The sequence below is a fragment of the Benincasa hispida genome, chromosome 7, assembly GCF_009727055.1.
Source record: "Benincasa hispida cultivar B227 chromosome 7, ASM972705v1, whole genome shotgun sequence".
NCBI lineage: Eukaryota > Viridiplantae > Streptophyta > Magnoliopsida > Cucurbitales > Cucurbitaceae > Benincasa > Benincasa hispida.
Window position 1 is genome coordinate 17,815,531 of NC_052355.1, and position 72,089 is coordinate 17,887,619.

Here is a 72,089-nt window from a genome sequence, read left to right on the forward strand (position 1 = left end):
TCAAAAATCAAGGATTTTGTTGGCTCTTCAATAATGATGTCAATTTGGTCGGGTACTGGATTCACGGTCGTTCGTGAACTAGCGCCGAACGCAAATGAAAATTTGTATGCACCAAATTAACCTCATATACTAATTAGTAATACAAGTAGTAAGTCTGAGGTTGAACCGCAGAGAGCTGAATATGGATTCCTCAAAGATTGAAATTTGTAGAAAGTAACCGGAGGGGGGGGGGGGGTTGTGAGAAATTCTGAAATAAATTTGCTAGAGAACAAAAAGTGCACAACGCAAATGAATGTGAAAATTTATCAATCGAACAAATACTTAGCTTGGGTAATTATAGTTTAGTTCATTCCTCATCAATTCTATCATAGACTACTCAAAAAATGCGTGAGAATATTTGACTTAAAACTTAGCCTACTCAATTAGAATCCTAACCGGTAGTCCATAAAATCAAGTTAATTAACATAAAAGCGAGAATTCTCAACCAATAAATCAATCAACAGACATTAAGATTAAGGACAAAGCTAAGCCAACTAATTAATTTCCATAGTCTAACCAATTAATTGAGCGAAATTTATATAAGTTAGAAAATAAATGCTTACTAATTGGAATCCCAAATTAACACAACAAACTAACTTAACTCATACTTCTAGGTGACGACTACCTAACGATTACAAATTAGGGTCAATCAAAGAAATCAATTAAACATGCACAGCTAATTTGTCAGATTATCCTATACATGAAAATTGAAGAATAAGCTCAAGATAAATTCTCATAAATTCATAATAAAAACTCACAGAATTACAATACGAGTCTCAAGAATTGAATTGGAACCAAACTAAACTAACAAATCCAAGCTAAGTTCTTATCTTTTAACCTCTGATTATGCTCAAATTCAATACAATTGGCAAATGGGGAGACTTTTTACAGAATTTTGGTGTAAAAAGGGAGCTAAAACTAGGATGGACAGAGTGGTGGCATTCAAGAATCGGGGTACTCGGAGATGATGTAATCGGTTGACCCAAATTATTCTTTTATAAAACTGTCACAGAGTCACAACACTAGGAAGAGCGTTACAACACTACGACGCATCAGACAGGCATTGCAGCACTAGCTTGACGATGCATTGTGCGCGCGCTGGGGCTATACGTCTGTCAAACCATGTAGCGTTGCAACGCTCGGTAGGAGTATTGCAATGCTGCCTATTCTGTCTTAGAGCGTTGGAGGGCAACGTTGACGAGCGGTGCGACAGTGGTGTTGGGGCATCTCTGAAGCGTTGCAACGCTTGGGGCAACGTTGCAACGCTACCATGTATTCGGGCATTCTGCCTTCTAGCGTTGAGCTAGCATTAAACTTAGGCTTATTGGGAGTGTTGTAATGCTGGCAAGGCAGTAGTCTTCACTCCTTTGTCATTTGATCAATTTAGCTCATAACTTTGTCATTTTAGCCTCTTTTTGTCCTGAAGGGTTAATCCGACTACTTGGACACTCGAATCCTAAAAAATGATCAATTTAACCAAATTAAGTAGCTAAACAACCTTGAGTTAAGCGGAAGAAGATAGCACATTTCCAGTGCTATCAACTTGAACAAAGAGTCCTACATTCTCATTGGCTCGAGAGGGGTTTCTGTTTATTGGTTGGACCATAAACATTGAAGGAACTCTAACTGGAAAAAACCGTGAGCAGAAGCAAGATCGACCCAAGTTTCCATTTTTCATTGAATATAAGTTTTACAGTAAATAAGAACAAGATATGCATTTACTTAAATTATAGCATGCATTAATAAAGGAAAAAACTTAGGGTTTCAGAAACCCATACCTTTGAAGACTAATCTTCAGAAATCCCTTGAACAAATCACGAATGAATCTCCTTCCCCAAATAGGGACACCACCACTTGAGAACCCTCTGTATTCTCTTGGGACAAAGGATTCAAGCAAGAGTTGTGGGCTTTGCTTGAATCCTTGGAAGAGGGAAGGAGATGGAGAGGAGGAGAGGGAAGAGAACTTTTCTTCTCTGTAAATTTTTTCCAGTGAGAACTCTTCTCAGAGATAATTGAGGAAGAAGATGAATCTCCAACAATATCAACCTTTCACAACCCACGTAAATTAACTGAGAGAATGGGGGGAGAGAGTTGTAACTTCTTTCCTTTAATTAATTTCAATTAAATTAATAATATATATATATATATATATATATAATAACTACTTTAATATATACACTATATGTTATATCAATATAACATATTAATCTATAGTTTTATATTGCATCAAATAACAACATAACCTATAGATTTTATTTTCTCTCAACAATACATGGCATTTAATAAATTACATTTATATTAAATTCACTTATATGAATCTCCATCCATATAATTGATATTCGGATCAATATCCAAATATTTAAATTCTCTCAATATAAATCATATTTATATATAAATTTAATTACATTAAATTATAATGTATCAAATACATTATATTATATCACATATATAATTAATTTAATTAATTATATCATATATAATTAATTCCCTCAATTAATTGAACACTTCAAATTAATCTAAAATTAATTCTCAATTAAATCTCTGTTGAGCTGCAGATGGAACCTTATGGACCTGTAGATTGAAGCTCCAATGGTACTCAGATAACTAATTAAACTCTTTAATTAAATTACCCAACATCCATTAACTGTCGGTTACTCCACTAAAGACCGACAGCCTGCACTCTTTGCACTATTAAGATAAATTCTTGTGTCCATTGGATATAACCAATCAACAATGAGACCTTCACAATTGCTCGTAAGGACAATGGCCAAAAATATCTTTTCTCCTGTAGTTTACATACTAACTTCTTAAGTACCACTGATTCTACTAATGAACAATAAGTCATAGTCCAACAGATGTCCCTCTCGGGCCAGGAGAGGGTGTGGCCACTATGTTCAAGACTCGAAATCAGCCCTTAAGAGAGCAATTTATCTACTTGCCCCTGCATCGGGGAAGAAGTGAATTTCGTCTTGTATAGCTGTGTTCCCAATTCCCCAGTCAGATGAATCCTCAAAATGGTAGGCTTGTTAAGTTGGCAATTTGGCCACTCTCACCCATATAAATCAAAGGACCGCCATCATGAGTAGGAGTTCACAACTCTCTCAGGATTCGGGTCATGTCATCTATGGTCATCCGAGTGAAATGTAAGTCTCTATTATTAACGGCGTTATATAAAGAGACTAATCATTTCGTGGTCCGGTCTTATACAAACTCTTTGTATAGGATACCCCCGTTCACATGTCTCTACATGAATGATCAAGATCAGATCATTTGTAGGTAAAATAGTAATTTGACCCAGTTGGAGTTACGAATACTCGTGATGGACTAATTTTTTGTTATTGGTCTATATCTATGGACACATAAAGGTATCTATAGTGAGAAGAGTGCAGTTGTAGATCTTTAATGGAGTGTACCCACAGTTAACGAATATTGATTAACTTGATTAATGAGTTTAGTCAATTAATCTCATATCATTGGAGCTTCTGATCTACAGGTCTACCAGGTCCCTTTGTTAGCTCACTAGAGGATATTTAGAGGATGATTTGAATTGTTCAAATTAATTTGAGGAAACCATATATTAATGTGATTAATATATAATTGATTATGGATATCATCTATAATTAAAATTAAACTGGAAAGTAATATTTGAATAAGATTCAATTAATTAATTCAAGTGAATTAGATTCATAAAGAATTAATTAATAGAGAGGTATTGCACATATACATATGATGTTTATGATAATTTAATATATATACATTAAATTAGATTTAATGTATAAATAGTCTTTTAATTAATGTGAAAATTAAATTAAATAAGTGTTATTTAATTAATTGGGCTAATTAATTAAATAAGTATTATTTAATTACTTAATTGTGGAAAAGAAAAATAGAAAAATGATAAGGAAAAGGGTTTAAACCCTTCTCTATATAAAGACCTCCCTATAGCCCCGGGAGACATTTACACAGACACTGACAATACACAACACGAGTGTTATTGTGCAAAATTTGCCCTAAACCACAAAGAGAATCTTTTCTACTCTCTAAAACCCTTTTCTTCTCTCCCTCTCCCAATAGTTGGATAGCACTTATCCCTCTATTAGAATCCTAGAAAATAACAAGGTTACGCTCGTGGTAGTGTTTCGAGATTGTTCAAGAAATTATTCATGATCAAGATCGTTAGAGGAGGAGTTGTTCGTTGGAACTTCGAGAGGATTGTTCGTGAAGCTTGGGAATCTACAAAGGTAAGAATGGTTCTAATCTTTTCCTACAGCATGCTAATTTACATGTTTATATTTTATTTTAGTACAACGAATTTGTTTATATAAACATTGAATTGCGGAATACAAGGTGTTCTCACACAAATGCTTCCACTACGGGTTTGCAAGTGGACTCTCACCGGACTGTGTGTCGCCAAAGTCCACTTTGGGTGAGATTTAGCTATTTTGTTAGTTTCTTGAGGTTTTTTTTTAACATCTAATAAATGTTGGCTCCCGTGTACTGACACTCGTGTTATTTGGATGATAAATCCAAGGAATTTTAGGATCCTCATCGTGCTGTTTGGAGAATATGAGACTGTTTTTCGACAAGAATTTTGGTAAGTTTGTAAGTTTTTGGGTTGGTTTGTGGCCATCCACCAATTATTGGGTTAAGCATGGATTTGAATTTTTATTGGAAGAATTTAAAATATGGTCAATTGGAGTTGAAAACTTGTTGGGCCAATTCTGGTTTGGGTTGGTTATTGTAGCATGGGTTGGTTTGCAACTTTGGAAGCATATCCTAAGCTTGAAATTTAATGCAACTATGATTTTGTTAGAGACTTGATCCAAGACCCGAGCTAGGCCAAGAGGAGGGTTGATTCATTAGTCATTTGAATTTAATTTAAGGTAAGTGTCTTTTTACTAATTGCCTTCGAACCAGTTGTCCCCACTACATGGTAATGATTGGACTGTTTTAACTTTACTTGATCCAAGACCCGAGCTAGGCCAAGAGGAGGGTTGATTCATTAGTTATTTGAATCTAATTTAAGGTAAGTGTCTTTCTACTGGTTTCCTTTGAACCAGTCGTCCCCACTACATGGTAACGATTGGACTGTTTTAACTTTATGATATGGATGAGTTGGACTATTTAACTTTATAATATGGACTGATTAGACTGTTTAACTTTATGATATGGACTGATTAGACTATTTAACTTAATGATATGGACTAATTGGACTGTTTTAATTGTGATGTTATGCAAAGTTGACTGAGGGCGTACTGGAACTTTCTATAAGATGAACGACTGTAATTATTGTTGGAGTTGATGCCCTAAAATCTCGTGTCCTGTAGTTTATAACCAGTTTATACGAATGCTTGTGATGTATAATATAGGATATTTTACTTTACTTCTTGATTTTGCTCAGTTGTTTGTTTTATTTACTTTACCACAAACCAATAAACCTAAAATCCCTAGTTATCTGTATGTAACTTAAGCATGTATGTAGTGACATACAAGTGGATTATGTCTTAAGTGATAACCAAAATGGTCTATAGTATATGGATATAGGAGGGAAACCTTATCCTGGTAATGCTACAGATGCGATCCGTTTTGTGGAATGGTCACAAGTATTGTGACTTGTCACAGATGGTCTAATCTTGATCATTCGTGCAGGGGACATGCGAGTGGGAGCGTCCTATACAAAGAGTTTGTAAAAGACCTGACCACGAAGTGTTAACGTCTCGTTATATAGCACCATTCATGACAGAGACTTCACTTCACTAGGATAACCATAGGTAACATGACCTAATCTTGAGTGAGTTGGGAACTCCTGCCATTAAGGGTGGTTCTTTGATTTGTATGGGTGCAAGTGGCCAGGTCGTCGACTTAAACCTACCATTTTGAGAATTCGTCTAATTTGGGAGCTGGGAACTCAGCTACACAAGATGGAATTCACTCCTTCCCCGAAGCAGAGGCAAGTAGATAGATAGCTCCCTTAAAGGTTGATTCTAGGGCTTGAACGATATGGCACCACACACCTTCTCTTGGCCCAAGAGGTGTTCACATATAGTTGGACTATATTGTATTGTTCATTAGAGGAATCAGTGGTACTTAAGAAGTGAGATGTAACTATAGGGGCAAAACAGTAAATTGGCCTAGCTGTACTTATGAGCATCTGTGAAGGGTCATTGTACTCATGATTGGTTATATCCGATGGATACAGAAATATATCTGTAGTAAGAAGAGTTTAGTTGTTGGTCTTTAGTGGAATGTCTGGCAGTTAACGGATGGTGGATCTCGTGGCTAAAGAGTTTAGTCAGCTATTCACGTACCGTTGGAGCTTCGAGCCACAGGTCCATAAGGTCCCCTTGGTAGCTTGGATAAAGTCGAAAATTAGTTTTTGGATCAGTTTGAAATGTTCAAATTGACAAGAAGGAGTTTGATTATATATGATATAATTGAACTAGTTAATTATATATTATATAATTGACTAAATGTATGAGATACATTATTTTGAAGGAAATTAGATATAAATGCGATTTATATCAAGTAGAGGAGAAATTACTATAGTATATATATGATATCAAACTATAGGTTAAGAATATAATATGGTTATATTCATTTATTATTTAATTAATCAGTTATATGATAATTGGCTGGAAATTTCTCCTAAATCATGCGAAAGTGGGAAGATTGATTTTGGTTATTGTAATTGAAGAATAAAATGAAAATTGTTTTCATTTTGCAATCGCTCACGGTGTGGAAACTTCACAATCGCTTAGTTGAGAGCCTATACAATAGCGTCTTATCGCCTAAACGATCGCACACTCGCGCACTAAACAATTGCACACATTCTCTAAATGATCGCTTAGTGCGCCGAGTCTTCTAAATGATCGCTTACTAATTGCTAGACGATCACTTAGTAAATCCTACACGATCTTGTACCTTTCTCTAAGCGACGAGCACCCGACTATATGATAGTCACGTACTATCTTCCACTTGCTTGTCATTCTATACGATCGTTCTTGCCTCCTTCCTCTACCAATTCTATCAAAGTCTACTCTTTGGATTCTCATTCGGAGAATACCAAAGGCTTCGAGTAGTGGTGTCATCCCCAGTTGCTGCTTGTTCGTGCATTGTCGTTCATGTAGAGGATCGTGGTGCTGGTAGTTGACTGATTGTTGGGCGATAAGAACAATAGAGGAGTCGCTTCCGCTTGATTGAGTTTGTGTGAAGACAGTCTTCAACTGGTACGTTTACTCAATCTATTGTATTTTATATGTTAAAGCATGCCTATAATTAGTATTAAAATGCATACCTGTTTGTTAGAATGTGTGTGTGGTAATTCGTGAAGGAAATCGAATACGAGAATTTTCATGAGCAGCAGAAAGATCATTCCAAATTACAATCATGTATGAACATTACAATTACAGTTAAAACCAGAAACATACGGTTATGCATTCATTACAGAAATTACAGCATGGTACAACAAGAAACAAGGAGAAACTCTACGCACGTTGGTAGACTCATCGCTAATGCTCCTTGATTATGACCGCTCGAACACAGCAACCTCGAACATTCATCTAACATGACCGTTACACTGCACGAACACCATACACTCGAACTCAGCGATCGCCTCGGTCACGAACTCCCCAGCACGAATGACGTCGATTTGAGTATGACATCACCAAGAAGGCTACCTTGGTATTCTCGGTGTGAGAATCCAGAAGGTGGACTCTGTGTGGACTTGGTATGAGGCAAAAGATGGAGGAGACAACAATCGTGTAAAAACATAAGAGTAACTCAAATTTTGATTTTTTTTTTATACCTATTGCACCCACAAGATTGGTACATCCTGGGCACGATGTCTTCCCTTCCCAACTTCAATTGCATCCTATCATCCGATGAAATTGCACGTGTAATGTGGATGCAACACTGACAGTTTTATGCAAATAACATAAAAACATAAGAGTAACTCAAAATTTGATTTTTTTTATACATATTTTGCTTCATTCCATAAATCAAGGCTATGAACACATGTTTGACTTATTTTTACAGAAAAATCAATCGATACGCTATCAAATTTGACACTAAACACATGCTTTCCAAACAATTAATAAACTTAGTTTTTAAGACTAAATAACTATCACAAGGGAGATTCATCACTTAACTTTTTCAATTATTAGATTTAACAGTTTAAGCTAACTCAAGTGGTCAGTTTAGATTAACAATGAGATCTGAATTCAATAAAAGCAAACAATTGTAAATGTTAAGCAAAGATTGTTTAGACACAAGTAGGACTTACATATATGAATCTAAAAGAGAAATTTAGCTCATATTGAAAAGAAAGATAGAAGAATTAGATGAACTAGAAACTAAACTCATATTAGATTTAACAGTTTAAGCTAACTCAAGTGGTCAGTTTAGATTAATAATGAGATTTGAATTCAATAAAAGCAAACAATGGTAAATGTTAAACAAAGATTGTTTAGACACAAGTAGGACGTACCTATGTGAATCCAAAAAAGAAATTTAACTCATATTGAAAAAAAAAGATAGAAGAATTAGATGAACTAGAAACTAAACTCATATTGAAATAACTTGAAAGTATTACAACAATGTTCAAAGAAATATAAAAGAAAGAAAAACATAATGTAAATAACATAAAAGAAGCTACAAGTAAGCTAAGGGAACTACACTAAACAAAAGAATAGAAATTACAAAAGATTTCTCTATGCATACTTGCTCTTTTATCTAGCTTGATTCGATCCTTTTCAAGATGAATCAAACCTTTACACTTGTTATCTCGATACAAGTGTCCACTTAAGGCCTCGATATTTATTATTTAATTCTTTGAAATGTAATTTTATAAATTGGAATTAAGTTGGAAACCTTATTTCAAAATATATATATATCTCACTTCAAATACATTTTGTTGTTTCTTTTAGGAAAAAAAATTGAATAAATGGCTCAATCAACTTGAGCGAACATAATCCAAGCATATGAATTTTGTTTTGTTTGTTTAGATTGAAAAGACTTGCACGGTTTATCTAAGAAGTGTCTCAGATGGACCTAATTCATGGATACTCATACTTTCAATTTAATAAATCTTTATAGTTTCGAAATAAAACTAACAACCACTCTGGATACCTAAACTTTTATAAAAATAATAATTTGAAGTCTGGTTGGATAATTATTTCATTTTTTTGTTTTCTAATTTTTTTTTAAAATTAAGCTCCTTATTTCTTACAATGATTTGCATCTTTATTAAGTACAATAGTTGAATTCTTAGCCAAATTCCAAAAATAAAAACAAAATTTTAAAATTACTTTTTTTAGTTTTCAAAATTTAGTTTTTTTTAAACTATTGGTAAAAAGTAAATAACAAAAGAAAAAAAATGTGGAGGTGAAAGTAGTATTTAAAGGTTTATTTTCAAAAAATAAAAATAAAAAAATCAAATCGTTACTGAAATGGGTGTTAATTTTTCAAACTTTAGTGTGTAACAATTTAGTTGTTGTACTTCCAAATTTTGTGTTAACTCTTGTTACCCAAACTTTCATGAGAGAAATAATTTAATTTTTTAACTTTTTGGTGTGCAATAATTTAATCGACATTGTACTTTTATTTTTAAAAAATATTTATCATCATTGTACTTTCAATTTTTTTTAATAAATTAGTCTTCAAATTTTAGTATGTAGTATGTACTAATTCAATCCATGTACTCTTAGACTTTTAAAAATTTATTTGTATCATAATAAATCTCATCAAAATTAAATGTTAATTTATATAATGAAACTATTTAATCTTTGCATTGCAATAACACATTTAGTTCTTTATTAATTAGAGCTAGTTGCAAAATGGACAAAATAAGTTTTTAATATTAAGTCCGTAGCCCAAAACTATTAGTTTTGCAAAAAGAAAGGAAAAAAAAAAAAAAAACAAACCCAACTCACAATTTAAAATAGAAAATGTAAAAGATATCTACTTGATATACCTAATTCACACTTGATACACTTAATACATTTGATATACTTGATACATCTGATACACTTGATACACACTTGATATACCTAATACCCTTGATACATTTAATATAGTTGATATCCCTTGATATACTGTACATGTAACAACCCGAGTTCAGGAGGGGTACATGAATGAACCGGTATCACATCCGAATGAGAGGGATCCTGAGGACATGAAAGTATGGTTAAGAAAGGCTTAACAGAATTGAAAGTTACAACTTATACTAACAAGATGCACCTTCCTTTTCAATGGCTCAATCATAGGAACTCCAAAAGTTAAGCATACTTAACTTGGAGCAATCCTATGTTGAGTGACCTCCTGAGAATTTTCCTAGGATGCATGTGAGTGAGGGAAAACATCCTAAAAGAACCCATGTTGGTTTGTGGGGACAACTTTCACTTCTAAAAAGCATTCAAGGTAAGGGACATTACAGGACACTCAACAGGCCTCGCACGTCTGATCATAGATCGTCAGTTTTCTCTTTCTCTCTTTATCTTTCTTTCCCCCAACATCTCTCTTTCACCAACTCCATACCATTTATCGCCGATCACTAGTCCATCTCTTTGTCGCTTACCTCCGTCGACCACTACACGTTTAGTCACCGATTGCCGGTCACCACTTTTTTCTCTCTCTATCTTTTTTTCTCTCTCTATCAATTAATTATTTAGAGATTTATGTAATAAAAAATAATTAATAATTAATAATTGCTAAACCAAGAAACTATTTAGAAATTGCATATTTGCCATATTTACAAAGTTTGAAAAGTGAAAGTCATAATTGCTAAGCTTTAAACTTAATTTGTTACCCAATATAATTTTCCTATCAATTAATCAATTTGTATGCATAATAATTCTTAGGGAACTTTTCATATATAGAAAAAATGTCAAGCTATTTACAGAAATTAAAAAAAAAAAAACGAATAGACACTGAAAGACTTCTATCAATGTTTATCAATGATATACTTTTATCAGTTTCTATCACTGATAGACATTGATAGACTTCTATCAACCTCTATCAAAGAAGATCAAAATTTTGCTATTTTGTGTAAACATCAAAGAAGATCAAAATCTTGCTATTTTGTGTAAATAATTTTCTTATTTTTCTATTTTTGAAAAATCTCCCTAATTCTTATTGAACCTTAACAATATATTTGACAATGGAACTAAACTGTAATATAAAGACTAAATTATTATATATTAAAGTTTATGAACTAAATTGTTATAAAATTAAGAATACGACTAAATGATTGTGATTTCTTAAAAGAAATTGTATTACTTCCACATGTTTATATATTCAATATCCATATAGGGTGAATTGCATTTCCATTATATAAAAAGGAATCGATGAAATATATGAAAAAAAAAAATTAAAAATCACCTTCAATCATTAAACTTTCATAAAAGTTTCAATATAGTCCTTAAATTTTGGTTTGTATTGATTTAGTTCCTGTATTTTCAATTTTGTAATAATTTAGTCATTGAACTTTACTATTTACAATTTAATCTTTGTATTTTAATTTACAACCATTTACTCTCTATTATGGAAATTAGTGTTAAGGTTTAATGAAGTGTGACATAAATAGACTGATAAAACTAATTAAAAGACTCAATTTTTTTACAAAATACAAAATCTACATCATAAAATAATAAAAATTGACATCTAATTTTTTTTAAAACATTGGGACTAAATTATTACAATTTTAAATTATAAGGACTAAATTGTTACATATTAAGATTCATGATTATATTGTTATAAATTTAAAAGTACATGGACTAAATCATTATAAACCAAAGTTTAAAAACTAAATCATTACTTGCATGAAAGTTTGAGGATCAAAAACTTTTTTTTAACTAATAATAAAAATTAACATCTGATTTTTTTTTTTTTTTTTTACTTTAGAAACTAAATTATAAAAAATTTAAAAATAAAAAAATTAAATTGTTTTATACTAAAATTTAAGAATTAAATGGTTAATTTTAAATTTATAGATAAACATCTTAATATTTCTATCGAGATGGACATTTCAGAGATCAACATTATAAAGTAGAAATTGAAAAACTCGTCTTTTCTCCCAGTCTCTTCTCTTGCTGCTTAACAGCAAAGCGCCTGCAAACAAGACCTATTTTTTTTTCTTAAAATTAAATTAAATTAATTAAATGAAAAATATTGTTTAGATAAATAAAAAATAATAATAATCTCTCTCTCTTTCTCACTCACTCACTCTCTTTCTATCTGTCTCTTTCTCTCTCTAACAGACTTCCCCCACACATACTGACACACCCCTCCCAAATTCCTAGAGAGAGAAAACACTGACCCAGAGAAACCATAGCCCCCATTTCCCTCTTTCTCTCTCTAAATTTCATCTATACCCCTCCTAGAGAGAGAGTGTCTAGCTCTCTTTAACGAACCCAATTCTTCTTTTTCACTCTGTTGCTCTCTTTTTCTCTCTGTATTGCTCTGTTTTTGTGTGTATTGTAGTGATTTTTGTTTTTTTTCTATTGATTTTGTGTTGAATGTGATGTACCCTTTGTGAGATTTGAAGCCCTAGAGTTTGTGGATCGTGGGTTGGAGTTACATTTGAATGTGAAGGCAGAGGGGGAGAGATTTGGGTAGATCAGGTTATGATGGCGGAGATTTCTGGTGATGGAGGTGGTTTTTTGCCGGAGGTTAATAATGGACGTGGGGTGGATTCTCAGGCTACACCGACGCCGATTACGGCACCGAATCCGACGCCGTTGACGGTGTCGGGATCTTTCAAGGAAGGGAAAAGCTCGTCGCGTCGCCGGACGTCCGTTAGGCCGAGTATGGACGCCGACGACTTCTTGAACTTGTTGCACGGTTCGGATCCGGTGAAGGTGGAGCTCAATCGCCTTGAGAATGAAGTGCGAGGTGCGAAATGTGGTTCGATCTGGTGTTTTTTTCGAGGGATTTGAGCTGGATTTTGCTGGTTTTATTCAATGTTTGTTTTTGTTTTGTTTTTGCAGATAAGGATAGAGAACTCGGGGAAGCTCAGGCGAAGATCAAGGCTTTGAAGTTGTCTGAGCGGCTTAGAGAAAAGGCAGTTGAAGAGGTTAATGTTTTATCATTTGAATGTTCTGGGACTTCTTAATATGCTGTAAATTTGGCGGATTCTTGTCTATTAGTTTAAGGGACTGAAGAAATTACTCGAAAAAATTTTTCTTCTGTGAGATGGGATGGGATTTGAATCTTTGATAGTGAATTCTACGCCCCTTTATAATGGAGACCACCACAAAACCATCTGCGGAGTTTGCGGAGTGTAGGTTGAGTATTTTTCTACAAGTAGTTGGGCTTGCTCTTCGTATAGTTGAGATCTAGACTTCTCAATTAAAATCCCCTTATTGTTCTTATTTCTATTTTGTGCGCATTCCCTGGGTTATTATTGGTGGGTAGTTCCCTTTTTTGTATGTCAGTTTCTTTGGCAATGTGGATCGGTGAACTCCATCAATCCTAAGTGGGGAAGAAGTAAATCCTTCTCCCAAATTTCTAGAACCAAGCATTCTGGGAAGATACTTTTGATTTTCTAAGTTTTCCCTTTATTTGGACAATGCTTCTTACGAGTTCCAACTTTTGGGTCGACTTCTTGTATTTGCTAATTTGAGGGCAGCGTGAAGATTTGCCGTTTACATTCATGCTCGATCTTATTTTCCTTTTTTCTAATAATACAGGGGAGGGGAATGGGGAAATTAGCATAAATCTTATGTCATGTTCGTTTTCATTCTGTTGGAATTAGCCCCCCTTTTTGAAAAACAAAATGTTTTGCTGCATGGGTCATTGTGGAAATTATTCTCCTTTTATTCCCTTTTGATGTATGTCAAAGGTAATCACATGTCTATTTTTAATTCGGTATCTATTTTTAACTTATTTCAGGAATTATTTCTGTAATTTCAAGCAGCCTTAGTGTCTTTAATGAGTTTTTAATTCAAAGTGTCCCGAATTTTAGTTGCTAATCCTTCTTCAGAAATGACAGAATTTCAAATGTTCACAATTATAGGTATAAGAAACATAGTTTTCCTGTAAACTGTTTCTAATACACTTCTTTAGCGTTATGTATTCTCATCTCTTTTCAGCACTTTTAAGTTGGCTATAGGGTGTTTTTTTTTGGGAGGGGGTTCAACTCCTTTGATTCTAAAACTTTTGGTACTTGGGTTCATTCTTCTTCATGAGGTTTTTCTGATACTTCTGAATTTACATTTCCTAGTTGGCTTTCCTTTTCATGTATTCCCCCGGAAGCAACATTTGTGATGTCTGAGTGACTTTGTCCTGACTATGTAAAAATGTTCTGGAAATTTATTATATGGAAATGATTGATTTGGTTTTCAATTGATATATAGCTGACTGAAGAACTATCAAGGGCCGAGGAGAAATTAAAATTGACAGAATCTCTCCTCGAAAGCAAGGTATTCACTGAACCTTTTTTTTTTTTTTTTCCCTTAATTTCTTTTTAAAAAATTTGACCTTCCTTACACCATTTCGTTGATATCGTGCTAATTTATCTTGTAATATCTTGCAGAATCTTGAAATAAAGAAAATCAATGATGAGAAGAAGGCTTCAATGGCAGCTCAATTTGCTGCTGAAGCCACTCTTAGGAGGGTACATGCTGCTCAAAAGGATGATGACATGCCTCCAATTGAAGCCATTCTTGCACCTTTGGAGGCTGAGCTCAAGCTTGCACGACAAGAGGTAATTTATTAAATATGCTACAATAATTACTAATACACATACCGAGCAAAAAGAAAATTATTGTGAGTTTATATGTGTTTTCGTGGTTGATTTCAAGATTGCTAAGCTACAAGATGACAATAAAGCATTGGATCGTCTTACCAAATCAAAGGAAGCAGCTTTGATTGATGCTGAGAGGACTGTTCAAAGTGCCCTGGCCAAGGCCTCTATGGTGGATGATTTACAAAATAAAAATCAGGAGTTAATGAAACAGATTGAGATTTGCCAGGTAATGTTTCTGATACAGGATGTTTAACATTTGAGCATGCAAGACATTTCATCCATCGTCATTTTTTAAGCTTTATAATGAGGAGAAATTTATAGGTTTACTGATCTGTTTCAGGAAGAAAATAAAATCTTGGATAAGATGCACAGACAGAAAGTTGCAGAGGTTGAAAAATTAACGCAAACTGTGAGGGAGCTGGAGGAGGCTGTTCTTGCTGGTGGTGCAGCAGCAAATGCTGTGAGGGATTATCAACGCAAAGTTCAAGAGATGAATGTAATGTGTCAAAATATTTAGATCAGAAGTGTCTTTTTATCGACATGTACTAATTTGAATCTTGGAGTGCATTACCAAAATTGTTGACGATTATTTATGTGTTCTTCAGGAGGAAAGGAAAACTCTTGACAGAGAGTTGGCTCGTGCAAAGGTAACAGCCAACCGAGTGGCTGTTGTAGTAGCAAATGAATGGAAAGATGCAAATGATAAGGTTATGCCAGTAAAACAGTGGCTTGAAGAAAGAAGATTCTTGCAGGTGAATCGAGTTCCATTACTCTTTTGCATCCAATATTGTGCTCTGGGCTTATCTGTTGCTTTCGTGTTGTTGTGCTATTTCTTCTTTTTTCAGGGAGAAATGCAGCAACTTCGTGATAAACTTGCTATAACCGAGCGAACTGCAAAGTCTGAAGCACAACTGAAAGTAATCAAATCTTTTCTCAATGGTTGTCATTGTGTACATGTTAACAATTGCTAGAAAATAAAGACCTCTCTTCTACTGTTTTACAGGAGAAGTATCAGCTGCGGCTCAGAGTGCTCGAAGAGAGTTTGAGAGGGTCTTCTGGTGGTAACAACCGAAGTACTCCAGAAGGGAGAAGCGTAAGCAATGGCCCCTCTCGTAGGCAATCTCTGGGTGGTGTTGACAACATCTCAAAATTAACTTCCAATGGATTTTTATCCAAAAGAACACCAGGTTCGCAGTTTAGATCTCCATCCTCAAGCAGCACGGTGTTGAAACATGCTAAAGGCACGTCAAAATCATTTGATGGAGGCACGAGGTCATTGGACCGAGGAAAGGTGTCATTAAATGGACTTCTACCCAGTTATTCATTCAATCAGTCCTGTGATGCAACCAAGGACGGTGAAGTAAGTAATGATTGGAAAAGTAATCCTGATGAAAAAGGAAATGAGTCTCCAACACTTGAGAGTGAAGACAGTGTTCCGGGGACGTTGTATGATTTACTTCAAAAGGAGGTTATAGCTTTGAGAAAAGCTGGTCATGAGAAAGATCAAAGCCTTAAAGACAAGGATGATGCCATTGAGGTTGATGTTCTGGACAAGCTTGTTTACATTTATGATCTATGTAATTTATTCTTTATAGGTGAGTCTCATAGATTGTTAACTTCTTTTCTGGTATTGGTGCTCAATGTTTTTCAGATGTTAGCAAAGAAGGTAGAGACGCTGACCAAAGCAATGGAGGTTGAGGCAAAGAAGATGAGAAGAGAAGTGGCTGCCATGGAGAAGGAGGTAGCAGCTATGCGTGTGGAGAAAGAGCAAGAGAACAGGGCAAAGCGATTTGGTGGTAGCACTAAGGGTCCCGTTAGTGCAGCACAACTGCTTCCTGGAAGGTATTAATTCAGATTTCTGTCATGTACAAAACTAGTAATGAATCAACGCTGTTATCATCAGGAAACTAGTAGTGTATGCAATGGTTGTATTATGATTGCATATCTCTGATCTGATTTTCTTTCTTTTTCTTTTTTTTTTTTTTTTGAAGGGGGGGGGGGGGGGGGTGGGGAGGGATTTTCTAATCTATGTAATTTAGAGAGCTGATTATGTGATACGCTCCCTAATTTATGTAATTTCATTATATTTCTGTCACTGAATCAGTGTTTTCAAGTTAATATGTTGTATGTACTGGGTTTAAATGTTGGGAATTTGCAGCAAATATTTGATAGGCAATGCACGAGATATTTGGCTTGAATTGATAAGGAATGGAAAATTGTATTAAATTCCACGTGTTCAGTTTCTTTGTTAAGATGTCTTTTTCTTTAACGTCCTGGAAGATATTGTGTATGTGGACACATGTATTATGCTGCTCTTATTGAGGAACTCTCTCTCTGTGTCTGTCTTTACCCCCCCTCCCTCGATGATACTCAGACTCTTGTATGTCTAAAAGTGATCACAAGAGGAACATAATCCAAACCATATGTTTATGGAGTTTGAAATCTCCATCACAACCAAAAGTATGAAAATGAATATCATTAATAGAAGAAACCAAAAAGAAACTACAGAATGAACTCATTCCCAGATCTTGGGTATCTCCTGTCCTGATTTCCTGTTGAAAATTTCCTATCTCACTTCCAGATCTCTGATAAAACAGTGATCACTGGTTTTCCAGGATACCCTGGCCGTTCTTAATGCTATGGGGGGGCCCCTTGGAAAATCTTTGCCAGGTTGGTTACCGACCAGCAGAGAAAATTTCCAGAACCTTTTCCCAAAAGAAGGGTAACAGTCCAAAATAAGTAACGATAACAATAGCTTCCTTTGGGCTTGGCATTAATCACAACTCTGCTAGTTCACTAGGAGATTTGCCTTTCTTTGAGTTCACTCAATAGTGATGAATTTCCTTTGGGCTACAAGCCTGGTAATGAAGTAGTTCTGTTTTGGAGCTTTGGCTTCCCAAAACAACTTTACTTTGGTAGTGGGAAGGGTTCCCATACCCCCCAAGAAGTGACGTACAATACAATTATTTGTTCCCTCAAGTCCCTATCAGATAGGCCTCAACAAGTGACTTCCAATTATTTCCTAGGACCATGATCAAGCATCAATAATGGTGCTAACCACAACTGAAGTAGAGAGTTTGTTCCCCATTTTCCTATCAGATTATATCTCAACCGTAGACATATGCACCCAACACAAAGGGAAGACAGAGCACATGCCATTGGGTTGAGAGGCTAACCATCTTGCCACGATGCTGAGAGTTGCAAAAAGATTGAAATAATATAGGTTTCTAGATAAGAAGTAATGCTGCCCTCTCCACCACACCACTCGAGTGAGGCATTTCAAAACATGATTAGCTTGATTGTGTTGGCAGTATAGTTTTTTAATCTGTGATGATTATTTGCGCAAAAGAAAAGAAACAAGAAATTCATTCTTTGAAGACTTATGAGAATTCTTATCATTTTTTTGTATTTGACACAGCACCCTACTGCCCTGAAGTTTATTTTGTTCTTGTCACTTCTTTAAGCTTTCTTTTGTAGGCTTCACTGTTTTCTTATGATATAGCATCTCTGAAAAGTTGACTAACATCTTTCATATTTTCCAGAAATGTTGGACGAGGTGGGTTGAATCGCAGCACGCAATAACAAGAAGCCGAATCTGCATTTGTGCAACCAAGTTTCCACATAGTTAATGATCTTTGTTCTTTTTTTACTCTATTCTATTTTCTTCCTGATGATTGATCATAGTAGTGTAACCCGCATGCCAATGACCTTGTGTCCGTTAGAATTGTTGCCAATATAGAAAGAGGAAAGATTTGGAAAGATGACGCTTCATGGGAAGGTAATTGGTAATGCATCTGACTTAGGATTGTCATCCCTCTGTTTAGAGATCAGTAAAAAAGGGGAGAAAGAAAAAGTTAAAAGGAAGAATAGTTGACTTGTTGGCTAACCATCTTCTGTCAGGTTTGTTTTTGAGTGAACCAGTGGTTGTGTGATTTGTATAGGTAGTCTCTCTACTTATTGGAATTTTTACTTTTGTTTCTTCTATTGTCACATTCAGTTGATATATGATATGATGTAATCTGCAATGAGTGTGTTGTTGGTTCAGGTATTGTTAATATATTCTTGTTATCACACCAAACTCTCTTCTTTTATGCTCCATTCAAGTCCTATACTGTTTTGTCTGCATGGTGTTTGTGAATCTTTGCCATAATGATGATAGGTTATCAATGCCAAAGCGAGTATAACTTGAAGAGGTTTGTAATTATATTCTCTTTTTTAGTTTCCACTCATTAGGTAGGTTAGCCAGTTTTGACTAGATTGTCATTTTTCATTAAGTGGGATGAGTGTTTCCTCTCATAGCAGCTTGTTCTATACCCATATTTCAACAGTCTCCAATTTATAGCTCAGCTGAGTTCAGTTGCTTGAGCTTTTCCATGCCTAATTCCAGTTTCGGGAAGTCTGTTCGAACTCTCGAAATGCAGTCTTGATATTGAGTCCACTCCTGGTGAAGGGGTCGTTGGATTACTAATATGTTGTAAGAGTTTTCAATTGGTGATTGATTTGAAGGGTTAATTTTTTTGGGATCATGTTGGAGTGTGCATTGTTTCTGCATGGGAAAATTTGCTTGTCATGGGTTTTTATTCCTCCAACAAATGTATGAATGGGAGTGAGAAATCCTATTGGTATACTTGATTTTAAAAATAGAAGAGTAGGAAACTATAATCTGATCAAGTGAGTGGTAAAAATTGTTCTCATTTGTGTTTTTCTATTTAATACAAGTTTTTTTTTCTTTATTATTAATATTTGTTATAAATAATGTGCGATGGACAACCTCCATTGTCTAACATCTGTCTAAACATAAAAAGTCTCATTTATATACATAGATCACGTCTATTGGGACTTGTAGCCAGCCAAGCATGAAGTTTTAATACGAGTGATTTTAAACAAGAGTGTAGTGGTTAAGGTGCGTAATAACATATTTAATTCAAGTTAAATTTTAAGTTCAAGGAGAATTTAACTGTAGGTTCCATTACACGCTTGGGGTATATTAACGTCACAATCCATTCCAAGTTCAATTAGGGTAATTTGAGGTGGGTAGGTAGCCCATGTCATGATGCTTGGTCTCGATCTATGTCAAGGCCGACGACCCAAGCAACCCACTAAAGAAGGGATGCCACACGAAAGATCTAACCCAAGAAAGGAGAATAAGATAAAATGATGATTAGAAAACTCTAACGGAAGAAGATTAGGTCAACAAACATTATAAATTACATGGATAGTGAGTTCATTCTAATACTTAAACTTTCTACTTGTTATAAAGATACACTTTCTAACTCATCAAAGTGTGTGCGGCAAGCACCACGATGTTTTGTAGATTTTTCCATCTTGTAAGTCATATTTTTTCCTAAGTTACAAATTTACGTTGCTATCACACGAAAGTTTGGTGCGTTTCACATCCAAATTTTTGAATTAACACTAGATATTAAAAAAAAAAAGGTCTATCATTCTTCTAATTTGCCTATTGATTTCTTTTCTTTGTCCTTTTTTTTTTTCGTTTCCGAGAATTCAATAGGTCCACCCTTCGACTTCCAAAGTTGAAAGGCAATTGGTTTGCTAGTTACTAGTTGCCAGGTGCTGAGGGGGTACGTACAAGTAGCTTTCTCATAATAATTACATTGTTTCTACGCAGCCTCGTCAGCTATCCCAAAGTCCACCCTTGACTTCCAAAGAAACCCACTGATTTATAAACCCTGTGGATTTTGAGTCTTCTTTCCCAAATCAACTACAAACTGGGTTGGCATGGGGCTTGGAGAAGGAGCTATCAGAGCTGACAGAATGGCTACTGAAGGCAGAAACCTTCTTGCATGATATCAAGACAACAAAATTGCATCAGGATTCAGTGAAACTATGGTGTTGAAAAACTTAAAATCTTGCCAATGAAGCTGATGATGTATTAGACAAGCTTGTTTATGAAGATCTTCGACAAAAAGTGGCAAAATTAAAAACGAACAATCTATCCTACCCATTGTGGGTATGTGTGGATTGGGTAAAACAACTTTGGCAAAATTGGTCTCTAATCACTCGAAGATCAAACGACATTTTGATGAAACTATATAGGTGCGTGTGTTGAACCTTTTCTTATCAATAAGATTTTGGACAATAAGGAGGCTTTACTTCGTGAGCAAAAATGAGATACTTTATGGCAAAAGTTATTTTCTTGTACTTGATGATGTTTGGAATGAAAATCCTTCTTTGTGAGATGAATTGAAGAATTGTTTGACCAACATCATTGAAAAATCTGAAAATAGTTTTATTGTGACTACTAGGAGTCCTGAAGTTGTAAAATCGTGGAAACATTCCCCTAATCATCATTTAAGCAAACTATCTGACGGTCAATGTTGGTTTTTATTTTAAGCGAGTTCAAATATATGGACTACCAATGACTTTATGTTTGACGCTTCTTCAAGAATTGGTTAAAAAGGTTGGTGGCATACCATTAGTTGCAAGAGTTTTGGGAAGGGCACTAAAATTTCAAGGAAACTATGGTGGATGGGTGACCATGTTGAAAAGTGAAATAAGAAAGCTATTTGAAAATTAAAATTTTGTATTATACATGCAAAGATTTTGAATTTGAAAAAGAACAACATATTCAAATGTGGATAACACAAGGATTTATTCATTTAAAGAAAGGAAGAAGCAACAAAACATTGACAAATGAAGGAGATATGTACTTTAATATGTCTTGTCTCGTTGTTTATTTTAAGATGTCAATAAAGACGATAGTTATAAGTTGTAAAATGCATGATTTTATACATAACATTGCATGTGATGTTTCAAATAATAAAAGTTTTCAATTAGAGTATGTCAATGCATTGGAAATGGAACATTGGACGAGTAAGACTAAAAAATATGTAGGGCAGACATGCACTATACTTTGTTACAAATTGATTCCTTCTACAATAGAGAAGATGGTTTGTGATAAAGTTTTGAACTTTGTTCATTCATGTGTTTTGGTGATAAACTAATGGGATACATATCAATTACTTTATTCGATTCATAAGTTAACCCACTTGAGATATCTTGATATTTTCCATTGTAGATTGGAGAAGCTTCTAGATTCTTTCGTCTTGCTTTATAATTTCCAAACACTAAGGATTGAAGGCAAACATGTTCAAGAGCTTCCGAAGAATTTAAGAGAATTGATTAGTCTAAGACATTTTGAACTTTCAAACGGGCATGTTGGCTACATCAAACAAATGCCTCCACATTTGAGTCAGTCGACTCACCTTCAAACGTTGTCTATTTTTGTAGCAGGATCTGAGGAGGATTGTAAGATAACCAAACTTGGACCTCTAAAAAACCTCAAAGGTAGTTTGAAACTTAATAAATTTAGAGCATGTCAAGTGTAAAGAAGAAGATGAAAGTGCAAACTTTGGAAAAAGAGAAGGACAAATTGCAAAAATCACCCTTAAAGTACGATGATAATTGTAATTATACCCCTTAAACTTCTAAATTAAAAAATTGAGCCTTCAACCTCATTCATATGTTAAAATTTGACCCTCAAATGTATATAATTGTATAAATTTGAGGGTTCAATTTTTATCATTTAATTTAATTTTTACAATTATTTTAAATCTGGGGCCCGATTTGAACAATTTTGAAAATTTAGGGATCCAATTGTTACTACTGAAAGTTTAAGAATATTATTGCAATTATCATCATACTTCAAAGATGATTTTTACAATTATTCCGAGAGAACTTACCTATCTAGAATTCATATGGAGTTGGAATTGTCATAGAAAAGTCAATAATCATAATGATTTGGGTGTTGAAAGGATTTCAACCCCACAAAAATCTACAATGTTTGAAGATTCAATCCTTTCAAGGCAAAATTTTGCCTAACGAGATTTTCACTAATAATTTGGTGGCAATAACTCTATTCCATTGCGAAAATTGCAAAAGGCTTCCAAAGCTTGAACAATTGACCAACCTAGAGGAACTTCATATCTCTCATTTATATTAGGTACAAAGTATAGGAAATTAATTTTATGGAAATAATAATTCCAACCAAATGATTCTTGGACTACCTAAAGCAATGGGGAGAAGTGAAAGTTGGATCAAATGTAAACTTTTCCTCATCTCCTAGTCCTGGTTGAGATTTGAAGTTTTTCTTCGTTAAATTTAAAAGGAAAAATTATCTTTTAGGTATTTAGGTTTTGGATCTAGTTTCTATTTAGCCTCTAAGTTTCAAAATATTATACATTTAATACTCAAAATATTATACATTTAGTATTTAAATTTTGAGTTTGGTTTCAATTTAGTCTGGATTTCAAAAACCTACAAATTTACCCTTGTCATTAGAATTTTACTTCAATTTAGTCCTTATATTTCAAAATTTACACTTCTAACATCGATTACTAAATACCAACTTTCCATCTTTAAAGTTAAACTATGTTAATAAATTAAGAATTGTTAAAAGAATTATAATCAAGTTTCACTATTTTTATCACTTTTAAAATTAAGTTTAAAATTTCACTTTATAATTACTTTTAATTAAATAATAGAAATTGGCGTGAATGATTGAAAGTAAAGTATTTAATGAAAAATTAAGGTTAAAAATATAAAACCTTGAAACTGAGGGATCAAATTGAAATAAAACTCAAATCTTAAGGGTAAATTTTTAACATTTTGAAAGTTGGGGACTAAATTGAAACAGAACACAAAATTTAAGGATTAAATATGTAACATTTTAAAATCTAAGAATCAAATAAAAACTAGAGCCGAAACCTAGGGATCAAAAAGGTATTGTTCCCAATTTAAAATTTTAAGTTTCTTAAATTTATTGTTACATTTAAATTTCAATTTGATGTCTAAGTAAATGCTAGATCTAAGATTTAAGTTGTTTGTTATTTTTAAATTTTCTTTATGCTATGTGAGTTTCTATTTTTAATGGTTGTTTTAAATTGTAAGTTAGTAGTATTAATTAGGTGCATCCTTATCCTATATAAGGGTGAACTACCATGTATTAGATTTATCACATTTATGTATCACCAAATTTTTCCAATTTTAATAAGAAGTTTGAATTTCACTATCATTTTCATTCTCTTCTCTTGTTTATCAAATATTGAGAAATTGATTTGCTTCCGCAACATTTATTTTTTCCATTAATTTCATTTTCTGAACTACTTTGATTGTTCGATAATGATAAGAGTTCATGTTAACATTCCAAATATATTTGGGTTTTGTGATGAGAATGGTGTGAAAAATCTTAGAGTTGTTGAAATTTTGTAATGTTTCAAATTGATGAAACTTCCAAATGGGCTAAAACTTTGTCATTCCATTTGATCAAGATTCGAGAATAAAGCAATGTTGTTCCTCTTTGACTTTAAACTTGGAAAATAGGAGTTTGTTCTTCTCTAAGAATCGTACTGTTTGAGAACTTACTTCAACTCATTAAGGATATGTTTTTATTAACTTTTCAAGTGTTTAATTTTCAAAACAAGTCATCTTTTTTTTTTTTTTAAAAAAATAAAGTGTTTAGGAACCATTCAAAAATAGCTTTTAAAATATATTTAAAGTGTATTTTAAATAATTTTTATCAAAAGAATTTAAATAATAATATATGATTTGAAAGACACTTCTTTCTCTGGTTAATCCAAACGGTTAGTGAAAAAAGTAAACATTTTTGGATGCCTCCAACATTATGGCCCCTTAATTTGTGCTTTTCTACCAAGTTTAGGTTGCCGTTGGGTTTGTTCATTCCTTGCAAGATTTATGGGTTCAAAACTTCGTCGGTAGCGTTGAAGCTTTTGCCAAGATGGTTCAAGAACCTCACTTCTTTGCAGAAATTGAGTCTTTCCTTGTGCATAAATGGTGGAGATCGAGTCTTTTCTTTTATACAAATTTGATACGTTTATCAACTAATTCTACTTCTTTTTTTTTTCTTTTCTTTTTTTTTTTTTTAAATTTAGCTTTTGTTGTCAAAACAAGTTATTTTAAGATTCAATTTTTTTTTTTTTCCATTTAGAATGGAGAGGAAAAACAGGGAAATGCAAGTCTTGAAGAAAAAAGAGTTCAATCCACCTTAAAAAGAATAGGGAAAAAAGAAAAAGGGAAGGCTTTTTATTTTATTTTTTTTAGTAATAGTAGTAATAATTGGTGTGGCTTTGCATAGGCCACATTTTAAAAAAATGGAGAAAGAAAGATGGAAAAAAATCAATAGGAAAAACAGCACTAAATTTGGGCGAAATACAAGTTGATAAGCACACGTGAAGCTATATAGAGAAGAAGAGAAGAGAAGATAAATACAAAATATCTAAGTGGTTCAACAACAAAGCCAACATCTACTGTATCAAAGGAAGCTCAAAGATTTTATTCTCAAAAGGGAAATACAAGGAATTCAAGTACTCTCCATTACAACACTCGTTACTAAATTGATTTAGAGTCTTCAATTTATAAACAATATACTGAGTACTTGACATTGAAATTGTTGTTATTATAATTGAAAAAAAGTAGAATTGAGGAAGTATATTTTATTCAGGCATTTCTCACTCTAATTAACAAGGATACATACTAAAAATAATTCATCGCGATTATAAATAAAGCATACCACTGAGAGGAGAAGAGAGAAACGGAACTGATCTCCTCGAAATTACGAACGTACAAATTGTAACCTTAAATTTGAACTTTGATATTGGTTGGAAAAGATAAACATGGATGTATAATGTCGGTTGCAATGAAAAAAGGCAGATCTTTAATGTCGGTTTTAAATCGACATTAAAGATCTATTAAGGCTACAATGTCGATTTGCCAAACCTCGTTTATTCTTCCCCGTTAATAAAAACCCTGCCTTTCATATCTCAAGCAAATTCTCTCTCCTTTCTAACAAATTTCCTCTCCCCCAAAACCCTATCGTCGTGTGCCTCACCATCTCCGTCAGCCTACCGCTCTCGCCACCAGCTCCTTCAGCTCCCCCAGTGCCGTCCGTCGTTCGTTTTGTTAGATTATCCGTTCGTCAGCTCCGCAGTCCGTTCGTCAGATCCGCCAGCACGTCGTGCGTTCGTTAGCTCCGCTGTCAGTTCCGTCACTCTCGGAACCGAGCTCCGTCATTTGCTCCACCTTTCACTCCGCTCTGACCTTCTCTCGCTTCACCGTTCTTCCAGCCCGATCTCAGCTCAGATCTGTTCCAATCATGGAGCTTCACTTAAATCTGTTCAAGCTCCAATTTGTTTAACATCTTCAAGGTCCGATCCGTTCTAGCAGTTTGTGGTTCACGATTTTGATGTGAGTTGTTAACTTAATTGAACTATATTTTACTTTACCTTAAGGGTTCGATTTAATTGCTGCTGGTTTTTTTTTTTTTTTTTTTTTTTTTTTTTTTTTTTTTCCTTCTTCTTCTTCTTTTTCTTCTTCTTTGCAAAGGCATCAGCCTGCATTTGTTCACAGAAGAAAAGGTATTTGAAGATCAAAACCCTATTACAGACGGAGCATATCCGAAAAAAGTGGTTGTGTGAGTTTCAGACGTACCTGGAACCCAAAAGATCGGCTCACAAAGATGAGACCAAAGCTTACTAAATGCTCGAGAGGTATTATAATGTTCTGCACATCCAAAGGCAACGCAAGTGTACATATTAAAATGTGGCATTCTACTATTGTTGCTGGATTTCTGTGTCACTTTTAGTCTTCATTGCTGGATTTCTATGTCACTTCTTTGCAATCTTGATGTTGTTTTGATAGTGTTTTCTTTTAGGATTTTCCATTTTATTTGCCTGTTTGGTTGTTTTGACAGTGACGATGGAGAATTGTTTCTCTATGTATAGTGTACTTGATAGGATTTGGGAAATGTGGCATTCTACTATTGTTGCTTCTTCACCCCTCCCTCTGATTTTAGTTAATTTGATATGGGGATTTTGTTTTCTTTTTTTGTATGTTTCGTTTCTCAATCAGTGTTGGGAGATTGGGTTGTTATAATACTTGATATGGAATTTCTTGAATTTTTCGGATGCTATGCTCGTTGTGGATGATGGTAAAACTGTGAAGAAAACAAAAGGCAAACAAGTAAAAGTAAATGGGTTTTTCTCCCATTCCATCTCTGCATCATCACAAATTTGAAAAAATGGTTTTGCCTAAAGCTCCCCACTTCAGAAAGTCACACAAAAAGAGAGAACTGGGGCTTGAAATGAGAGGTAGAATGGAGAAGGCCACAAGCCACTGCTGCAACTACAAAAGCCTAGAAAAGCAACAAATTAGGTGTTGATCCCTCAAATTTCATTTTAAATATCTATATTTTGATTTTGAAACATTTGGGGTACTATTGTTTTTTATTTTTTATTTTTGGTTTTTGGTCGTTTGAGGGTGAGAGATGAAGGGAGAGTTAGAAACCTAAGCTAGATTTTTTTTCCTTGTCCTGCTTCTTTTCTGTTTTGCTAGTTTGGCTTTTGCAGAAAAATAGGAACAATAGGAAAAAAAAAGAAGAGTTCTTTAATTTCTTTTTTACCCAAAGAATAGAGCTACTTTCATTCTTAAAGAGAAACAATGGAAATGAACTCACTGAGTCAATGGAGGGGAGGAAGAATGGTGCAACGTCGTGTTTAAGAGAGAGAACAAATGAGGGGAAGATAGAGGAGGTTAATAATTTTAATTTGGATTGTTCTGTTCAAGCTATATGCTTCTCCTTCTTTCTTCAGTTAAAGTATGCTTTCTTATGAAAATATGTTTTTTTTTCAACTGCTACTTAGTTTTCTGTTTATGTGTTTTTCTTTCTAGGAAACTCTTCCTGTGATGTAGTTGGTAGCCCATATTATGTTGCTCACTAAGTACGAAGTGCTCTGTAACCACTATGGCATGAGGTTGAGAAGGAATTTTTTTGGCGTGGGTAGTCTTCGATTTGCAGGGTGTTTCAGCGCATAGGGCTCCGGTTCGAAGGTCTGGATTATTTGACTTTCTTCCAATAGTTTTGATTTGCAATAATTAATTTGTATTGCTCATTATCCGTGCCAACTTGTGCTCAAGTTACTACGTAGTTGGTTTGAATATTATAGTGTTCCGAAAATTCTGGTAGTTCTGTTGAGAGAAGATTATTGGTTGAATGTTGTGTTGGAAGTGCATATCTTTGAACAGGTGTCGAAGTAAAAAAATTTTTGATTTTGTTGTATAGTGATGTCATGTCGCGAAATTTTTCTAAAGCATAAGAGTTAATTAAGTTAGTTAGAGGTTAAAATATGGTAATTTTCTTTAGGTTCTTTCTGTTCTTGCTTCTAGATTTCATTGCAATTGACCCAGTGTTGACTTCTTAACTTGAGTGAATCTTCTTCACTGTGTACAACCCTTGCATGAGATATGCAGTCAAGATTTCTTCTATTAAAAAACTGGTGATTTTACTTTCAATTGCTTTCTTCGATTATTGTAAAAACTTTTGCAATTAGGCATAGGGAAAGATAAATGACTTTCTTGTTGCAATCATAGGTATTTTGCGATTTGAAGTGCTGATTCATTAGATAGCTTATGGGATCTCTCAGATGCTCTGCGTGCGGACATTTACAAAACTTGAGTAAGTTTTCGTTTGATTTATACAGTGATTTTGTTTTTTTATATCCTCAATAACCAGAGCTGAACCTGGACAAACAGAGCAGCAACCTCAAGAAGAGCAATCTAAGTTTGAAGGTGAAGAATCTTTCACTGTTGTGGTATCCAATGATCCAAGTTTTATATACCATATTGTGTCCGGATTTAAAACACAATCTTGGAATAGGATGCCCCAAGCTGCTCAGGTCTTCCAGAATTATCAGACTTATGCTAAGGCTTGGAAAGAACTAAAATTGTCTAAATGTATTCCAGTCAAGCCTATCTCTACGAAGGATCTCTCAGGGGAGGTCATAGCAACATCAGTTGGGGAACTGGATTTCTTGCCTTATGAATTAATATGGCTGAGATGTGTTACCAAGTACTATTCTTCTCTTCCGTTTATAGGATACCCTCTGAATGCTTTCTGACTCATCCACAGGCTCGTATGTCAACATATTCACTAGAAGCATCTTAGTGTGAGGAATGCACTTGGACCGTCTTTGCCTTTACATTAAGGATAAAGGGCTGGACATCATGCTCAGACGCTTTGCCGCTTTGTACATCCCTAATGATTGGTTTTCATATGATTTTCTTGATGACATACTGGACAAGGAGATATGTTTTACTATCATTAATGAGATTAGGTCTGACGATGACCTTAGGTCTGTTTTCAACCTAGTAGGACATCTAGCGCAAGGAGGATCAAGAACAATTGAACCTATCCCATACTTGTGCTATAGCTCTGTAATTGAATTTTATGTGAAGACAATTGCTGCAGGAAACACCGGGAGAAAAGCAATATCTATTGAGATCAGTCCTAGAGATTCACAACTCAGTGAGCAAATCAGTGCCTAGGATGGCAATAGTGGCTGGACAAGCTTCAGGTTAAGCTCATGCCAGTGAACCTCAGACCACACAGAGGACCACCCGAGAGAGGACTGGGGACGTGACAAAAGACAACATTGACCAACCAAAGCAAGGTAGTGATACTGGGAAGACTCAGTCACGAGGCAAAGTTAGAACTAGGACCATATTTCCCTTGTTGCTCTTTGGTTTTGAGAGTCATATGCGTGGCCCTCCTAAGACTAACACTAAGCAACAACCAATTCAACCAAAACCTGTGGATGAGATGGGAGGGGGAAGGGAAGGCCACCAATGACTGCATTGTGTCTAAAGAGGATTATGAGACCCTAATAACCCAGATGACTCTCTTGGCTGATCAAAACATCTTATTGAAAGAAACAGTTACTGAAACCTCCAGTAAGGTGTCAGTCCTTGAAGCAGAAGTCCGGGATTTAAAAACTGCCCCTGGTCTCCTAACCGCAGTCACTGCATCTAAGGATATCAAGGAGAGGAGTATCCTCAATAAGACACTACTGCTGACACAAAAGCGTTCAACTGAAGGACAAGACACTGAGATGTACGCTTTTTACAAGGCCTTAAGCTCAAATGATGATATCAAGAGGCAGGAGGCTACTGCGATGGTCAAGCAACAACTGAGGGCTTTATTTGAGAAGGCAGGAGAGAAGAACCTGGCTTCACAGATTAGAGAGGAGAATATTATGAACAAAGGATGTAGGGCAAGACTCAGGATAAGGACTTCAGCACTGATAGCGTTTCCATCGGACCAGACACAGAAGGTCAAGAACAGTGGACCAAAAGCAGATGTGGTTGAGGGTTTGGAGGCAATGGAGGAAGGCTGATCTTCTCTACTCTAGCTACAGTGGTCGCTATCTATGAAAGAATAAATAAGGCCGACCTTCAATCTATCAACTGTTGTGTTTTGTTTAAGAACTATTTACTCAATTCATGTTTTGTTAGTCGGAACACACTGAGCTTTGTAGTTTAGACCTATAACTAATCAAATTTCATGTATAGAAGGTTTTACTTTTAAGATACTTCACAAAGTGTTATCTTCATTTTTTTTGTTGCAGGTATTTTTAGGATCTTTTTGGGTTTGAAAGTGCATGAGAAATGGATCAAACTATGAAGCATAACTATGATGCATTTTTCAATTTTTTGTTACGTTCATTCCTTTCTGCAAATGCATTGTACTCAACGATGTTAGTGAATGTTATGATTGTTTGGTCAAATTGATACAATAATATGTGGATATGTTTTTTTTACTTTGTTATTTAGTTTTATTTCCTTCCAATAAATTAGTTAATTTTGTGTTTGTTTGAAATCATAATATATAAAAGCAATTAAGATTTTATTTTATATATGTATGGGTAAGAGAAATATTATTGTTTTTTTTTAAATATTATTGATTTGCACGTTGTTGAGTAAAAAATATATATGTAATTTTTTTTTTTGTTAAATGTCAGTTTTTAATTTTTTGACCGACATTAAAAATGGACTGGACATTTAAAAAAATGAGGTATAAAAAAAATATTGGACAATTATTGAAAAAAATTGGGAAGAACTTAACATAGAAGATGGTTTACAATGTCGATTTTCAACTGACATTGTTGATTATGTATAATGTTGGTTTTCAATCGACATTGAAGAATATTGGCATTGAAATTTAGATTATATAATGTCAATTTAAAACCGACAATAAAGACCTTTTATAACATGGTCTTAGATGTCGGTTTTCAACCAATATTGTACCTCTATAATGTCAGTTTTAAATCGATATTAAAGCTCTCGAATGAACACAAACAGTTATTTTTCTCCAACGAATAAGATACCACCAAAAGGGCTACCTTGCTATTTTCTAGCAAATTAATAATATATTTAAATTTTCATTTGAATCATATTCAAATGATATCCTCTCATATAAGCTATAGTTTTAATATGAATCTCATTCATACTAATTTTAACTTATAGTATTTTATATGGATCATATTTATATAATTAATATTTGAATCTTATTTAAATATATTGCTCTCTTTTTAATTATAAATCATATTTATAATTCTATAATGCAGTATAAATAATCATAAATCATATTCATAATGAACTATGTATTATAACGTATCAATATTCATTACATTATATTAATCACATCAATATAAAGTTTTCCTTAAATATATATATTTTTAACAAAGGTATTGTAATTAAAGTGTGGGGTGGGGGAGTCAAACCTCTAACCTCAAGATTGATAGTACAAACACTATGCCAGTTGAGTTACACTCATGTTGACCTTTAAATAATTTTAACAATTCAAATTATTCCAAAACCATTTATTCCTTGTCTTATCCTTAGTGAGCTAGCAAGGGGACCTAATGGACCTATAGATTAGAAGCTCTAATGATGGAAGATTAATTAATTAAACTCTTTAATTAACTAACCAACATTCATTAATTGTTGGTTACTTCATTAAAGACCGTCAACTACATTCTTTACACTATGGATATATTTCAGTGTCCATTGATATAATCAATCAATAGTAAGTCAACCCTTCACGAATTGCTCATAACCATAGCTGGGTTAAATTATCGTTTTATCCCTGTAGTTACATCTAACTTCTTAAGTACCACTAATTCTTCTAATGAACAATTAGTTATAGTCCAACTATAAACTAGACCCTTCTCTGGCCAATGAGAGAGTGAGACACCCCATTATTCAAGACCCTGAATCAGCTCTAAAGAGAGCAATTCATTTACTTATCCTCAAGACATGAATGAGTGAATTCCATCTCGTGTAGCTGTGTTCCCAATACTCCACTCAAACAAATCCCCAAAATGGTAGGCATATTAAGTCAGCAGGAGTTCACAACTCACTCAGAATTAAGGTCAAGTTACCTATGATTATTCATGCGGAGACATGTGAGTGGGGGTATCCTATACAAAGATTTTGTATAAGACTAGACCATGAAATGATTTGTTTCTCTTTATAACAAAATTACTTGAAGAGGCATACATTTCACTAGAATGACCATAGGTGGCTTGACTTTAATCCTGATTGAGTTGTGAACTTCTCCTGCCTATGAGGGCGGTCCTTTGATCTGTGTGGATGAGAGTGACCAGATTCATCGACTCAATATGTCTACAATTTTGGAGATTAGTCCGAGTGGAGAGCTGGGAACATAACTACACAAGATGAAATTTCACTCATTCACATGATTAGATAAGTAGATAAATTGCTCCCTTAAAGGCTGATTCCAAGTCTTGAACAATTAGGCGCTTCACTATTGCGTTTGCGCGTTTTCCTATTTCTATCTATTTTGAGACAATGTGTTAGGTGATAGAGTTCAATATTTCATGCAAAGATCTTAGTTGCATATAGGTTTTGTTAAGATAGATCCAAGTATAAACCTAGCTCAAGTGTCCTGGCAAGCCATGGTCGAACGCATGGATTAGTTAGTACTAACGCAAGATGGTTAAATGCTCTTCTGCAGTGATGATTCAAATATATGTATACGTGTTGGGATTATAAGCTAAACTAAAATAGTGTACATGCAAGAGAAAGAAGTTAGAGAAGGGGGATGCGTTGACAAAATGTGTAATGCGAAGGAGTGCAATGTGATGATTCCTCAGCAATAGACAACAAGCTTGTATGAATTCAGTGGAATGAGATGGGGTTGAGAAGACTATCTGGTAATCTTTAAGCATACATGTGTGATGCATCCAAGTTCTGTTCTCTAAAGTCTTTCAACATCTCTTGGTGTGTTTTCCACACTTATCTTATCTCTAAGATGCATATGTTTGATAAAATGAACAAATCAACATGTTTAGCTTTATCTTTAAAACCATTCAATGTTCTAACTTAATGAGTTCTACAGTCATTTACTCTCTCAAGCAGTTAAGTATTTCTACTCAAATTGATTAATTAGATGGATTCAAGCATAAAACGTTTAAGTAAACATCAAGCAAGCTGGACTCATACACATGTAACTTAGTAGATTAACATTTAGTTTCACCTAACTCACAGTAGATTTAGCTACTCGTGATGAAGGAAAGTAAGTAAAAGGATGTGGAAATGAATGAAATTATGATTGAATTAATATTAATGAAGTATTTCTTAATGGAAGAAAATGCTAAGTAAGGGAAAGGAAAGTGTCAAGTCGTCGGGGTGAATGTCTTGCTCCCTTTGGCTTGATGTTTGGTGCTTACTGCTGTGATTAGGGTGAGAATGTGCTAAAGATTGTCTCTCTCGAGCTCTAACTCCGATAGACCCTTTGTAATTGGCGATGGAAATGGCGGTCAAGCTCCTCTTCTTCTTGCAGGCGACCAAGGAATTAAGTTTATACATAAATTCTAACTGCCTACTCCTAAGTGTATGGCGTCTAACTTTTTTTCAGGTGGGCGACTTCTCCTTTTATAGGCATCTGGGTTCAACAACTTGCAATTTGATAGCATCAATTTCCATGCCCTATTGTAGCCGTCTGCCATTATGATTTGTTCAGACGTCGCTTGTCAAGTTACCCATACTACAAGTTGAGATTTGACGTTAAATGCATGAGCGAAATGTATTGTCTTGCATCAGATGGGTCCCAACGCATACTTCCTGTGTTGGCTTCTTTGCAACACTTAGTGAAATTCCACGATTCCTGCGTTATCAAGTGTCAATAGTACATTTTTCTTTTAAAAGAATGCTTTTATTTGTATTGAATGCATATATGTGATTTTTTGTGTATTTTTTTTTTTTTACTAAAATGAATGTTTTTCTCATTATTTGACCCTAATTATTCCAACTTTAAGAGAACAATAATTTGTATTTCTACAAGTTATCATACCCCCAAAATTTTGAATAATGCTTGTCCTCAAGCATTCCCAAAATAATCCCTAAACAAACTCATTCAGTCTCAACACACTAGCTCAACCTCTTATCATTTCTTCCAACTTAGAATCTGAGATTAACATATAGTAGTGTAAGTTTGCTTACTTTCCAAAGAAATATATCCTTGATCTTTTATACGAAAAACACATTCCTAAAAAATCCCTTTGCTTTTCTAAAAATTCTTATCTTTCAATTCAGAAATGCGTTAGAAGGTTTACTCTTTATAAAAACTCTTTTTCCAGTTTGTTATTGCTTAGCATTCTTTCATGCTCAATTCAGGTAACTCATCTTCATTTTGGTTTGCCACCATGGGTGTCATGCAGGCATCCAACTATAAGCAAGTACCCTTCCCGACTAAACTCTTGTTTAAGCTATATATTTTCTTTTTCCTTAGGCTTAGATTTTGGAGTTTGGGATGTTTTCTTATGTTATACTTTTCGTTCGTCCTGGTTACCTACCTTCATTTTGGCTTGCCGCCACGGATGCCATGCGTGATGGAATATAAAGAATGTATGCACAACAGAAGCGATGAAATTGACAATGTTCTAATTGCAATAAAAACAAGAATAAGCATGCAAAAGAGATAGAAAATACAACCTTTGAAGACTCCACCGCAAACTTCCTCCCCCAAGCTCGATTGACACCACCAACGGCAAATCCTCGCTATTCTCCGGTAAGGACATGGTGTGGGACCATTATGATAGTGAAAATAAGGGAATTTCACTATAGAAAAAAGGAGAGTAAAGAGAGTTGAGGTGGAAGAGTTAGGTAAAAAGTTGTGCAAACATTAGTCTTGCAAATTTAAAAAACAAAGCCATTTATAGAGAAAACACATGCAAAATCCCATTTTGCATGTCTTCCACCTCAAACTCTACTAGCATATAGTCTCTAGTGTCAAGCTTGGGAAGTGCCACTTCAAAGTCCACTTAGTTAGTGGGAAAATCTAACAATTGGAATTTTCCACTAACTAATTTTTTATTAAAAAAATGAAATACAATTTTTCAAATTTAGAAATTATTTAATTAAAAAAATTTCAGTTAAATAAAATAAACAAATTTAATATCAACATATTAAATTATTTATGACACCTAGCTTTAATTAATCACATTAATCAAATTTAAAAAACACTTTCATGCTAATGATCAAGTATACTCTAAAAAATAAATAATTAATAAATTAATTATTTAATTGTAAATTATAACTCATATAAAATACAATTTTTCCTAAAACTTGAATTTGAACATTTCAAATTCTTACTTTACCTAGTTCTTCAATTTTATCCGTATTGAACTAGCAAGGAGACTTGATGAACCTACATATCATGGGCTCCAACAAGAGACTAATCGGTCAAACTCTTTAACCTAGTTAATCAACATTCATTAACTAACAGGACTGTCCACTATAGCCTGTAGTTGCACTCCCCTCACTGTAAATATATTATGTGTCCATTTAATATAACCATCATCAATAAGTTGATCCTTCACAGGTTGTTCATAACCTCAGCTAGGTCAAATATCGAAATACCACTGAGTTGCATCTTTTCTCCTTAAGTACCATTGTCTCTTTAATGAACAATTGATTTAGGATCATAATCACTAAATCCATTCTCCCTCAAGCCAACGAGAGGATGAGGCTCTTTGTTTAAGGCCCGGGATCAACCCTTAAGGGACAACCTTTCTACTATCCCTAAAATGGGTAGGAGTTCCATCTTGCAAATTCTATGTCCTCAGCCATCTACCTAGTCTTATCCCTGAAATGGGAGGCATATTGAGCAACGATCACTACTACAAAATCTACATTACTTGACACTTGTAGTTTTTAATTACTTGACGTTTCTTTGGAAAAAAAGTCAAGTAATGTGATTTTGAACAAGAAAATGTCAAGTAAAAGGGTTAAAAAAGCGAAGATTGACAATATTTTCATGCGAACCTTTACTTGACACGATTTTCATGTCAAGTAATATAAGGTTTTACTTGACATGTTGAAATGGGAGGCATATTGAGCAACAATCACTACTACAAAATCTACATTACTTGACACTTGTAGTTTTTAATTACTTGACGTTTCTTTGAAAAAGTCAAGTAATGTGATTTTGGACAAGAAAATGTCAAGTAAAAGGGTTAAAAAAGTGGAGATTGACGATATTTTTATGCGAACCTTTACTTGACACGATTTTCGTGTCAAGTAATATAAGATCTTACTTGACACATTTCACGTGTCAAGTATAAGAAGCTCTTACTTGACTTTTTTTCGTGTCAAGTAAAATATAAAAAAAATTGCCTAATAATATTTATTTTCTTACTTTAATGAAAAGCCCTAAATTTTTCCTTTCATTTTCTCCAACCGCACCATTTCTCTATTACCCCAAACCCTAGTCGTGCAAAAGGCTCTCCGTCATCCAAGCTTGGCCGTGCGAATCAGGTGTCGTCCGTCTGTAGTGCCGCTAGGGTTCTTGTCATCCGATGGGTCGTCCGCTGTCGCCATTAGGGTTCTTCATCGTCCACTACCGCTGGTTGTGTTGTCTCCATTGGGATCATTCGCTGTCGTGAGTAATTTTTTTTTTTAAAATTAAAATCTGAGTTTAAAACTGAAGTTTGCATTTTTGTTATGTGTATGTTTTAATTGAAATGGTTTTCTTTTTTTCATTTTTTTTTAGTTTGAGGACGCAGTTTGGACTTTTGAGTTTGATTGGAGTGTTGTGATTAGATTGGATTAGTTTATTATTATTATTATTGTTGTTGATATTTTGTTAATCTGCTTGGTTTTATGGGTTTTTGTGATTCTGTTGGAATATAATCTTTTGCGCTATCAGAAGTTGTATAGAATATCCCCTGATAGCGCAAAAGATGGATGCCTTTCAGTATACAGTATAATTTTCTACCTAGGAAGAGCCCTTCTCAAAGACACGCGAGCCAGCCTAGAACGAAGCACATACTACTTCGAAATCGTGAACACCTTACCTTTCTTTTTAGTCTGATCTGTTTTAGGTTCTTGGCTTTGATCCAATTCTGAAGCTCATTTGCTCACTAGCCGATGTCATTTTCAACTGACTGGGGAGTTATTCGGTTGTGTGGCAAAATAGGATAAATGAAAATTGGTTTTTAATTATTCCAAGTGATCATATTTTTTACTATCGAGCATATACGATCGAATATCTACACGATTGTTCTTCAGAGCCTATGCGATAGATTTGTCTTTCTAAACGATCAAGAGCCTTTGCTATACGATAGCCTTGTTTCTACTTGATCGTCTTCCTCCTCCAAACTCAAAACTTCCCTCTAACCAAAATTAGCCAGAGCCCACCACTCCTAGATTCTCACACCGAGAATACCAAGGTCACTAAGTGGTAGTGTCCGTGTTGGTTTGAGGATTGAGTTTTTGCTTACTGGTGATCGAGGGAGTTTGTGACTTGTTCGACACGTTCGTGAATGAGTACGATCGATGGATTATCTTAAAGAACGGTTCTTCGAAGGTATAATCTCTAAACTTTGTTTTTTAATTCAGTAACATGCTGTAATTTAAGTTTTATGCATAATCTGTTCTTGTATGACTGTAAATGTATGCGTTCAATCGAAATAGGATTTAGATGATCCGCTTCCGCTCAAAGGTTCTCTGTAAATAGAGTTCCTTCAATTATCTAGGTCATCAAGAAGTGAAATTAATCAGTGTTAACAGTAAACGGTGTTAATACATAACAATGCTTATTTCGTGGCCTGTCTTACACAATCTCATCGTGTAGAACATCCCCGCTCATATGTCTCTATATGAACGAACTTATCACATCGTTTATGACACTTTACAACATTTTCAACAATCATAAAGCTGGTCGTATTAAATAGTATCTCTAAAAATAGTTATCCAACCTAATCCAAATACTACGACGGTTTAGGCTATTTTACTCGAACTTGATCAAGTTTATGTCTCCACATAAAGTCCAAGTATTCATGACAATAGTCAAGGATTCGTAGTTTATTGGATTTAGAGTTATTAAACAATCACAATACTTGTCTGAATAAACTTCATATATGTTACTGTTTACAAAACAACGAGTTTTAGGACATACAACCCAGCAATACGGACATCCAACTACGAGTAAGTGTCATTCACAACAAACACATATCAAGTATGTTTTCCCTTGCACTCATAGTGGAGTTTGTTATTATTATTTTATATATATATATATATAAAATTATGAAAAGGATCTTTTATAAAAGTGAATGCATCAACTCAAACCTTTCCCCCCATCCCCCCCAAATTTTGGAGGTCAACAAGGTACTCCTTACTGAAAGAGAACCATAAGAATGGCTTAGAAAAAAAAAAAAAAAAATTCAAAAAGAGGTTTAAGACGAGGCATGCACGCATGGAAAAATCAACGATATGTTTTACTTAAGAGAAGTTCCTAAACTTAATTCTAACATCTATCAAAAGATTCTTTGAGCCATCAAACATTGGTCTAGTCATCAAGGTATCAAGGAAGAATGCAAGACATAAGAGCAATTAAGGCAACATAAGAGAATTCTTAGTACAAACGTAAGTAGAAAAATATTGATAATGCATTCATGAAAGAGAGAATTAAATGAAATTCCTAATATGACCAACACATACAAAAGCAACAATTGAAATTACAAAAAGAAATAAACCCTGTTGGATTTTATGTCCTAAAACTCATGGTTTGTATAAACCCATTATGTAAATCAATAAAGTTGTTATTGAATATATGGATTTCTTATTTCGTTTTAGAAATAAATCCAATAAACTAAGAGATCCATGACTATTACATGAGTACTTGAACTTTATGTCAAGACATAAGAGTGGATCAGGTTTGAGTAAATAGTCAAAATGATCTATAATATATGAATAAGGTTGAATGCCTTATTCTGGTAACACTATCGGATGCGGCCCACTCTATAGTTGTTACAAGGAGTTGTAAAGTGCTACAAACGAAGTGATCCTGATTTGTTCATGTGGTGACATGAGGAGTGGGGGCATCTTGTGCAATGAGTTTGCACAAGATCAGACCAAGAAATTAAAGTTATCCAAGAGAACCCATGAGCGGAAGCAAGATCTTTTCAAGCCCATTGTGACATAATTAAAGGCATTCACAAACATACAAAACAGTTATGCATTTTCTAACAAACTTCCCCATGAAGAAGCAACCTCTTAAACACCACCACTCGATAACCTTGGTATTCTCGGAGTGAGAATCCAAGAGGTGTGGGCTCTATTGGATTTGGTAGAGGGATGGAGGAAACAACGATCGAACTATACGATCAAGCAAGTGGGAGAATGTCATGTCTATCGTATAGACTGGGATGCTTGATCGTTTAGTAAAACTCGAAGGTACACGATTGTTTAGTAAAACACACGCTTGATCGTTTACACGATCATTCAGTGAATCTCGCTTGGCACGTGATCGCTTAGTCAAACACGCTTGATCGTCTACATGATTGTTTAGTAATAGGTGCTAGTACACGATCGTTTAAAAAAATCACTTGAAGACTAACGTGTAGTCTCTCGTGAGCTAAACGATTAGTAATGCACACAATGAAGCAATTCTTTCAAAATGATTTTTTTTTTCATTTTATCCTTCAATTATGAAAACTGAACATAACCTCCCACTTTCACGCACGGTTAAAGGAGAAATCACCTACAATTATCATAGAATTGTTTTAATTAAAAGTAAATATAATAACTAACTTATCATATTATATCTATAACCTATAGTTTTAAATATCACACCATATGTAACATTTAGACCATAGTTCTTTTCTCCTTTATTTAATATAAATCATATTTATATAAAATTCCCCCAATTAATGTATCTCATACATCATATCAATTATATCACATATAATTGAACTATTTTAATTATATCATATATAATCAAATTATCTCTTGTTAATTTGAACACTTCAAACTAACCCAAAAACTAATTCTCAACTCGAATCCGTTGAGCTAGGACCTTATGGACCTGTAGCTTGAAGCTCCAACAGTACGTGAATAGCTGACTAAACTCTTTAATCACAAAATCCACCATCCGTTAACTGTTGGACACTCTACTAAGGACCAACAACTGCACTCTTCTCACTACAAATATATTTTTATGTCCATTGGATATAACTAGTCAACAGTACGAAAACCCTTTTGTTGGGAATGTCCTAGAACTCGCAATTCGTGTCAAACATTTTATTTTATCAATAATAATGACTTGTTGATTTTGCATCTTATTATGAAAATCCAATAAACACATCCTTGGCTATAGTTTGAATGCTGTAACTTTATATAGTGACATAAACAAGATCAAGTTGACAGTATATAGCCTAAATGGTCTAATAAGTATATGGATGAAATTGGGTATCTCATCTTGGTAACACTATTGGATGCGACCCACTTTATAGTTGTTACAAGAAGTTGTAAGGTGCTACAAATGAAGTGATCCACAAATCGTTCATGTTAAGACATGAGAGTGGGAGCATCCTATGCAATGAGTTTGCATATAGACTGGACCATGAAAATAGTCACTTTTCTTTATAACGACCGTTTACTGTTAAAACTGGCTATTTCATTTATTATATAACCTAGGATAACTCGATCTTAATCCTGAGCTAGCTATGATCTTCTGTTTGTTCGGGATTATCCTTTGATCTGCAAATGGTGAGAGTAGTTCAACCGCACTGCTCAATAAGCTTACCATTTTAGGGATAAGACTGGATGAATAGCTGGAGATATAGCCTTGCAAAATGGAATTCACTCCTACCCTATTTAGGGTTAGCAGATAGGTTGTTCTCTTAAGTACTGACTCCAGGTCTTGAACAATTGGGGCCCCATCTTCTCATGATAGAGAAAGAATTTGATTTATAGAGATAATGAATTCAAATTTTTCATTAGAGGATCAGTAGAAACTTAAGGAACAAGATGTATTCATAGGGGCAAAATGGTATTTTTGACCTAGCTGTGATTACGAACAACCTGTGAAGAATCGACTTACTAATTATAGTTATTAAGTAGACATAATATATCTACAGCGAGGGGAGTTCAACTATGGGCTATAGGGAAGTGTCCCATTAGTTAACGAATGGGGGTTAGATCGGACTAATGAGTTTAGCCGATTAATTTTGAATCGTTAGAGCCCATGATCTGTAGGTCTGCAAGGTCCCCCTACTAGCTTGTAAATGGATAAACTTTAGGGTAGCTTGAGAAATTAATTTGAAACGTTCAAATTAAACGGAACAAGAGAATGTATATTTAAATATGATTTAAATATATGAAGATGATTATTGTGCAAAAATTAATTTAATATTTGATATTAAATTAATTTTAAAAAAATCAAGTTTTCAATTAAAATGGTTCCAAAATCATTTTATGTTTTAAAAGTAAAATGGAAGATCATTTTGCATGGTTGCACAAAATGGAGATTGAATTTTCTCCATTACCTTCATCTTTATGCTTACACAAAAGTCATTATCCTTTCTACATTGATTCTCCAACCATAAGCTGTAAGTCATGCACTCCACTTCTTTGCATGTTCATCTACTATATATAAAGAAGATTGGAGTCATTTGAGAAAAATGAATGCAGAATTTTTGAGAGAAAAATTTCTGTGAGGAGAAGACTGTCTTCTTTGTTCGGCTACTGTGAGTTCTTCTTGGTTCTTCACTTCTTCAAGCCATTCTTGAGTCCCACAACTTTGCCTATAGCTCTAAGAGGATAGTAGGGAAGACTTTGAGGTGGTTCACGGTGATATCAATTGAAGACTACTGCTGTACACTCGTTTTCTTGGAGAGTTCTTCAAAGGTATGATCTTAAAATCCATTTTTCAAAAAGCCTGCTTTAGTTTCTGCCAAAATTAGTGAATTTGAATACTTATGGATCCTTGATACTTCTGCTGCATGTTATTTAACTCTTTCAATTGGTATCAGAGCATCTTTTAGGCTTTCAATTCGGTCTAATTTTGGCAAGGTGGGTGTTTTTCATGAGATATATGAAATTGATGCACTGCTATGGTTTTTTAAGTTTTGGCATCTTAATTCTCTTTAATTTCTCAATTAAATTTGTAATTGGCTCTTTTTGATGAGCAGTTATGTGTTAGCAAGAGTTTATAATTTATTTGGAGTCATTAGAGTTGAAATTAAGATGTAATTGAAGAAACAAACGAAGGAGGTCGAGCTGTTATTCCAGTATTTTCAGCTTCTACTCAAATCTGTTGTTGAGATCCAGTTGCTAAGCGATCGTTTAGCTTCAAACATTATACGATGAGAAGAAAAGCTAGACAATCGTTTAGTAATATGCGCTGGTCGTTGTGATGTTGAACGCTAAACGATCGTGTATCTGCGGGAGCTAAGCAATGCGTTCATTTGCTATATGATAGCATTATGCGATCATTTAGCTTTGTCGTGGGAACTAAACGATACGTTGATTTTGCTAAATGATGGCGCTATACGATCGTTTAGCAAGGATGCGTGCTAAGCGATGTGATGGAGTGCTACGCGATACTACTGAGTGATCGTTTGGTCGCGGAGCTAAGCAATCGTGTAGATAAATGCTATGCNAAAGATACACTATACATATTTTCTAATAGACAGAAGATGGAGATTAGATTTCTTTTCATCTTTGGTACATAAAACACATTCTTAAGAAAGATAAAAGAATCTCCAAAAAAAAACTTCACATCTCCCACTGCTTCAGCTGAAATGACTTCACTTGTTCCTACCTTGAAAGTCATCTAATATTTAGAAAGTCTTCTCTAAGAACTAGTTTCCTATAGAAAAGTACAAACATGATTAACGACGCTGAGTGATCGTGTAGATGCGATGTTGAACGACCGGGTAGATAAATGCTATGCGACATGATGATGTTCTATACGATAGAGCTAAGTGATCGTTTAGTTGCGGCGAATACTAAACAATGACTTGAATGCACTGGGCGATGGTGTTAAGCGATCGTTTAGTACTATGCGATGGAGTTAAGCGATTGCACTGTGATGGAATTAAGCGATTGTCTAGTCCTATGTGATAGAGCTAAACGATCATTTAGCTTTCAGCAAACACTATGCGATCGTGTACTTCCTCTCAACCTAAGGCAATGACACTAGACGATTACCTTTAGCGCTACACATCGGCCTTAGCAGCATTTTGATGTTGGATCGAGAACAGCCGGTTCGACAGGTTTACTCAAAGTTCAATCCGGTTCAGCCTCAAATGGTTTTGGTTGGTCTGGTTCAGGCTTTGTTGATCTGTTTCAGACTCATCTAGCCCGATTCAAGATGTTTGGGTTCAGTTTGGAGCGGTTCAAGCGGTTCAAAGACGGTTATGAAGCTGTTTGTAATAGTTAGCTATCTGTTTGCTTGTTTATGCCAAAACGAAAACCATAACAGTTAGTATTTAATTGTTTATGCATGAGATGTATGTGATAGTTAAATAATTCATGTATATGCATATAATATGCTATATAGATTTAAAACCCCACCGTAGGAATCATGTTACATGCATTGAAAGTATGTTATAATTGTTATAATATATAGTATGCATGTTAGGGTTGTGTTTAATATAATAGTTATATTAGATACCTTTGTTGAATGTTGTGGATGTTAAGCATGTCTAAGTTTTGTAAGTTGTTATAAAATTGGTTATACGTATCCATAACAAAGAACAACTGCATGCTCACTTAGGTTAACAACTAATCTTAATCGTTAAAATAGATTGTTACCTTATAAAATACGGTTACAAACTCATATCGGTTCATAAACTTGTCTAAGGCCGGGGGTACTTAAGTTGACGGTTTACGAACACCTTCTACCTGAGGATTATAACCGAACTATTGAGAGTTGTTAACTAGTTTTATGAGCTTGCGTGAGCGATGTGAGGTAATAAAATGGTTTATCACCTAGACATTGTAGGTGAAATCCAATTATAAGAGTTATATTTGGATAAACTACTTAGACTTAGGTTGTATGAAATTAGCCGTCCTACCTAAGTAAATTACCCAAACATTTAGAACACTTCAATGGGAGATTAACAATATATCTGATATATAGTTATTAGCTCTCGTCCTCAAGAGTTCACACCGTGAGATCCATGCTCGGCTTCTTGTCGATTTTACCTCAACTCCTCCATATGAAAAGTGGTTGCATGGATCAATAACAAGGTGAATGAGGGAAGTGGTTCATAGTAAGTGGGTGAAGGAAATGTGTCAACATTATCCTACGGTCTCCTCTATTAGTTTGAACCGTGAGATTCTATGTTACACATGCTGTTGTTTTTATGCGGCACTAGCTAGTCGTTAACCGCGGTGATCCCTACGGAGGGTTGTAACATAGGATTCGGAACAACCCAGGCTTTAGTAAAATGAATAGGGTCTTATAGTTCCGTCTTGGATATTGTCTTCTATCTCAGAGGCATATTCATACCGTCCTATAAGATCTGAAAATGGTGGGTCACACTTGCAAGAATTACTAAGTGTTAGTAAAGATTTTAACCGACAACGATAACCAAAAGAACTATTGGAATATGAGTTATTCTAGATAATAGTATTTGCTCAAGAACTATCTTCCTTTTGTGAAGGAATTCTTGACTGCCCCACGGTAGCACTTGTTCTAAATCACTTAAGTATCGTTGCAAATAAATAAGGATTTATTGGGTACTTTATTAGTTTTTCTAAAATGGATTTAGATGCATATTTAATAGAGTTTATTTAAAATTTTTCAGCAATGTCGAACTCGATTATACAACTGCTTGCTTTTGACAAATTTAACGGAGAGGGTTACTCGAATTGGAAATCGAATAGCAATACAATATAACAGTAGATGATTTGAGATTTATGTTAATGGAGGAGCGTCCTTCAGTTCCCCATTCAATGGTGACCCGAAATGTTCGGGATGTTTATGATAGGTGAGTGAGGGCGAACGAAAAAGCCTGGGCCTATATCTTGGTGAGTATATTTGATGTACTCAACAAGAAATATGAGGTCATGCCTACAGCTCGTGAGATCATAGCATCATTACAAGAGATGTTCGCGTAACGGTAATCGTCTGTTAGACATGAAGCCATCAAATATGTGTATGTGACACATATGAAGGATGGGACCAATGTAAGAGAATACATTCTCGACATGATGGTCCATTTTAAAATTGCGGAGGCTCACGGGGCTATGATAGACGAAACAAATCAAGTGAGCATGATACTAGAATCTCTTCCTGAGAGCTATCTGCCGTTCAGGACAAATGCTGTCATGAACAAAATCACTTATAATTTAACAATGTTATTGAATGAATTGCAAACTTATCAATCGATGATGAAACTCAAGGAAAAAGAAATAAATGTTATTTCTAAACCGAAAAAGTTTTACAAAGGGTCCACGTCTGGTACGAAACCTATTGATGATAAGAAAGCTGGTCCTTCTTCTTCTTCTAAGGATAAAACTGTACAGATGAAAAAGAAAGGAAAAGGAAAAAGAAAACCGCTGTGAAGAAAAATAAAAACAAAAACAAAAACAAAACTCCCAAGAGAAAATGTTTCCATTGTTGAGAGGTTGGGCATTGGAAGTGTAATTGCCCAAAATATTTGGTTGAAAAGAAAGCAGAAAAGAGTAAACAAGGTAAATATGATTTACTAGTTGTTGAAACATGTATAGTGGAAAATTCTCACCTTACCTGGATATTAGATTCAGGTGCCGCTAATCATGTTTGTACTTTTCTATAGGAAATTAGTTCTTGGAGAAGACTTTCTGAATATGAGATGACATTCAAGGTTGGCACAGGTGAAGTCATCTCAGCTGAAGTAGTGAGAGATGTGAAGTTCTTTTTTGGAGATTCTTTTATCTCACTAAAAAATGTGTTCTTTGTACCTAAGATGAAAAGAAATCTATCTCCATTTCTTTTCTTTTAGAGCATATGTACAGTGTATCTTTTGAATGTAATGAAGTGTTTATTTATTAAAGAGGTGTTCATATTTGTTTTGCTAGACTTGCAAATAACGTATACATATTACAACCAACGGAAGCAAAAGCCATTTTAAATATAGAGATGTTTAAAACGGCTGAGACTCATAATAAAAAGCGGAAAATTTTTCCTAACGCCTATCTTTGGCACCTCAGGCTTGGTCACATTAATATTAACAGGATTGAGAGATTGGTAAAAAATGGTCATCTAAATCAGTTAGAAGACAGTTCCCTACCTCCATGTGAATCATGTCTTGTGGTCCGATGAATGTTAAAGCTCGAGGAGGATATCAGTACTTCGTCAGTTTTATTGATGATTACTCTCAATATGGCTATATTTAAATCAGTCATAAGTCTGAAACTCTCGAAAAGTTTAAAGAATTTAAGACTGAAATTGAAAATCCATTAAGTAAAAGAATTAAAACACTTTGATCTGATCAAGGTGGTGAGTATATGGACTTGCAATTCCATAACTATCTAGTAGATCATGAAATTCAATCCCAACTCACATCACCTGGAACACTCAACAAAACGGTGTTGCAGAAAGGAGAAATCGAACCTTGTTGAATATTGTTCGGTTTATGATGAGTTATGCTCAATTACCTCAATCCTTTTGGGGATATGCATTACAGACTGTAGTTTATATTCTGAACGTTGTTCCATCCAATAGTGTTTTAGAAATACCATGTAAATTGTGGAAAATATGCAAAACAAGTTTACGTCATTTCCGTATTTGGGGTTGTCCAACACACGTGTTGGTACAAAATCCTAAAAAATTGGAAACACGTTTGAAATTATGCCTATTTGTAGGATATCCCATGGAAATGAAAGAAGGATATTTTTATGATCCTCAAGAAGATAAAGTGTTTGTATCGACAAATGCAACATTCTTAGAAGAGAATCATATTAAAAATCATCTACCTCACAGTAAACTAATATTGCAAGAACTGTCTAAAGATACTACAGAAAGATCAACAAGAGTTGTTGATCAAGCTGGTCCATCAACAACGGTTGTTGTCCCGTCACATCCATCCCAAGAGTAGGGAATGTCTCGTCGTAGTGGGAGGGTTATTCAAAAACCTGAACGCTACAAGGGTTTAATAGAAACTCAAAACATCATACAAGATGATGGTTTAGAGGATTTATTAACCTTTAAGAAGGCAATGGAAGACGTTGATAGGGAACAATGGATAAAAGTCATGGACGATGAGATGAAGTCTGTGTACTTCAACTCAGTTTGGGAACTTGTAAATGAACCACAAGGTGTTACACCTATAGGTTACAAGTGGATCTACAAGAGAAAACGAGACCAAACTGGCAAGGTACAGACCTATAAAGCCAGGCTCGTGGCAAAGGGTTTTACCCAAAGAGATGGAGTCGATTATGAAGAAACGTTTTCTCCTATTGCCATGATTAAATAAATAAGAATACTCCTTGCCATTACCACATATTATGACTATGAAAGATGGAAAATGAATGCCAAGATAGCTTTTCTGAATGGCTATCTTGATGAAAGTATTTTTATGTCTCAACCAGAGGGGTTCGTCGGAAAAGGACAGGAACAGAAAGTCTGTAAGCTTAATCGATCCATTTATGGATTGAAACAAGTGTCTAGATCATGGTATATAAGATTTAACACTGCGATCAAATCTTATGGCTTTGAACAGAACGTTGACGAACCTTATGTATATAAGAAGATAATCAACAAAACTATAGCATTCTTAGTTCTATACGTTGATGATATCTTGCTCATTGGGAATGAGACAAGTTTTCTTGCTAACGTAAAGAGATGGTTAGCATCACAGTTCCAAATGAAAGTTTTGGGTGATGCTTAGTATGTTCTAGGAATACAGATCTTTCGAGACCGAAAGAATAGAACATTGGCACTGTCTCAGGCATCTTATATTGACAAGATGTTGTCAAGATATAATAGCCAAAATTCCAAGAAAGGTTTATTACCTTTCAGGCATGGAATTCATTTGTCAAAGGAATAATGTCCTAAGACACCTCAAGAAGTTGAGGAGATGAACAGAATTCCATATGCTTCTACAGTTGGAAGTTTGATGTATGCTATCTTGAGTACATGCCCCGAGATATGTTTTGTAGTTGGAATCATCAGTAGGTTCCAATTTAATCCTGGACACGATCATTGGACCTCTGTAAAAAATATCCTCAAGTATCTAAAGAGAACGAGGAACTATATGCTTATGTATGGACCTATCCTTACGAGATACTATGATTCTGATTTTCAGACTAACATAGATTCCAGAAAATCTACCTCAGGATCAGTTGTCACTCTTAACGGAGGAGCTATAGTTTGGAGAAGCATCTAGCAAAGTTGTATCACTGACTCCACCATGGAAGCAGAATACGTGGCTGCATGCGAAGCTGCTAAGGAAGTAGTATGGCTACACAAATTCTTAGTTGATTTGGAAGTCGTTCCAAATATGCACCTGCCTATCACACTGTATTGTGACAATAGTGGTGCAGTTGCTAACTCAAAGGAACCTAGGAGTCACAAGCGTGAAAAACATATTGAAAGAACGTACCATCTCATCCGGGAGATCATACACAGAGGAGATGTGCTCTACACAAAGATAACCTCTGAAGACAACCTTGTTGATCCATTCACCAAGTCCCTCTCGGCTAAAGTTTTTGAGGGCCACCTAGTTGGACTAGGACTCCGAGTAGTGTAATCTAGGGCAAGTGGGAGAATGTTTATGGTATTGTAGATGTCCTAGTTTAATTGTATTTTTCCTATTATGTATCTCAACATTATATTGTATATATTTGTTTTCACTAGAGTTTTAGTCTAAGTGGGAGATTGTTGGGAATGTCCTAGAACTCGCAGTTCGTGTTAAACATTCTATTTTAGTAATAATAATGACTTGTTGATTTTGCATCTTATTATGAAAATCCAATAAACACATCCTTGGCTGTAGTCTGAATGTTGTAACTTTATGTAGTGACATAAACAGGATCAAGTTGACAGTATATAGCCTAAATGGTCTAATAAGTATATAGATGAGAATAGGTATCTCATCCTGGTAACACTAATGGATACGACCCACTCTGTAGTTGTTACAAGAAGTTGTAAGGTGCTACAAATGAAGTGATCCACGAATCGTTCATGTAGAGACATGAGAGTGGGGGCATCCGCAATGAGTTTGCATATAGACTAGACCACGAAAATAGTCACTTTTCTTTATAACGACCGTTTACTATTAAAACTGACTATTTCATTTATTATATAACCTAGGTTAACTCGATCTTAATCCTGAGCTAGCTATGAACTCCTGTTTGTTCAGGATTATCCTATGATCTGCAAACGGTGAGAGTAGCCCAATTGCACTGCTCAATAAGCTTACCATTTTGGGGATAAGACCGGATGAATAGCTGGGGACATAGCCTTGCAAAACGGAATTCACTCCTACCTTATTTAGGGTTAGCAAATAGGTTATTCTCTTAAGTACTGATTCCAGGTCTTGAACAATCGGGGCCCTGTCTTCTCCTGATAGAGAAAGGATTTGATTCATAGAGATTATAAATCAGAATTGTTCATTAGAGGATCAATAGAAACTTAAGGAACAAGATGTATTCACAGGGATAAAATGGTATTTTTGACCTAGCTTTGATTACGAACAACCTGTGAAGGATCGACTTACTAATTATGGTTATTAAGTAGACATAATATATCTATAGTGAGGGGAGTTCAACTATGGGCTATAGTGGAGTGTCCCATTAGTTAACGAATGGGGGTTAGATCGAACTAATGAGTTTATCCGATTAATCTTGAATCGTTGGAGCCCATGATCTGTAGGTTGATGACATGCAGAAATGCATGTCATCTTAGGCCTTTTACTTAGAATTATGAAGGTTGTTAGGCAGAATATGCGTCGATCATGATAGGAATTCACAAGAATAAGAGCTTGCATCGATCAGCATGTCGAATCTCAGCTAACCCATTATTTTGCATTAATTATGCGTTCAATGTTCTATTTTTGTAGCCAATGCAGGAAATGAACACAAATGCAGAAACTGAACCATCGCATAGATGACCACATGTGGAGAAACAGTCCATCACAAGGCAAACGCATCGATCAACACATGGATTTTGCGATAATCAGCCGTATGCGTCTATCGCATGGGAGTTGCGCTCGTCAAGCGATTGTGGTCATCATGTAAAGTTGCGGTGTTAAGAGAATATAGCCACTGAATGATTGCGGCTACGCGACAACGCATTCTATGGGATCAATGCAAGGTAATTGGAATGAACGCATCAACACATCTACCCCCAAAGCTGATGTTGACATTTCACCTACCGCGCCGGTTTGGTGGCAGAGGTTCAGAAAGGACTAATGCACCGAACGTTAGACTCAGAGCAGTCCAATTAATGCTGTCGGTGATCCAAACTCTATAAATAGAAGCCTATGAGCAGAAATTCAAATCATCCAGGGAGGATCGATCCGGAGATTATCCCTTAACCGGGGATTTTCCCCGTGATCCAGACAAAATGCGTGAGAAGATGCCTGAGAGTTCTTCATCTTCTTCATCCATTCCGAGTGACGACTGGAGCCTTCGACCGGAGTTAGATCTCTAGAGAGTCAATTCCTTCGCCCATCCATGGCACTACCGACAGCCTTGACGCATATCCGCTGGAAGTAAATCTTTGCTTCCAACTGGTCATCTCTTTTCCTTTCTTTTCTCATATTGTATTGTATAACATTTTGGAATTAAGAAATCAATACAATATGTTTTCACTGCATTTCTCTATTCCTTCGACTCCATCTCCATCTTCTTGCTTAGCATCTTTACTTTCATTACAACACTTAGTGGGAGTGCTTGGGTATTGCATACTTAGTCATGTGGATTAGGGATATGAAGCATGTAGCAACCCACCGAGAGGTGTGCATTGTGCGAGTATGTGAGTAATCTTATTTGCTTAGTGTGAAGCTGCTGCAACGTCTGTCTATGGGCTAACGTATCACTTGTCTATGAGTGAAGTTAGCAACAATCAACTGTCTGAGAGGGTATGTGGTTGGATGCATTAAGCAAGGTATGCGTTGTTCACTAGGGATAGTAACAATCTTACGTCAACCAAGTTCATGTATTTGTCTTGTCTTATGTTGTGCCCAACACCCTTTTAGAGCTACTCGAGAGAGAGTCTAAAGAAAGAACCTAATGACTCGAGAGAGCTAGGTTAGAATCTAGACTCGAGAGAGAGAAAGAGATTAGATCGGCATAAGCAAGAGATAGAGACTTAGAGATAAGCTCTGTTTGTCAACACTGCATCACATGCACCTTAGGAATAGGAATGATGATATGTGGTCGGCTTGTTTGTGTATCATCGCATAGACAAGAATTAGAGGTTGATGTGTAGGCCCTATAGACACCTCTGCACATACATTGCATGCGTTCTAGCATTAGAAGCCGTAGCATTCGCACCGGGAGGTGGTTTACTATTGTATGAGTGTTGCATGATCGCATTAGTTTGTGTTGACTAGGGTTGCCCTTGCGATCACTCTTAAGTTTTGCAATGAATACATCTCCGCATTTTATCTATTTTCCCACACATTTATTTCATGTCAAGGTTTGTTGCATCTCTACCTTTCATGCATATTCTTATTGCGTTGTCTGGTAGATAGGAGTAGGAGTAGAATTAACTTAACAACATCCCCTCCATTGTTTTATTCAATCGTCGCATGCACAATCACCGCAAACATATAGCTACAAGTCCCTGTGTTCGACCTCGGATTACCCGAGAAACTTGCGTTCATGTTATACTTGGCATGAACACAAGAAAACTTCTGACAGGATGCATGGTCATCGCATACATTCGTTAACGCAATTTTTCATTCCAATGCATGACCATCGACACATGACTATCAACACATATCTTAAAAACATGCATCGCATACCGCGTCCAAGGGAAGTTAGTTGTCGAGTAAAATTGACTTCCAAAAATCCCGCCATCATAGGTCCGCGAGGTCCCCCTTCTAGCTCGTAAATGGATAAGCTTTAGGATAACTTGAGAAATTAATTTGAAATGTTCAAATTAAACGAAATAAGAGAATATATATTTAAATATATGAAGATGATTATTGTACAAAAATTAATTTAATATTTGATATTAAATTAACTAATATTTTAAATTAATTTATGAAATTAATTTAAGAAAATAAATTTTCAATTAAAATGGTTTTAAAATCATTTTATGTTTTGAAAGTAAAATGGAAATTCGTTTTGCATGGTTGCACAAAATGAAGGTTGAATTTTCTCCATTACCTTCATCTTCATGCTCATACAAAGGTCATTATCCTCTCTACATTGATTCTCCAAGCATGAGCTACAAGCCATGCACTCCACTTCTTTGCATGTTCATCTACTATATATAAAGAAGATTGGAGTCATTTGAGAAAAATGAATGCAGAATTTTTGAGAGAAAAATTTATGTGAGGAGAAGACTGTCTTCTTTGTTCGGCTATTGCGAGTTCTTGGTTCTTCACTTCTTCAAGCCATTCTTGAGTCCCACAACTCTGCCTATAGCTCCAAAAGGATAGTAAGGAAGGCTTTAAGGTGGTTCACGGTGATATCAATTGAAGATTACTGCTGTATACTCGTTTTTTTGGAGAGTTCTTCAAAGGTATGATCTTAAAACCCATTTTACGAAAAGCGTGCTTTAGTTTCTGCCAAAATATGAACAACTTGTGAAGGGTTAACTTACTAATTATGGTTATATCGAGTGGACACAATATATCTACAATGAGGGGAGTGCAACTACTGGGTTTTAGTGGAGTGACTCGGTAATTAACAAATGGGGGTTAATTCAGTGTAAAGAGTTTCACCAATTAATCTTAGATCGTTGGAGCCCATGATCTGTAGGTCCATTAGGTCCCTCTACTAGCTCACAAACGGATTAGCCTTAGAATAGCGTGATAAGTTGATTTGAAATGTTCAAATTCAAATTAGGGGAATCGGTAATTATATGTGATATAATTACACGTTTAATTTTGGAATTAAACGTAATTAGAGAATCGGTTAATATATAAATATGATTTAAATATTAATTTCATGAATAGGGATTCATGGTGATGGATTTGTGACAAATTAAATTAATAGAATTAATTAAATTATTTAATTAATTATTAATTATTAATTTTTACTAGAAAAATTGATTATTGAATTAATTTTTGTGATTAATAAAATTTCAATTTCAATTAAAGGATTAAAATTGCAAAAAGTTTTGATTTTGAAAATCAATTTTCTAAATAAAAAAAGGGAAATTGAAAATGAGTAAAATTCCAATGTGGGATTTTCCCACTTTCAAGCAAGAAGGTTAGTCATCTTGTTACACACAATTCCACCACCAAATTCAAGGAGTAGCTGGAATCACTTCAATTGATCAGTTAGCATGAAAGTCATGTAATAAAACTACTCTTGATTGAGTGGAAAAGTAGAGGCAATTGCTGAATTGATGAGTTTTTGAAGGTTGAAGAAGTTGTTCTTCAACAAGCTGAAGGACTAGAAAACTACTCCTCCAATTCCCTAAGTTCAAGCTTGTTTTGAGACCCACAACTCAATCTACGTCTCCTAGAAAATAATAGGGAAGCTCTAGTGGTGGTCCACAATAAGGATTGGAGAAGATTGTAGCTCAAATTCGTGTTTGAAGAGGATCTTCAAAGGTATGTTGAAACCTTCTTAATTCTCTGTGAACATGCTTATTTTGATGTCAAAATTAAGGAATTAGAATGTTTAATGATCATGTTTTCTTCCGATGCATGTTTCTATATTCCAAAAAACTCAACACCCCTTAATTTAGTACGAGGCGCCGCATCGTCCATACATTCAAAAGCAGGGTCTTCATCCATAAATCGAAGGGAATCTTGCAAATGTTGTGACAGTGGAGGAGGGGAAAACATCCTCATAGGACTGATTGATGTATTACACATTGAAGAGAAAATGGTCCTGATTTCTCTATGTCTATTGGCACAGATAATCCCTTAGTGCAACATTCTGGCACTGAAGCGTTGCTTACTGTAGATGAAGCGCTTCGAGCAGTGTGGTTATTGGTCTAATTGGGCTTGGATGAACTGTTTAAGGTCATTCATGTTAGAGCTGGTAGCAGAGGGTATTGGAAAATGGGAATGAAGCTCAGGCTTCTACTGCAAGCGTTCACACATCTCACCGACTGCACTTTGAGAATTTTGGGCACTGGTTCCAAGCCCAGTTGGTTCATAGATGACTGGAATGGTGATTTGAATGAATGGGCTTACTGTCTCACTGATAACTTGTAGAAATACAAGTTACTTTATCTATCATCTAAAAGAATAGAAAAAGCTCTAAAACTATGACATTTTTTCTAAAGAATTCATATAAGTAATCAAAGTATGCGATCATACATCTTTAACACCTGATCTATCTAATTTTGAGCTAATGTCATTGTTTTAATGTAGATTGAGTTGGTGACTAAGAGTGTTGGGTTTTATGTCTTAAAACTCATGGTTTGTACACAATAAACTTATTCTGAAATTCAATAAAGCAAATATTGATGATTGATTCATTAAAGTTGTTATCGAATATATGAATTGCTTATTTTGTTTTAGAAATAAATCCAATAAAATAAAAGATCCATGACCATTATATGAGTATTTGAACTTTATGTGAAGACATAAGAGTGAATCAGGTTCGAGTAAATAGTCAAAATGATCTATAGTATATGAATAAGATTGGGTGCCTTATTCTGGTAACACTATCGGATGCGGCCCACTCTGTAGTTGTTACAAGAAGTTGTAAAGAGCTAAAAATGAAGTGATCCTGATTCGTTCATGTGATGACATGAGTGAAGGATCTCTTATCGAAGAGTTCCATGAGCACATTCGGATTGCTCCAATCTCATAGTGACCGAAATACAACATTATACATTAATATGAACAGTTATGCAAACAAACACTAATTATTGGCATGCTATGAACAACAAAATAAAAAGAGAACAAGTGCCATACCAATTGAAGACAATCTTCACACTTTGGAACTCAACGCAGTGGAACCTTCTAAACAATCAACCAACGCCTAATGGCAACGTCAACAACAGCAGCACGAACAACCGCACGAACACGAACGCCGCGGGGACGACACACTAGTAAAGAGTCTCGGGTATTCTCAGAGTGAGAACCCAAAGCGTGGTCTTTGGTGAATTTAGTAGAGGAAGGAGGAAACACGAATCGTGTAGGCGATAATCAAGTGGGAGGGAAAAAGATGGTATCGCATAGCAGAATGCTTATCATTTAGAAGAAGCTACATGATCGTGTAGGTTTTACTGAACGATAGTTTTGGCAAAGGTATATGATTGTTTAGCTAAAACGACACACTATATGATCATTTAGAGAAGCTATGCGATCGTGTAGGAAATAGTATGCGAACATTTAGGCGGAGAGTGCTATCGTATAGGCTCTCAAAAAAATTACGCGATCGTTTTCTTTTTCAACAACGTGCTCTCCCGAAATTTTTTTGAACGACTGATCAAAATGAAAACTATTTTCATTTTAATTCATGGTTACAATAACCGACGCTGCCCCACTAACTCGCGTCTGAACGTGAATTTTGGATTAACTATCATATAATTAACCAACTAATTAATTAATAAATATAATCATATTATATTTTTATCCGATAGTTTGATATCACATATCTACTATAGTACGATGACCCACCATCCATTAACTGTCAGACATTCCACTAAAGACCAACAGCTGAACTCTTCTTACCACAGATATATTTCTGTGTGCATCGGATATAACCAATCATGAGTACGATGACCCTTCACAGATACTCGTAAGTACAGTAGGGCCAAATTACCATTTTGCCCTTGTAGTTACATCTTACTCCTTAAGTATCACTGATTCCTCTAATGAACAATACAACATAGTTCAACTATGTGTGAATACCTCTTGGGCCAAGAGAAGGATTGTGGCACCACATCGTTTAAGCCTCGGAATCAGCCTTTAAGGGAGCTATCTATCTACTTACCCCTGCCTCGGGGAAGAAGTGAATTTCATCTTGTGTAGCTGAGTTCCCAGCTCCCAAATTAGACGAATCCCCAAAATAGTAGGTTTGAATCGACGACCTGGCCACTCGCACCCATACAAATCAAAGGACCGACCTCAATGTCAGGAGTTCCCAACTCACTCAGAATTGAGGTTATGTTACCTATGGTTATCCTAGTGAAGTGAAGTCTCTATCGTGAACGGTGTTATATAACGAGACATTAATACTTTGTGGTCAGGTCTTATACAAACTCTTTGTATAGGACACTCCCGCTCGCATGTCCCCAACACGAATGATCAAGATCAGATCATCTGTGACAAGTCACAACACTTGTGACCATTCCACAAAGCGGGCCGCATCCGTAGCGTTAATAGGATAAGGTTTCCCTACTATATCCATATACTACAGACCATTTTAGTTATCACTCAAGACATGATCCACTTGTATGTCACCACATACATGCTTGAGTTACATACATATAACCAGGGATTTTATGTTTATTGGTTTGTTGTAAAGCAAATAAAATAAGCAACTGAGCAAAGAACAAGATGTGAAGTAAATATCATATATTAACAACACAAGCATTCGTACAAACTGTTTACAAACTACAGGACACAAGACTTTAGGACATCAACCCTAAAAATGAGGAGTGAAAGCATCCTGTGCAATTAGTTTGCATAAGATCGGAACAAGAAATAAGTCACTCTTACTTTATAACATTGTTTACTGTTTAAGACTGACTATTTCATAGCGATGACCTAGGTAATTTAACCTTAATCCTGAGCTAACTATAAACTTCTATTTATTCGGGATTATACTTAGATTTGCATAGGTGAGGGTTGGCTCAGTAGTGTCGACTCAATAAGCCTCCCATTTCAGGGGTAAGATTGGGTAGATAGCTAGGGACATAGGGTGCAAGATGGAATTCACTCCTTCCCACTTTCAGGGATAATAGAGAGGTTGTTCTCTTAAGTGCTGATTCTGGGTCTTGAACAAGGGGCCCTACCCTCTCATTGGCCTGAAAGGGCTTTTGTTTGTTGATTAGATCACAAACAAATTGTTCATTAGGGGATCAGTGGAACCTAAAGAACAAGAGGTAATCTCAGGGATAAAACAGTCATTTGACCCTATCGTTATTACGAACAACCTGTGAAGAAAATTCGGTGTAAAGTATTAAGAAAATTTGAGTGGACACAATATATCTACAGTAAGGGGAGTGCAACTACTAGGCTTTAGTAGAGTGACCAGGGAGTTAACAAATGAGGGTTAATTCGGTGTAAAGTATTTAGTCAATTAATATCGGATTGTTGAAGCCCATGATCTGTAGGTGCATTAGGTCGCCCTACTAGCTCACAAACAGAATTAGCCTTAGAATAGCGTGATAAGTTGATTTGAAACGTTCAAATTTGAATTAAGGGAATTAGTAATTATATGTGACATAATTACACGTTTAATTTTGGAATTAAACGTAATTGGAGAATAGATTAATATATAAATATGATTTAAATATTAATTTCATGAATAGGGATTCATAAAAGTAGAATTGGTGTTAAATTAAGTTAATATTTGAATTAAATTAATTAGATTAATTAAATTATTTAATTATTTATTAATTTTATTAGAACATTAATTATTGAATTAATTTTGTAAAATTAATAAAATTTTGCTTTTAAATTAAGGAATTATAAATTTATTTTTTTTATTTTGGAAATAAAAAATTCAAAAGAAAATTCAAAAGAAATTTGAAAATGAAAAAAATTCAAAAGTGGGATTTTTCCGCTTTCAAATTTTAGCAGCTCACACATAATTCCATTTTTCTTCAACTCATATATTCAAGCATAAGCTGTGATTCATGCAAGGCTATTAGTTGCATGAAAGTCATGCAATATAAAGCTGGAATTTTGAGTGGAATGAGAGAGCAATCGTTGTTGAATGCTGAGAATTTGTGTTTAAAGAAGTGTTCTTTATATTGTGTAAAACCAGTAACCTCATCTCCATTCCTTCGATTCAAACTTATTTTGAGTCCCACAACTTAATCTAAGGCATTAAGAGAATAATAGGGAAGACCTTGTGGTGGTTCATAACCAAAGAAGAAGGAGATTGCAGCTGAAGATCGTGAATTAACGGTACTCCAAAGGTTAGTGTTGAAACTCTATTTTTAGTTTATAAGCATGCTTAGTTTGAAGCCAAAATTAATGAATTAGAATGCTTAATGATCCTATTTTGCTTCCGCTGCTTGTTTCCTAAATCCAACATAAGGTATGCATTTAGATGGTTTAGTTAGAGAATTTCTTAACTATCAGTTTTCTATGCAACAGGATTTTCTTCATATCCGCAGTGAGCCTGTGGCGTTGCAACGCGCGATGAACAGCGTCGTGACGTTGCCTGGATAGAAACCTCAGCTCCGTTTTGCTGCTCAACCTTGCTTGCTTCAATCTCCAAATTACAGCCTAATTTTAATTCTAATGACTCCAAATAAATTACGAGCTCTCGAGCACACATATAAGCTCATCAATCAAGAGCCAATCACAAATTTAACAAAGGAATCAAAGAGAATTCTAATGCCAAATTTGAATTTATACCATATCAGTCACAAACTCAAACATGCTTAGAAATTCTTCCACCAAACTCAAATTAACAATAGTTGAGTGCTTAAATCATGCTTTGATACGAATTGAAGGAGTTAAATAACATGCAACGAAAGAATTCAGAATCAATAAGCACTCTAACTACACTTAATTTGAGTTTAAACATGCTACTCATATGAAGTTCACAAGAGGGTTTGAGCTACACTATACCTTTGAAGAAAACTCCATGAATTCAACAAGTAATTCAGAAATTTGAGCGTGAATCTTCAGGTAGACCACTACCAAGATCTTCTCTACTAATCTCAAGGAGGATTGTGTGGTGAAAACACTCAAATTAAGCTGAATTTAGACGAACTTAAGAAAGGGGAAAGGGTTTTTACTTCAGCAAAGGTCTGGTTCAAAACACAGTATGCATGCCTCAATTCTCAACCTTAAACTTCAATTTATAGGCTCAAATGATGCGTGGACATGGTGTTTGCATGGAGGCTAGCTCATGCTCCACCAATTTAATGAGATCAAAATGGATTTTGGTGATTAACCACTTAAATGAGATAGTGGATTTTTCCAAAAAATGGAAAAAGTCCACTAAATCTCATTTAATCATTTTTTAGCTAAAATGTTTAAAAAATGATTTTCTATTTAAACATAAAATTAATTTAAATTAATTAATTTAAACAAAACTAATTTTAATTTTAATTAAACCTTTTAATTAAATTATTAGTTTACTATCTTAATATTAAATTAATAAAACACCAATTTCACTAATGTGATTCAGTTTCATACAAGTAATAATTAAATTATAATTTAAATATTAATAGATTCTCCAATTTCGTTTAATTTCGATTAAATTAAACATTTCAATTATATCGTATACAATTAATTGAAACCTTAAAATGAATTTGAACGTTTCAAATTCATAACCTAATTTCAAATTTCATCCAATAATACTCAATTTATTGATCCAATTTATGAGCTAGTAGAGGGACCTAATGGACCTACAGATCATAAGATCCAATGATCTATAATTAATTGGTTAAACTCTTTAAACCAAATTGATTACTATTCGTTAACTATCAAGACATACCACTATAGCTCGATAGTTGTACTCTTCTCAATGTAGGCATATTTCTATCCATTTTAACTATAATCAATAAGTCGATCCTTCAAGGTCGTTCGTATTTACAGTTGGGTCAAAATTATCGTTTTAACCTTGTGAATACATCTTGCTCCTTAAGCTTCTGCTGACCCTCTATTGAACAACTGATTCATAATACCACTTATAAATCATGTCCCTCTCTGCCAAGAGAGGGCGGGGTCCTGTTGTTCAAGGCTAGGAATCAACACTTAAAAGAATAACCTATTTGCTAATCCTAAGATGGGTAGGAGTGAATTTCTTCTTGCAAGACATGACCCCAACTATCTATTCGGTCTTATCTCCAAAATGGGAGGTTTATTGTGTAAACCCCGAACTCTAGGTTCCCTAGATAAGCATGTTTAGCCAAAGGAATGTTATATTACATATTTATTAAGTAGAAATTCATGTTTATTTATATGGATTATGAAGGAAGGGAAGGAAAATATATTAAATGAAGAAACTCATTCATTAGTTTGGCTGGAGGCACTAAGGGTGGGGTGATGTGGCACTCTACTCTTTGAACTCGGAAGTGGCAGAAAGATTAAAAGGGAAGTGAAACTTCAAAAGTATGGTTTCGGCAATTGACAAGAGCAAATTTATTGAAATCAGTGCCATTTGAAAGTTGGGAGAATCTAGTTTTCAAGGTTGTCCTACCAGAGAAAGATTGCAAGAGGAGAAGAAAAAAGTGGAGAATTTGCAGAAGAGGTAGAACCTTGGATTAATCAGGGACCAAGGTAAAGATTGGAAGCTCCAAGCCAAAGTATAAGAGCTTTTTAGCTGAAATTTTAAGGTAATAAAGCTAACTCAATTATAAACAAGTTGATAGAAGAAAGTTTTTTGAAAAGAGCTCTGGATTTTGAGTTCTGAATTTTTGAATTTTTAATAGGGAATCGGTGCATAAGCAAACAGCTGCTTGGGAAGAACAAACAAATAGTTCAACGTGGGAGTTATAGCTTGATATGGGGATGAGGATCTCGCTTATAAAGAAAATCTCGCTGGTCTCGCTCTAGAGGATCTCACTGATCTCGCTCTAGAAGGAAATCTCGCTAGGAATTGGGCCGAGTGTCGCTGGTAAGGTGAGTATCGCTAGGATGAAAATTTGCCAGGAAAAGCTTGATCTCGCTAGCAAAAATCTCGCTGATCTCGCTAGCAATGATCTCGCTGATCTCGCGAATCTCGCTAGCAAGGATCTCGCCGATCTCGCCAGCAATGATCTCGCTTATGGGGATCTCGCTAGTAGAGTTGTCTTTATTGATGAAAGTTCCTTTAGTAAATGAATTGTTTAAGGTATTTTACTAAGAATTTTAAGTAGTTTTACCGGGAATTATGTCCTTTTAGGCCAAGAAGAGCTAGGAGATGCGTATAAACCGTTAAGAGCCCTAAAGAGCGGTGAGTGACTAACTGAATTAATGTCTCCAGTACTTGTGCATATAAGATCAAGTAAGTTACAGTGACACGAATGATGAATTTATACTTCTTCAAGCAACAAATGGTTGGAGAATAACTTAACGCATGTGTTCCGCCTTGTATATGTGTAGCACAGGCCAAGATATGTCATGTAGTCATTACAAAAGTTAAGTTCTTATGTTGAAATATGCTTCCTAGAGGACGGCTATAAGAAAATGAGTTCTTGTGTAGATAGTAGGCAATGGAACTTAAATTGATGCTATAAAATACCCTGGTACCGAAGGACATTTGAGAAGGTACCTGACCAATTTGATACCGAAGAACATTTGAGAAGGTATCTTAGTAGCTCGATACTGAAGGATAGGTTTGAGAAGGTATCTGAGCGGAAGTACCTAAGGTATGATGGTACTTAGTATGGCCACGTGCACGTAGGCAGTTCTGAATGAGAGGTCGAAGTATGGGTCTCTGGGTCGGTAATAAACGTTGAGAGCTAGAGCATTTATGCTCGTTCTCAACTAGGAAATAATGATGTTTGATGATATCTAAGAATGGTTTAAAGCTACATTTAGAGACAATTGCTTGAGTTACTCATTAGTATATTTACATGTTTATAGTGATGGAATGCTTGATGCTATACGATTTCATAGTCGCTCACTGGGCTTTTAGCTCACCGAATTTATGTGTTTTCCCTTTTCAGGTAGCGGTCAGTTTCCTTAGAGTTGATCCTNCTCACCGAATTTATGTGTTTTCCCTTTTCAGGTAGCGGTCAGTTTCCTTAGAGTTGATCCTGTTGCTGCTTGCCACTGAAAGACTCGACTTATTAAGAGGACTTAGGTTGTTGATCTGTTTATGTACACATGTTTAAGAGGGACTAGGGCTCTGTTAGAGATGTTTGGGCCCATCCGTGAATGTTTCTCCCCTTAGACGTTATATCATAGTTGTATGCATGTGTTTATATAATATTTTGTTGAACTTTTAGGGAGGCGTACCATATTCATACATTATTAATGTTTAGCAGGTTGGAATTTAAATTAGAGGGCTAAGGTGGTGGGTGCTGGCAGTAGGGCTAGTAACTACCACGGTCATATCCTCTTTTAGATTAAGAGGGTAATCTGGAAGGGGGTTTGATATATTGAGCAATTCTGTTGGACTACTCTCACCTATACAGATCAAAGGATAATCCCAAATAAACAGGAGTTCATAGTTAGCTTAGGATTAAGATCGAGTTATCCTGGGTTATTTTAGTTTGAAATAGTTAGTTTTAATATTAAACGGTCGTTATAAAGAATAGTGACTATTTCAAGGTCCAGTCTTATGCAAACTCATTGTATAAGATACCTCCACTCACATGTCTCTACATGAATGATTTGTGGATCACATCATTTGTATCAGTATACAAAATGAGCTGCATCCAATAGTGTTACCAGGATGAGATACCCAACTTCATCCATATAATTTATAGACCATTTAGACTATATACTATAACTTGAACCTGTTTATGTCACCACATAAAGTTAAAGTACTCATACTATAGCCATGGATTTGTTTATTGGATTTTCATTATAGAATGCAATATCAACAGCTTTGTTGAATCAAATACTCAATAATATTTTATTGATAAATAGAATGTTTAACACGAAATTTACGAATTGCGAGTTTTAACCCAACAAACACCATCTCAGGCATCTTATATTGACAAAATGTTGTCGAGATATAATATGAAAAATTCCAAAAAGGGTATGTTACCTTTTAGACATAGAATTCATTTGTCAAAAGAATAGTCTCCTAAGACACCTCAAGGAGTTGAGGAAATGAAAAGAATTCCATATGCATTAGCAGTTGGGAGTCTGATGTATGCTATGTTGTGTACACGTCCTAACATATGCTTTGCAATTGGAATCGTTAGCAGGTTCCAATCTAAACTAGGCCACAGTCATTGGACAACTGTCAATAACATTCTCAAGTATCTCAGAAATGTATGGGCCTAAGGATTTGATCCTTATAGGATACACTGATCCTGATTTTCAGATTGACGTAGATTCTAGGAAATCTACCTCAGGATCAGTTTTCAATCTTAACGAAGGAGCTACAATGTGGAGAAGCATTAAACAAAGTTGTATAGCTGACTCCACGATGGAAGCAGAATATATAGCTACATGCGAAGCAGCTAAAGAAGCAGTGTGGCTCCCAAGTTCCTGATAGATTTGGAAGTCGTTCTAAATATGCACCTGCCTGTTACTCTGTATTGTGACAACAATGGTGCAGTTACTAATTCCATGGAACCTAGAAGTCATAAACGTGGAAAAACATATAGAAAGAAAGTACCATCTCATCAGAGAGATTGTATACCGAGGAGACGTGATAGTCACGTCGATAGCCTCAGAAAACAACCTTGCTGATCAAATAAAACTAATTAATTAAACCTTTTAATTAACCTAAAGTTTACGAAGGCCCTCTCAGCTTAAGTGTTCGAGGGTCACCTGGTTGGACTAGGACTACGAGCATAACCTAGGGCAAATGAGAGAATATCAAAGGGTATTTTGGATGCCCTAGTTTATTGTATTTTTCTCTCTTTATTTCTCAACATTGTAAACATTATATATTTATATGTTTATCTCACTGGAGTGTTAGTCCAAGTGGGAGATTGTTGGGAATGGCCTAAACTCACAGTTCATAAATGTTGTTAATATATTCTATTTATCAATAAAATGTTGTTGAGTTTTTTTTTTTTNATATTGCATCCTTTTATGAAAATCCAATAAACAAATCCATGGATATAACATGAATAATTTAACTTTATGTGGTGACATAAAAGTGGATCAAGTTTTAGTATAGCCAAAAATGGTCTATAAGTATACGGATGAGATTGGGTACTTTAACTTTCCAGGTAGGGGTGTTCCGTTTCCGTCAGCTTAAGTACCCTAGCCTAGACAGGACCCGCCTTAGACAAAAGGCCCCTTATAGATAGATTTGATACATTTTTAATCTTTTATTAGTCAATTTAATCCTATTAAACTGATTAAAAGATTAACTTAAGTTTCTAATCTCATTAGAACCGTGATCTTAGGTCTATCTCCATCAAATTTTAAAACTCTTTTAAAACATGATTCAAGCCTAAGTTTGGATGCATATCTTTCTTATTGATTTTAGTTCTAATTTTCATTATAACTCTAATAAAAGAAACAACCAAAATCATCCACACTGCTAAGCTAGACTAGGTATTTATAACTCTTATAAATTTAACTTATGTGTCATGTTTCATGCAATGTCCATTCATTACTATATATAACTCTTATATAAAGAAGTAATGAAAGCATACATGCTTCCATACACCCTTTTACTATAACACTTATAATATAAAGATGATGCATGCATAAATATAACTCTTATATTATATGATGCATGAGCATGCTCTTAAGTAATTTAATCATGCAAACTACTATATCATAGCTCTTATAATATATAGATGATGCATGACCAATGCATAACCTATGGTGGGATTGAAAACTATATGGCATACTATATGACATATAATTAAACATACATCTCATGTACATTCACCAAAAATTAATGGACCGGGATGATTAGCCTAAAAAACCAGAAATAAATCTATCTATTACATTAAACCATCGAGAAAACCGGTTCAACAAGCGATCTGGGTCTTGAACTGCCCGGGGGAAGCCTTCTTCCTAATCGTTTAGTAAAAGTGGTTGAGTAACCATGATCGTGTAGCAACGATCGAGTACCTTTGACTATGCAATGAAGCATGAAGGCCACTCAATCGTGTAGTGCACCAAGTTTAAATGCAAGTCTAAACGATCATATAAATGACTACTATGCTATGAAGCATGATCGTCTAGACGATCGAAGAAAAAGCGCTAAGTAACATTTACCGAGCGATCGTGTAACTAGTGACTATGCGATGAAGCATACTGGCCTACATGATCGTTTAGTGCACGCGCATCTATCTTCCAAAGAGTATCCCATACTAAACGATCGTTTACCCCCGTTGTTTACACGATCTGACCAACTCTTGGTCTTCTTCTTCCTCAAAGTAATTTGCATCTCCATGCCTTGAAACTTCACCACGAGCGACTCGAAAAACCTTAAACACTTTGAATTATAGCCTCGATAGCAAGTTAATATGCTAAAAAACACAAGGGCCCTTATAATTAACTTTGAATATGTAAAAGAAAGTAACATTCAGAGGCAATCATCCCATAAACTCCATTAATCCATATCCACAAACACATTAACACTTAAACAGAATGTAGACATGCTTAAAACCTACCAAGAGTGTAAATGCAATTCAATACAACAATGGATTTGGAATACCAGAACTTGGCTCTGATACTAATTAAAGGAACTCTTATTGAAGAGAACTAGTGAGCGGAAAAAAGATATTTCAAAGCCCATTGTGAAAGAATTAAATGCATTCACAAACATACAAAATAGTTATGAATCTTAAAAAAAATTACAGCATACTTTCTTAATCAAATACAAAAAAGAATGAAAGACATACCTTTGAAGAACACTTCTTCTGTAAATCTCTTGCTCTCGTGAACAATTGGACAATAACCTCTCGTTATCATTCATATCGCCTAGCCAATCGTCTAGTAATCATGAACAGTTTTCTCCTTGCACAAGCACCTTTTGACACTACTACTCGAAAACCTTGGTATTCCCGTAGTAAGAATCCAGGAGGTGTGGGCTCTGTATGAATTTGGTAGAGGGATGGAGGAAGGAAACGATCGAACTAGACGATCAAGAAAGTGGGAAAAGGTTCTGTCTATCGCATAGACTGAGAATGCTTGATCGTTTAGTAAATCTTGCTAAGCACACGGTTGTTTAGTAAATCATGCTAGATCGTTTACACAATCATTTAGAAAAGGTTTCTCTATCCTTAGTCTCTCTTGAGGCCTATCGTGTAGTCTTTTGTAGTCTCTCGTGAGTAAACGATTAGTACTTTCACTAATGAAGAAATCTCTTAACAAAATGAAAACACCTTTCATTTTATCCTTCAGTTATTCAAAACTAAAAATAACCTCCCACCTTCACGGTTAATTGAGAAAATAACCAACTACAATTATCATATAATTGTTTAATTATAAATAAATATAATAACCAACTTATGTAATATTTACAATTATCATATATTATATTTATAAATAAATAAACACAATTACAATTATCATATATTTTATTTATAACCTATAGTTTTAATATCACATCATATGTAATATTTAAATCATAGTTCTTTTCTCCTTTATTTAATATAAATCATATTTATATCAATTCTTCCACATAATGTATCTCATACATCATATCAATTATATCACATATAATTGAACCAATTTAATAATATCATATATAATTAAATTCCCTCTTGTTAATTTGAACACTTTAAACTAACCCAAAAATTGATTCTCAACTTGAATCCATTGAGCTATCAAGGGGACTTTATGGACCTATAGCTTGAAGCTCCAATGGTATATGAATAGCTGACTAAACTCTTTAATCACAAAATCCACCATTTGTTAACTATCGGGCACTCCACTAAAGACCGACAACTACACTCTTCTCACTACAGATATATTTTTGTGTCCATTGGATATAACCAGTCAATAGTACGATAATCCCTTACAAATCGCTCGTAAGTACAACTGGGCCAATTTACCATTTTGCCCCTGTAGTTACATCTAACTTCTTAAGTTCCACTGATTCCTTTAATGAACAATACATCATAGTCCTACTATGAATGAACACCTCTTGGGCCATGAGAAAGTGTGTGGCGCCACATCGTTCAAGCCTCAAAATCAGCCCTTAAGGGACCAATCTTTCTACTTACCCCTACTTCGGGGAAGGAGTGAATTCCATCTTGTGTAATTGAGTTCCCAGCTCTCCAATCAGAAGAATCCCAAAAGTGGTACGTTTGAGTCAGCAATCTGGCCACTCGCACCCATGCAAATCAAAGGACCTCCTTCATAGGCAGAAGTTCCCAACTCACTCAGGATTAAGGTCATGTTACCTATGGTCATCCTAGTGAAATGAAAGTCTCTGTCATGAACGATGTTATATAACGAGACTAAATATTTTGTGGTCCGAACTTATATAAGCTCTTTTGTATAGGACACCCCCTCGCATGTCTCCACATGAATGATCAAAATCAGACCATCTGTAGCACTTTACAACGCTTGTAACATCTACAAAGCGGACCGTATCCATAATGTCACCAGGATAAGGTTTCCCTCCTTTATCCATATACTACAGACCATTTAGGTTATCACTTAAGGCATGATCCACTTGTATGTCTCCACATACCTGCTTAAGTTACAACGATAACCAGGGATCTTAGTTTATTGGTTTGTGGTTAATGCAACTAAAATATATCATATTTCATAGACAACAGTGAAGAAAATATCTCATATTATTACATCATAAGCGTTTGTTCACAGAGGTATTTACAGACTACAGGACCCTACGAGATTTAGGGCATCAACCCTACCAATAGTACTGCTCAATAAGCCTCCCATTTTGGGGATAAGACAGGATAGATAGCTAGGGGCATAGCTTTGCAATATGGAATTCACTCCTACTCGATTTAGGGTTAGCAGATGGGTTGTTCTTTTAAGCGTTAATGCCTTGACTTGAACAACGGGGCACCACCTTCTTACAGAAGAGAGGGTTATGATTTATAAATTGGACTATAAATCAATTGTTCAATGGAGGATCAATGGGAGCTTAAGGAGCAAGATGTGTTTACAAGGGTAAAACGGTAATCTTTGACCTAGTTGTAAATTCAAACAATTTGTGAAGGATTGACTTATCGATTATGGTTAAAATGGATAGAAATATATCTACAATGAGGAGAGTTCAACTATCGAGCTATAGTGGATTGTCTTGGTAGTTAATGGATAGTATTTAATTCAGTTTAAAGAGTTTAACCAATTAGTTACAAATCGTTGGAGCTCATGATCTGTAGGTCCATAAGGTCCCTCTACTAGCTCGTAATTTAGATTAGTAAATTAAGTAATCTTGATAAGATTTGAAATTAGGGTATAGAAGTTGAAATGTTCAAATTCAATAGGGTTTCTATCTATTGTATTCAATACAATTAAAATGTTTAATTTTATCGAAATTGGAGAAACGATTAATGTTTAAAATATGATTTAAATATTAATTATATAATATTAATTTCATTATTAATTTAATATTAGATATTAAATTAATAAAATCAATTAAAAGGTTTAATGAATTAGTTTTATTTAAAAATTAGTTAATATAATTAATTTTATAAAACTAATAAATAAAATCAAATAAGTTTAATTTACAAAAAATGATTTTGGAAATCATTTTTGGAAAACATTTTGAAAATAAAAAATTCAAAGTGGTGGTTTTCAGAAGTTGGAAATCTCCACTATGTTTTTAATCACCTTATCCATTCAACTCCATTTTCTCCATGAAGTAGGAGCTGCTCTTCATATCTTATATACTTCCAGCTCAATTTAGTGCTTCCACTACACAATCCTTGCAAGAGAATAGTAGAAAAGATATTGGTGGTTGTCTACTTGAAGGTTGAAGCTCTTTCACGTGGAACTCAACTGGATTTGAAGAGGATACTTCAAAGGTATTGTGTTCAGCAAACCCTCTTCTGTAAAAGTTACTTTGAAGCATGTTTTAAACTCAAAAGTATGAATAGAGTGCTTATTGATTCTATTTTTTCCTTCGCTGCATATTAATATACTCTAATAGGTTCCACCTCAATAATTAAAGGTGTGAGTATGGTTCTACCTCATTTCCTGGGAGTATGGAGTTGGTCTACCCTAAGGAAGCTTGGGTATAGGTTAAATGTATGATTTATTATGTGTTCAATATGTTTATTGAAATGCTTTGTTATAAGATTTGCATAGTTTTAAGTAAAAAGTTTGTTCATAGAATGTCACTCACTGGGCTTTCCAGCTCATGTTTTCCAAAAAATTTCCCCACCATATAGCGAAAGAGAGGAGTTCCAGGGTACTGCTAAGGTCAAGGTCTGCTACACTAAAGCCACACTTTTGGACTTAAGCTTTTTATTATGAGTTGTTGTAATTAAGAGTCTGGAGTTGCATGAACATCATATTGGTCGTAATAAAGTTAAGCCTTGATGTTATATTTCTTTAGCTGTGAGTTTAATGAGCTAAATAGGTAAGTGTGGGTAGTATATATCACAAAAGGGTGGTATCTGCCGTCTTCACACCTCCTTTCGGGTTCGAAAGGTGAGCTCGGGAGGGGGTGTGACAAAAAATATGTTTATTTATGCTGCATATGGTGCTTTTATCACCATAAGAGAAATTCAATTTCTCCATACTTTATTACTAAACATTAATATGAATAGTTTTAGTGAAAAAGCATGTTTTTAAAAGTTTTGTAAATATGATCAGCTTTGAATAATTACATTTCTCTGTGTTAAAGGTCAACACATCTGCATACTAAAATGAGAGAATGTAAGAATTAATGAATCCAAAAAGAAAGAAAGATTATATTCTCCTAAAGGGATACATGTCTTTGGCTTTTAAATGACACTTGTAACCCTCTAAGAGTTCGAGGTAAATTATTATTACCTATCAAAAGCCTTGCTTCTCATGCAAGTGTGTCATTAAAACTTTATTAGATAAGGTTACTTGGCCAATGTTGGACTTTCTTTGACCCAGTGGTCTTATGATTGAAAGCATAAGTATGACTTTATAAATAAGTCATTAATATGATTGATGAGTATTTATGAATAAACGTATCTTATTCTAATGCAACTTACGTCTTATTTTCTTTGCAATGTTCAAAAGAAATTAAACTAAAGTTTAAGTCATTTAGGCTATTGTGACATTATGATAAGATCATAATGATTAGTACAAGATAGTATACTAAGTCTAATTGATAGAGATAAGATGAGATCTCAACTTCGAGCATTAGGTACAATTTTGATGAAATTGTGCTGCAGTAGAAGAGTTGCCTTGTTAAACTTAGTACGTTTTAAGTACTTGATAGGATAAACATTTATAAAGCAGAAGCTAACAGAATCATTAAGCACTCTAATTACACTTAATTTGAGTACAAAGCATGCTTAAAAACAAGATTTTAACGAATGAGGGTTTCACAGTTTATTATACCTTTGAAGATTCCCTCTCGATCCTTGCTGAACTCCACGAAGCCCTAGGATGCATGTCTCACTGGCTTACATCCAGCTTTAGTGCAAGTGGGAGATTGTTGGGATGTATGCCCTAAAGCCTTGTAGTTTTATGTTATTTGAAACAATGGTTGATTATTTTTTATATGCAACACTCCATTATACAAAGATCCAAGGTTATCTGATGTGACTTAAGCATGTATATGGATAATTCACTCCTTCCCCAAGGTTGGGGAAAGTAGATAAATTGCTCCCTTACGGGCTGATTTTGAGGCTTGAATAATGTGGTGCCACACCCTCTCCTAGCCCGAGAAGGGTTTTGGGCATAATAATATATGCCATTACATTATAAAGTGTAATGTATCAACATTATATAGTTTTATGAGAGAAATAAATATTTGAATATGATTCCAATATTATGTATATGAATATGATTCATATAAAAACTATATGTTAAAATTAATATGAATATGATTCATATTAAATTTATATAGTTTTACGAGAGAAATAAATATTTGAATATGATTCAAATATTAATTATATGAATATGATTCATATTAAACTGAATAGTTTGATGAGAGAGGTTTTTATTTGAATGTGATTCAAATATTAATTTATATGAATATGATTTATATAAAAACTATAGCACTTATAGTATATGTGATATAATATAAACTAGGTTATATATATTATCTGTGATATCGCATATAGTTTAATATTTATATATTAAGTTAGTTAATATATGCATATATATTATTATTAAAATTCAAATTGTTTTGAATTTTAATTTTAAAAATTTAAAGAGAAGGAAGTTATAACCCCCTCAACCTTCAACCTCTGAATTCATGTAAAAAAACGGAGAGAGAGAGGGAGAGAGAGATACGTTCTGCTTCTTCCACGTGGTCTCTCTGTGATCTCTCAAGCTTGACTTCTTCCCTTCTTACCAAAATTAAGAATTAAAAGCCCACAACTCTCTAATAATTCTTATCCTTGAGAATAACAAGGAAGGTCTCGTGGTGGTATCCTCTTCCTTGTTGCTGTGTTCATTGTGTTGGGTTCTTGAGATCGTGAGAAGAAGGCGTGTTGTGGAGATGAAGCGAGAAGACGGTACTTCAAGGGTATATGATATCCCTTTCCCTTCTTCTATCTGTATTTTCACAGTAATAGTATGCTAAGGTCTTTGTTTTGTCTTTAATTTCCCCCACTCTGTATTTTGAATGTTCTGTAAAACAAAATCTAGAGATCAATGCATCCAATTGCTTCCGCTGTGATGAATTCCAATCCCTTCATGTTCAACCAGGCAAGAAACTGAGATAAAATTCCTCTTAATTCTGAGAACCAGATAAATGATATCCAATAACAAGTAACAGTTTTTGCTAAAAAATAACTTTACACTCCCTACAGTAATAGCTAAAACAATCTCTTCAATCCCTACTTTCATTGTCATTTCTCTAGCCTCTAACAGTTTCCAGGAATCAGATTCTTGAAATGAAGAACAAATATGATTTATGGCTTCTGAATCAAGTATCCAAATAGAATGATTAGTGGCTTCTGAATCAAGTATCAAGGCAGAATCATCATTCTCCACTAAACATGTCTCTAAAATAAGTAAATTAGATTTCCCTATTTTAGACTAGTTCCTATCAGTCAAGGACTCTTCTATGGCAACTCCATTCATTTCAACAAAATTGAGTAGACCATTATATCGAAAACTTGTTCCCGAATAGATGTTTCCTCTTCCAATCTTGTATTGCGAATGAGCTTGAGCACCTCATGCAAAAACTCCATCATTTCATAAGCAGTTTGCAC

General features: G+C 34.8%; 1 protein-coding gene and 1 long non-coding RNA gene across 2 annotated transcripts; both read left to right on the forward strand.

Annotated features, from left to right (window-relative positions):
• Nucleotides 1-12,257: 12,257 nt before the first annotated feature.
• Nucleotides 12,258-18,860, forward strand: LOC120081595 (microtubule-associated protein 70-1-like). Its single transcript, XM_039036619.1, has 11 exons — nucleotides 12,258-12,927; nucleotides 13,023-13,108; nucleotides 14,391-14,456; nucleotides 14,570-14,740; nucleotides 14,838-15,008; nucleotides 15,123-15,278; nucleotides 15,388-15,534; nucleotides 15,628-15,699; nucleotides 15,786-16,319; nucleotides 16,434-16,624; nucleotides 18,325-18,860. Exons 1-11 carry the CDS (start codon nucleotides 12,660-12,662, stop codon nucleotides 18,362-18,364), a joined length of 1,902 nt encoding a protein of 633 aa, XP_038892547.1. The 5' UTR covers nucleotides 12,258-12,659; the 3' UTR covers nucleotides 18,365-18,860.
• Nucleotides 18,861-25,482: 6,622 nt separating this feature from the next.
• On the forward strand, nucleotides 25,483-30,411 carry LOC120081401. The gene is made up of 5 exons (XR_005482806.1): nucleotides 25,483-26,005; nucleotides 26,144-26,307; nucleotides 27,488-27,646; nucleotides 28,187-28,271; nucleotides 30,220-30,411. It is a non-coding gene; the product is annotated as an uncharacterized LOC120081401 (long non-coding RNA).
• Nucleotides 30,412-72,089: the final 41,678 nt, after the last annotated feature.

What these genes read in the sequence shown, in the direction of transcription:
- LOC120081595 (XM_039036619.1), top strand. Translation starts at nt 12,660, where the DNA reads ATGATGGCGGAGATTTCTGGTGATGGAGGTGGTTTTTTGCCGGAGGTT. An exon ending in GAGAAAAGGCAGTTGAAGAG is followed by an intron (nt 13,109 to 14,390) that starts GTTAATGTTTTA and finishes ATTGATATATAG; the next exon opens with CTGACTGAAGAACTATCAAG. An exon ending in AGTCTGAAGCACAACTGAAA is followed by an intron (nt 15,700 to 15,785) that starts GTAATCAAATCT and finishes ACTGTTTTACAG; the next exon opens with GAGAAGTATCAGCTGCGGCT.